Here is a 72089-nt window from a genome sequence, read left to right on the forward strand (position 1 = left end):
TATGAAGTACACATATCTTCAATTAGGAATGTAAACAGTTTAATAAGTCCCTTATGATTTCTCTTTCTTGTTTAAATTTTAATTCTTCTCTTGAGTCTTGTCTTTGAAAATCAAATTTTCTGTTCAGCTCTAGTCTTTTCTCAAAAATGCTTGAAATCCCTCAATCTCATTTATTATCCATTTTCTGCCTCATGGATTATACTCAGTTTTGCTAGGTAGGTGATTCTCTATTATAATCCTAACTCCTTTGCCCTCCAGAATATCATATTGCAAGCCCTATGATCTCTTAATGTAGAAACTGCTAAATCTTGTGTTATCCTGCTTGTGGTTCTACAATACTTGAATTGTTTCTTTCCGGCTGCTTGCAATATTTTCTCTTCTACTTCTATTCCTTATTTTTCAAAATCCTTTTTGAGCTCTTCCATGGTCTGAGACCATTTCATATTTTTCTTGGATGCTTTGGATGTAGGAGCTTTGACTTTGTTATCTTCTTCTGAATGTGTGTTTTGATTTCCTTGTCACCATAGTATCTTTATATAGTAAAAGTATTTTCATTTTTTGCTAATTTCTCAACTTATTACTTAATTTTTTAACTTCTTGTTAAGATAGGGCTTTGCTTCCAGGGTGGAGGGCAAAATGTCCCAAGCTTCAGGGGTTTTGTGCAGCTATTTTGTGCAGGTGTTTACAGATACTTCTAGGGACCTGTAAATTTTCGATTCTTCAAATTGGTATTATCTAAGGAGAGATGTTTACCATTCTCCTGGACTGTGCTCTGGTGTTTTAGTGACCATACACACTCTTTTCTGCCCTGGAACTGTGAAGAATGTACCGCTTCCACTGTGGCCACAAGTTCTGCTGTGCTAGTGCTCCTTCTCACCCTCAGACTGCCACATGACCTGGTTCCAAGTATGGGCAAAGGACCAGAATTCTGCCCTAGTGCTAGCCAAAAAAACCCTATAAACTCATTCTGACCAGTTGTTTCACCCCACTTACCATCTGTGGGCTAAGACCTCTGGAAGCAGCCACTGCTGCTGCAGCTGCTGATTCAGCCTCTCTCAAGGCCTGCTCCTGGTTAGCTGGAGCCAAGGCTGTGGAGGCATGGCCTGCACTGGAATGTGCTCCACTCTTACCCAAGTGAGATAGAACTTTCCTTCTCACCTTCAAAGTTGTCTTTGGCATCTGTGGGTTGAGAGGTCTGGAAACCACCACTGCTGCCAGTGATTCAGTTGCCCCAAGACCAGCTCCTGGTTTGTTGGGGCTAGGTCTGCACTGGCACAGCCTGTGCTGAACTGTGCTCCTCAATCACCCAGGTAAAACAGACTTTTCCTGCCAACTGTCCAAGTTGTCTTGGGGTGAAAATTTATTTCACTCTGTCTTTTTATGGGTTATGCTGCTCTAGAATTTGTTTAGAGTCGTTTTTAAAGGTATTTGTAGAGGTTTGGGGGAGAGCTCAGGGCAATCCCTGCTTTCACTCATCCATCTTGCTCTGCCCCTTTAATACGTTTCTTAATCTATGTGAGCCATTATGGCATATCATTGTGTTGATTAGAGTTGATAAGTCTTTCACAGTCGATTATCTTTACAATATTTCTGTTACTTTGAAATTTTTTCCTTGGTTCTGCTCAATTCACTTTGTATTAGTTTTTTATAAGTCTTCTGAGGTCTTATTGAAACCATTCTCTTCATCATTTCTTAAAACACAATAGTATCCTATCATATTTATGTAATATCATATGTTTAGCCATTCCTTGATTGGTGTGCATTTACTCACTTTTCAATTCTTTGCAACCACAAAAGTTGTTATACATTATTTTTTGGCATATGAATTCTTTCCTTTTTTCTTTTATCTCTAGGTTATAGAGTTAATAGATGTTACTTGTCTTTTATTTTCACAGAGAACCAGTGACTAGTGCATGAATTGGATTTAAGTGAGACAGTTCCACAAAGTTGTCAGAGTGTGTGATACAATGGACTTGGTAGGACTCATACTTCACTACTTTTTTCTAAAAGTCTACATAGTACTGGAATTAATTGCTCTTTGAATATTTTATAGAAATTACTTGTAAATTCATCTGTTCTAATTTTTTTTTTATTAAGGAGCTCATTTATAGTTTTTTCAATTTATTTTTCTAACATAAAGTTATGTATTCTATTTCCTCTTTAGATAATCTGTGTAATTTTTATTTTTGTATATATCCATTTCATTTAGATTGTCAGTTTTATTGACATGTAGTTGAGTAAAATAAATCCTAATCATTGCTTTGATTTAATTTTTATTGGTTATGAATTCATTGTTTTTGATACTGGTAATTTAGTTTCTTTCTTTTTAAAATCAAAGCAACCAATGGTTTATTTTTAAAATAAAATTAGCTCCTAGTTTTATTTATTACTTTATTTTTTTCTTTTAATTTTATTAATCTCTCTTTTGATTATCAGGATTTCTATTCAGGAGTTTTAATGAGGTTTTAAATTTTACATTAGTTTTTCTTAATTGCATGGCTAATTCATTGCTTTATCCTTCCCTTCAAATACTGTGTTGCCTGGATCCCACAAATTGTGGTATGAGGTTTCATTGTCATTATCTTTAGTGAAATCATTAGTTGTTTCTATATTTTTTTCTTTGACCTACTCATTCTCTAGGATTAGATTATTTAATTTCCGATTAATTTTAGTTTGTGCTTTAAAAGCCTTTTTTAAAACATAATTTTATTGCATTATGGTCAGAAAAAAAAACCATGCATTTAATATTTCTGCTTTTCTGAATTTGTTTGTGAGGTTTTTATTTTCTAATACATGGTCAATTTTTGTGAAGATGACCTGTATAGCTGAGAAAAAAAACATAGTCCTTTTTAATGCTGCTCAATATCCCCTGGAGGCCAATCATATCTAAACTTTCTAAAATTCTACTCATTGCCTAAACTTCTTTCTAATTTATTTTATGGTTGGATTTCTCTAGGTTCAAGAGGGGGAAAACTGATGCCCCCTCTATTATAGTTTTATGATTTCCTCCTATACCTCATTTGACTTTCCCTTCAAAAATTTGGATGCTATTGTAGTTGATGCATATTTTAATATTGATATTAATTAATTGTCTATGACTTTTTAGTAAACTATAGTTTCCCCGATGAATTCTTTTAACTAAACCTAACTGGCTTTGTCTGACATCATTATTGTCATACTTGCTTTGTTGCTTCAGCTGAATTATAGTAGATTGTGCTTCTGCCTTTTATTTTAATTCTCTGTGTAGTTTTCTGTTTCAAGTATGTTTCTTGTAAGCAATATTATTGGATTCTGGTTTGTACTCCATTGTGCTATTATGTATTGTTTTATACTTTTCTCTCCTCAAGAGTCTGTTTGCTTCTTACCACTGCCTCACTTCTCCTCACTTTCTTTTAGAAGACTTTTCTGTTCTACCTTCCTGTTGAGCAAGATAAATTTCTGTAACCAACTGTGTGTATGTATATTCTTACCTCCTTGGACCACGTCAGATGAGATTCAAGTGTTGCCTGCTTCCGTTCCCCGTTGTATCTCTTTCATTGTATGAATTCTTCTTTGTGCTCCTCATTTATGTGAGTTATTTTCCCACTTCTTCCTCTAGCTTTCTCCATCACCTAGTGCATCCCTGTTTCTCAACCTTCCTTTTGAAATCATCAAAATATAATAGACTCAACCCCATGTCCTTCCTCTAATTAAATTCCCTCTAACAACCTTAGTGATGTTAAAATTCTTCGTGGTTAAAATATCATCTTCCCATGTAAAAAAAGTTAAAAAAATCCACTTTTTTTTAGTCCCTTATGATCTCTCAATCATGTTTATATTTTTATGATTCTCTTTCATCTTTTCTTTGAGCGCCAATTTCTCTACTCAGCTCTGGTCTTTCACCTGGCATTCTTTAAAGTCCTCTCAATTTTTCATCTACCACTCTTATCTTTTTATTTAACTCTTCTAGGAATCCTTTTTGGATTTGGGCCGAATCAGCATTTTTCTTTGAGGTTTATTTTTTAGCTGTTTTCACATTGTCCTCTTTTTCTGACATTATATCTTGGTTTTCTCTGGCCACACTTTTTATGGTCAAATTCTTTTTCATGGTTTGCTCAATTTTTCAGCCTATTTCTTGACTTTGAATTTTATGTAAAGTTGGGCTCTGCTCATCTTGGGATGGGGAGCCACTATCTCAAACTTCAGGCTTTTTTGTACTCAGAGTTAATTCTGAGGTCTGCAAGTATTCAATATCTCCAGGATGCTGTGACCCAGAGAGAGGTGTGGTCCCTGTCTTTACCCAAAAAGATCCCCTGCAAGCCACAAGTGCTAGCACTTCTCTCCATCCTGGAATTCCAACCCAAAACTGCTTATGGCAATGGAATTACCAGTCAGTGACAGCTATACCCAGTGGCAGCAAAAGTTGCCCTGTAATCTCCTTCTGACCAGTTGTCTGACTCCCTCACCATTTCTAAGCTAAGAGGTTCTGAAGTTACTGCTACTACTTCTGTATCAACTATTACCATAGTCTTATGTGTGGGTTCTACCCCTGTATCATAAAGTTCTCCTATCAACCTCTTAAGTTTTCTTAGACTGGAAAAATGTCTCACCTCTACCTTTTGTTGGCTCTGTCACTGCAAAATTTGATTTTGGGTGTTATTTTAAAGTTGTTTGGAGTGGATTATTGGGAAAATTCTGCTTGGTGCCAGCCCCTAAATCTGCCATCTTGGCTGTGCCTTTTAGTCTAATGATTCTTAAATGATCTCTCTTTGATCTATTTTTCAGGTCAGTTGTTTTCCTATAGACATTTCAAATTTTCTTCTATATTTTTCAATCATACTTCATGAAATCCATCAATAAAAAGAAAGTATCCATATAGATCAAACTATTTATACCAACAAATTAAGAGTAAAAAAATTGTAAAAACAGTAGGTGCCTATAGATGGGGTAATAGCTAAACAAATTATAGTACATAAAAGCAATGTAATATTACTGTACTATAATAAATAACAAAAGCTATGAATTAAGGAAATATGAAATATCTATATGAGCTAATAGAGAGTGAAGTAATCAGAGCTGAGGAAACAATTTATACAATGTCTAGAATAATAGTTCATCTGTCTTAGCAGTCAACATGTCAACTTTTCATCTCATGCCGAAAGTTCTTTATTGATGTCACATATTACTGGAAGCAGGACCCTCTAACTCTCATTGGTATTCCAAAACCAGGAATGATGACCCTGCACATGCTTTACTTCACGAGGAATACACCACATTCAGTTAAGCTTCTCAAGATGTGAGCCTCATAATAGGTACCTTCTTTCTTTACTACTTGATTTGGACCATAATTTTTTTGTCGTTTGTGGTTATTGTTGTCGTAATTTATATATAAAATTTGAAGAGTGATTTGCATATTACACAATGATAATAATAACTTTGATTCAGGTATGGCAGGTTATGCCTTTAATCCCTACAACAAGGGCAGCTGAGGCTGGTGGATTCTTGGACTTGAGGAGTTCTAAGCTGCAATAGGACTAAATTGATCAGGTGCCTACACTGTATGGCAACAAAGTCTTAGGAATGGACAATTAGTATTAGTATCAAGTTTTCTAAAAAGGGGTGAACCAGCTCAAGTCAGAATGGAATGATTGAAGCCATTGATAGTGGAATCTTTCTCTTTAATCTTTCTCTTTGCCAGCTTGGCCAAGATAGGGACACTTAGTCTCAAACAAACAAATGGATCAATGAATAAATAACCCCCAAATAAGATCAAATTTGCAAAAATCCAAAAAGTAAAAGATTTTTTAAGTCATACAAAAGTTAGATCAAATTTGTCTTTGAGTATCTTTGAGGAGGATAATGGGAACAGATGTCTCACTGTCTAATTCTCAGACATATGCAATTTCTTTAGCTACTCTTCTCCAGAAGGCAATGAGATTGGGGAGGTGTTGATGTCACTGAGAGGTAGGTGTCAGAAAAAGTTTCACATGATGTCATAATGGAGACATTGTGTGTATCTAAGAGAAATTTCATTGTGATGTCATAAATTGTAGAAAGAGACGTATAACAAAGAGCAGAAATTAGTGACAACCCAAGTTTTCTCATGTATATCAGAAGATGTGAAGGATTAAATAGTTAAAGTAGTGTTGTAGGAATTTATTATATCCCACTGACAGGCAAGATGTTGCTACTGGAAAATTCCACTAAAGTTGGTAGAGGAAAATGTCCTCCAAGATGGGGAAAGGGTGGGATGTATTTTACATTTAAAATTGTTGAGCATTAAAATGTGGAAACTTGAAATATAGATACTCTCCTATGGTCTCTGCTGCTAAAAAAATACATAAAGCTATTTTAAGCAAGTTAGAAGTTAATATTCCCCCCATAAGAAGTATACCAGCACTAAAAAGGAAATTTGGACTTAATCCTGGCTATAATTATTTCTTTTGCACTTTAAGCATTGACAAAGAATGCTTTAGTTTAATCGTATATGAAATGCAAATTGTAATGTTGACTGCTCTTAAAATATATAGGGCTATGTAAGAATCTCAGACAAAAGGAGTATAGGAAATAGGTTTCAATCTCATGGAAATCTATTGCAAATTGAGGAAAAGTTCTGAAAATGCTGAATTAAAATATGAGAAATATGAAAAGTATTAAATGTCCTTATAAGTGGTACACTGCATATTTTCACTGTAATAAAAACCATAAGCTTAAAATTATCACAAATTATAATGTCCTGGAGACATTTTTTATAAATTTCACAATGGAGAACAATTTTACATTGCATTTATTGAATAATGTGTTCAATTAGGTCTCCAAACTTACCTACAATATTTTAATAGCCATATTCTAAAAGCAAGTTTGATGACATTAAATATATGTCACTTATCAGAAAGGTGCTTTTTGAAGTTCATGGGACTAATATACATGGATGTTCCTAAAGAAATAATTTTAGGTGTTTCTTCTGGAGAAACAAGTTTCTTCCCGTTTATCCATTAGCAAAATTCTCTTATGGCCTCATCTCATTGTTGGCTAGTTTATTCAGTAGGGAAATATGGCACTGAAAATAATTGATGAATTTCATTTTATACCTAACAGTCTTGTATTCAAGACCAATTGTATAGAGACAATGTGTTCTGAGCATCATTTTTAGAAGCCTGAAGCTTATCTACAAAAATGTATGGGATATCAGTATGTAATAACTTGAGTTTTTATTGATGCTTTCTATTTTTACATGACAAATATTTTCAAATATATCCAGTTGCCTCTCCTTTCCCTCATGAATGAGACAACCAATCAAAATAAATTTGTTAAGTATCTACTGTGTGCCTAAGATTATGCTAGGATCTGGGAATACAAACACAATACATTATTGTCATCAGACATCCCAAATATCTAAAATACCTTAAAAAACCCCCAAACAAACACCATCTTTCTAATGGGAAAGAAAAAGAGAAGTAAGTTTTCTCATATTTCCCAGGACCAAGATGAGTCATTATAATTAGTTTTGTTTTATTTTATTTTACATTGTTATAGTTGTCTATATCCTTTTTGTATTCTGTTTTGCATAGTTATACCAGTTCATATGATTCTTCTCAGCTTTCCCTGAATTCTTTTATTTGGCATTTCTTATGGTAAAATTAAATAGCACTGTCTTTGTCTTACTTTATTTTATTTATCTGTTAAATATAAAAGCATTACATTTATCTTTCATAATTCATTTAAATGTTACCTAATCTATAGATGCCCAGTTTATTGTTATTTTTTTTAACCTATACAAAAAGGCTTTAAATATTTTAGTGCTTGTCAGATCTTTCTCCCATTGACTTCCTTGGAGTATGGACTCTCTGTATCAAAGAGTATTAACTGTTCAATCTTTTATTAGTCACCCAATTTATAGTTCTGCTGATAGTAGCAGTGTGTCTGTCTAGTCATCACACCTCACAAATTTCAATATTTCTCTCTTTTATCTTTACAATTTTCAGGGTATGAGATAAAATATCATTATTGTTTTTATTGGAAAATATTTTGTTAGTAGTGATTTGTGGCATATTCTAATATGGTTATTTATAGATGACTACACTTATTTAAAGTGTTCATGTTTTTCTAAACATCTATTCAGGCAAAATACTTTAGTTGAATGTAGACAAAATTGTCTGTTATTTTTTACCCTCTATCCTTTACTTGATTAAGAATTATCCTCTAGCATGTAGTTGTTATGATTCTTCCACTTTTGTAATGTTGTGACACTTGACATTTAGTCAGTATATCCATTTGGAACTCATCATGCTGTATGCTATAAAGATTCTTATCTAAGTCTATTTTAGCCCAGCTCCTCTTGTCATTTCTCATCAGTTATAAGCCTTATGGAAGTTGTTAATATTTTTGAATTTGTAGAACCCTGGGATAATCAATTAATTTGCTTTTTTTTCATTTTTGTTTATCTAGACTAATTCACTGTTCTATTTTGCTATTTTTTTTTAAAAATACAGAACCAAATCACTTCAATGTTTTGGGGTTTGTAATATTATTTAACATTTGGAAATGTTATCCTCCCTTAATTCCTGTGACTAGAAATACTTGCCTTATAATTCTAAAACATTTTTTCCTTAAAATTGAATTTCGATATTATTTCTCTTAGTTCTAAAAAATAATCCTTTGATAGTTTGATAGGTCTAGTACTTAATCCATTAACAAATGTAGATGACATCAACATTTTTATTGTAGTTGCATGACATAACTTTGAGGAATCCATATCTTGAATTATATAAATCCCATTTTTGAAAATTTTGTAATGAGTGTTTTTAGTGTGTATTGACTCCCAAATAGTTTATACCTTTATCAATTATTTCAGATGGGATTTCTGTCTTTTACTTCTTCCTATTTTTTTTGTTGCTTGCTGATAATTTTGTATATTTTGTCTATTTTTACTGAAACAATTATCTTAATTAGCATATTTTTGATTTTATTGGATTGTCTATTATACCATCATATTATATGAAAACAGGATTAATTAATATTTATCCTTTGATTTAAGAAAATTGAAATATTATTATTAGAATTTCTTAAACCATATGTCTCCATCAAATAATTGGGGAGGAAAAGATAAATCATTGCTTTAGTACCTGTTTTAATTGGGAAAATTCCTACTATTTCTGTACTGCAAATATTACTACCTTTTGCTCTAAATTTATACTTTCATTATATTAAAATTATTCTTTTCCACATTAAAATGTTAAAATTTGGGTGTTTCTAGCATAAATGAATGACATATTTTGTCAAAGTCTTTTTCTGCATTGACATAATCACAATGGGTTGTTTTTTGCTTTTTAAATGTTTAATTAAATTATTAATTGATTTAATGTTTAATTAATGATTAATTATGTTAATTATTATTTTAATGGTAAATGATCCTTGAATCAAATCAAATCTCTCTCTCTCCCCCACTCTCTCTTTCTCTCAAAGTTTTATACAGACAGATTTTTATTTCTATTCTCTCTTTTTATGAAGATATTGATATATTTCCATTTAGTTCGATACACACACTAAATATGTATTAATATATTTATGTATGAAAATACTTCATCATAGTACATATATGTGCATTATAATACAATATGGCATGGCATAACATGACATAACACAACACAACACAACATAAGGTAATGTAATATAATATAATATATAATATAATATAATATAATATAATATAATATAATATAATATAATATAATATAATATAATATAATATAATATAATATAATATAATATAATATAATATAATATAATATAATATAATATAATATAATATAATATAATGGAATGCAATATAAGATATGACATAATATGATATATACATCTTTAGGTATATGCATTTTTGGTTCATTTTGCGAGTTTTATTATAAATTTGTATATCAGTATTCTTTATTGAAGTGGATATGTGGTTCTCTTTCTCTTCCCTTTCCCACCTTGATTTTGGTGATAGAAAAATAGTTGTCAAACAAAAATGGAGCATTTTCTTTTTGAATTACTGAAAAAAATCAGGGGTATTTATAAATATTTAACTGTTTACTAGGATTCAGTTATAATTCAGTTATACCATATTTTCCCCACATCAGTAGTTCCTACATGGGTTGGATATTTTTTCTTTTGGAGACTGAGTTGCTCAAGATTTCCATTGTCTCATTTTGTTCATTTGGGTATCTTATGAATAATTATTCAGTTTCTTTAAATTCAATTTTTTTCTTAGTGTTGATAGTAGATAATTATATATTTTAGGTTTGGTAATTTAAAAAATTTTTCTTTTCTTATTGTAAATTCATCATGGAACTGTGAATCTATGTCTAGTCTGTCATTGGCTCCACTAAATACAATACCATCAGCTGATCCAGCAATGTTGTAGGACATTGATGGGAAGATGGGAAGTCCAATATCCTTTTTATTTGAAGCTGGCAAGGTCCTTCAGTTGAAGAGAGGAGGTAGTTGAAACTGAGGTCTCTCCTTTATACTTTCTCTCTACTGGAGGTTTATCCTCATTGTTTTTACTGGAATGCCAGGCTTGCTCTAATATTTTAAATGATTCCATTCTCATTTCCCTTGATGATGAACCTTATATCATGACTAAATTTCCTCTTTTAAACCATCTTCCGTGAAATGGTGCTATTGATCTAAATGCTTTTTCTGTCAGTCAAAAGCCTTTTGTTCATTTTGTTAAGGAATATTTTTTTAAAATAATATCAATATTGGTTCTCAGGATGATAGGTAAGTAAAAAATTGACAATGTGGTATTATGTTTAAACTCTAAATTGGCTTGCATATCTCATTAATTGGATTTTGGTTCACCTTAAATGCATCAATTTATCATTTTATAGTTTGCACTAAATCAAATTTTGCATTTAATCTTGCATTAATCATAACCTAGCTATATATCACAATGCTTCTAAAAGTAGGAGTCACCTATCAATTAAATTAACAAATATTATTTAAGCAATAGCTGTACACAGAATACTGTTATTAATATTTACTTGAAGATAACATTTCTTTATAATTTCTTTGTCAACATAAATTTTGCCAGTAATCTTCATAACAGTGTTATCTAGAGGCTACTAAGGCTGAATGTAGATGGAATTCACAGTACAGATACTTTGCCATTGTGTTTATTATGTTTGTGGGGGTATCACAAATAGAATATATAATATTAATTGAAAAAGTACAAATTACAAATTTGATCAATACTGTCAATGTGTTTGTGTATGTCTCTTGAGCTTGGCTCCATAAGTATAATTTCTAAAACTAAAACTAAAAAAAAAAAATGAAATAGAGCAAATATATAGCAAGCTATGCAGTTGCTAACTCTGTTACTGCTCTCTTTTCCTCTTTGGAGGATTCTTGGTCTGTTTGTCTGTCTGAGGTCAGGCTTTAAAATTTGTTTATGTGACTCCTTCATAATCGGCATTGTCCCCTGGGGAAGAAACAGTATCTGAAGCATAGTTAAACCTGATCTTTTCTACAAGATGCTTTCATACGAACAACACTATCACCATTCATTTTAGATTGTATTAGCAAAGGGATCCACTGACTACTGTCAGCATGTAAAATAGTTGCTCCTCCTGCAGAAGTGCATTTCCTATGCTGTGTCACAGAACTGAGCCTTGAAATGTGGCCAAGGTTCATTATGCTGCTTGTGCCTCATTTAGGTTTAGACATGGTGAAACATAAACCTGAAAACTTAACTTGAGGCACTGACAGGATGGATTTGAGATTTGTAAAGAATTAGAAATTCCTTGAGGATGGATAGGCTCTAACAGATAAGAAATAAGTGTTCTTAAAGAAAAAAATAGTCAGCAGAGAGAATGAGGATAAAGTACTTATAGATTCCAGGGAGGAGGGACATAGTACATGGAGAGAATGAAAATGACAAAGAGGTATATATAAGAAGCATTAAAAAGGAATATTATGGAATGGTGCATAATAAAATAAAGAGCAAATGCAGCACTTTCAGTTGCAAGAAAACTAATTCTTAAATTTCTGGGCAGGCATGTGGAAGGAAATAAACTTCAAGAAGGAAGTTATTATGGTACATATATCCAAAACAAAGAAAAGCAATAAAAATATATGAGATCCAGAGTCATATGCACTTTGGGACAAGCATGTTATTATGAGAGTAACTGGAATTTGACAGAGAAATAAATAACTGAGAGTATCAATATGGGAGAACATAAAATATTTGGAAGAAACCTGGTGGGATGATAAGACTAACCCAAGTTTATGCATCCTCTGATTCATGTTTGTTAACCTGTAGGTTTGTGACTAGTAGATTTCTAATAGATTGATTGACCTAATGACCCAAAACTACAAATTAGGTTGTTCTTGACCCAGGTCAGCAAATAGAATAGACTAGAATCCTAAGTTTACTCTCAAGGGTAAAGGGAGTTTTTTAAAAATGTTCTAGTCAAGTTAATTCATATTATTTTCTTCATTTTTACCTAAAAGAGATATGAGCCTCAGAAAAGAGATGAGACATGGCAGGTTTCCCCACATTTTCTGCTAATTTTTCCATGCTCTGATTTTGCCAAAAGGTAGAATCTGTTATACAAACTGCATATTTTCAAGTTCTTTGATATCTTGAAGAGAGAGAGATGTTTTGTAAAAGGAAGGGAACAACACTTTATTCTATTTTTTTAATATAAATTTGTTTATTTTTAGTTTTCAACATTCACTTCCACAAGTTTTTGAGTTCCAAATTTTCACCTCATCTCCCTCCTCCCCCACCCCAAGATGTCATGCATTCTGAATATCCCTTCCCCTAGTCTCTCCACTCTTCTATCTCTCTCCCTTTCTCTTATCCCCTTCCCTGTCTATTTTCCTGTAGAGCAGGACAGACTTCTGTACCCTATTTCCTATATTTCTTATTTCCCAGTAACATGTAAAAACATTTTTTAAGCATATGTTTTTAAAACTTTAGGTTTCAAATTTTCTCTTCCTCCTCCCCCCCACCCTCATTGAAAAGGCAAGTAACTCCATATAGGTTGCTCATGTGCACTTATGCAAAACACATCCATAGTAGACATGTTGTGAAAAACTAACTCTATTTCCCTTAATCCTATCCTGCACTCCTATTTATTCTACTCTTTCTTTTGACTCTATCCCTCCTCAGAAGTATTTACTTCTGATTACCCCTTTCCCAATCTGCCCTCCTCTCTATCATCCCCCTGTCTCTTGTCCCCTTCTCCCCTATTTTCCTGTAGGGTAAGACAGATTTCCATACCCAATTGAATGTGTATGTTATTCTCCTTAAGCCAAATCCTATGAGAATAAGATTCACTCATTCCCTCTCACCTTCCCCGTTTCCCCTCCACTGTAAGAGACTTTTCTTTTCTGTTTTTTTTTGTAGATAATTTACCCCATTCTACCTCTCCCTTTCTTCTTCTCCGAGTATAATCCTCTTCATCCCTTAATTTTATTCTCCAGATATGACCCCTTAATCTTCAACTCACCCTGTGCCCTCTATCTATCTATCTACATATACATACATATAATTTTTTTCCTCCAACTACCCTAATACTGACAAAGTCTCATGAGTTACAAATATCATCTTTCCATGCAGGAATGTAAACAGTTCAATCTTAATAAGTCTCTTATGATTTCTCTTTCCTGTTTACCTCTTCATGTTCCACTGAGTCCTGTATTTGAAAGTCAGATTTTCTATTTAGCTCTGGTCTTTTCATCAAGAATGCTTGAAAGTCCTCTATTTCACTGAATGACCATTTTTTCCCCTGAAGGATTATACTCAGTTTTGCTGGGTAGGTGATTCTTGGTTGTAATCCTATCTCCTTTGCCCTCCAGAATATTATATTCCATGCCCTGTGGTCCTTTAATGTAGAAGCTGCTAAATCTTGTGTTATCCTGATTGTGTTTCCACAGTACTTGAATTGTTTCCTTCTGGCAGCTTGTAATATTTTCTCCTTGACCTGGGAACTCTGGAATTTGGCTACAATATTCCTAGGAGTTTTCCTTTGGGGATCTCTTTCAGGAGGAGATCTGTGGATTCTTTCAATTTCCATTTTGCCCTCTGGTTCTAAAATATCAGGGCAGTTTTCCTTGATAATTTCTTGAAAGATGATGTCTAGGCTCTTTTTTTGATCATGGCTTTCAGATAGTCCAATAATTTTTAAATTCTCTCTCCTGGATCTATTTTCCAGGTCAGTTGTTTTTCCAATGAGATATTTCACATTGTTTTCTAATTTTTCATCTTTTGGATTCTTTCTACTGTGTTGTGATTTCTCATAAAGTCACTAGTTCCCAATTGCTTTATTCTAATTTTTAAGGAAGTATTTTCTTCAGTAATCTTTTGGACTTCCTTTTCCATTTGGCCAATTTTCCTTTTTAGAGCATTTTTCTCCTCATTGGCTTCTTGGACCTCTTTTGCCATTTGGGTTAGGCTATTTTTTAAGGTGTTATTTTCTTCAGTATTTTTTTTTGGGTGTCCTTTAGCAAGCTGTTGACTTGCTTTTCATGATTTTCTTGCATCACTCTCATTTCTCTTCCCAGTTTTTCCTCTACTTCCTTACTTGCTTCTCCAAATCCCTTTTGAGCTCTTCCAAGGCCTGGGACTGATTCATATTTTTCTTGGAGGCTTTGGATGTAGGAGCTTTGACTTTGTTGTCTTCTGGTTATATATTTTGATTTTCTTTTTCACCAAAGTAAAATAATATAGTCTGACTCTTTTTGCTCTGCTTGCTCATGATCCCAGCCAATTGCTTGAGTTTTAAACTCTTTGTTAAGGTATGAATCTGCTTCCAGTGTGGAAAATGTATTGTCCCAAGCTTTGGTGGGGTTTGTACAGCTATTTTCGAGATGCTTGTAGGGCCTGTGAATTTTCAGTTCTTCCAAGGTGGTATGATAAGGGGCGAGGTGTTTACTCCTTTCCTGGCCTGTGACAACAAGTACTCCTTTCTGTCCTGTAACTGTGAGGAGGGGCTCCCCTCCACAATCACTACAAGCTGCATCAAGCCAATGCTCCTCCTCACCCCAGCACTGCAGCCCAGAACTATGACCCAGATCCAAACATGGGCAAAGCAAGAGATTCCTGTCTCAGCACTGGCAAAATGATCCCTGCAATCCCTCTCTGATCAGCCACTGGATTCCCCCTCAGTCTGTGGGCCGGAAGCTTAGGAAGCAGCTGCCCCACTAGTGTCACACTCTTGGGGAATGGAGTTGAAACCCCACCTTCCTTTCTCAGCACTGACAGAAACAGACTTTTCCCAATGACCTTCTAAGTTGTCTTCGGCATTGGTGGATTAAGAAGTCTGGAAACCTCCACAGCTTCCTGGGATTCAGTCCTCTGAGGCCTGCTTCAGGTTCTCAGCGGCCTGCGCACCCACGCGCCATGCTGCACTGAGCTCCAAGCCCAGTGTGATATACCTTTCTGATCAATCATCCAGGTTGTCTTGGGCTGGAAATTTGTTTCACTCTGTCTTTTTGTGGGTTCTGCTGCTTCAGAATTTGTTTAGAGACATTTTTTATGAGTATTTTCAGGGATTTGGAGGAGAGCTCAAACAAGTCACTGCTTTCACTCCGCCATCTTGGCTCCACCTCGGGAACAACACTTTAGGAAGCCCTTTAGGATTCCCTCCCTTTTCTGTGACAAAGTGAGGGTTTTTTTTTTCTTTTTCAGAGGTAACGTTATGTAGCATGATTCAATATATACCATCTCCAAACTGATTTTAAAGATTGTGATGTTTCTCACCTCTTCTCCTGACCTTTATCATCACCATTTGCATTTTTTTGGTGCACATTTTGCTCTAAATGTTGAAAATGATTGAGAAATATTGATTCATATCAGATTTAGAGAAATAAACTTGGAAAATTTTTAGATTTGATTATCTTATATCTTTGCAGAAAAAAACCCAGTAAAAATAAACCACCTTCTCTCCATAAGCCCCTAAAATCAATATACAAGATGTCCCAAAATAATTTTGACAGAGTACTTAAAGCAGTTTTCAGAGATAATATTTACAGGTAAGTAAACATACTACTTTACATTTGATAGATTAATGATGCCACTTAAACTATTTTAAACATTTTATACTTTTTCTCTAAACAAAATCATATTGTGGTATTATTTCACCACATACCATGAAATGCACTGAGAAGAGACAAGTTTCCTACAGAGAATTTGATTTTCTCAGAGCCTGATCCAGGGTCACATTTTACTCAACCTGTTCTTTTTCATAAGGGACAACTAGTAAGATTTGATTTGTTTTCTTCATTCTCAAGTTCACTCAATGAAGATTAATTCTTTTTAGCATATATATGGCCACATTCCAAACATACATGTGCCAAAATATTTATGATTTACATTTATTCATAGTATTTGTTGTGGAGAATTTCTATGTCAAATTACTTTGAAAGCTTGAGAGTTTCCTGGACTGTTACCTGTCTTCTCCTTCTCCTTGACCTCCTTTCCTTTCCCCTATATGAATGTTTCTTGTTATTTTAACTAATTGTGAATTCATACTTTAATGTTGAATTAGATTTTTTAAAAGGATACCATTCAGGATACAGATTGTGATTTGAAAATAGCAAACAGTTTCTTTGTAAGAGTCAATAAATATTTATTAAGCTCCTACTCTATGTCAGTCACTATGCTAAGTTCTAGGTATACAAAAATAATAAAAAGACAATCTCCTCCCTCAAGGAGCTTACAGTCTATTGGGAGAAACACAAAGCAAACAAATAAAGTACAGAGAAGCAATATACAGAATAAATAGGAAGTAGGGGCAGCTAGGTGGTACAGTGGATAGAGCACCAGCCCTGAAGTCAGGAGTGCCTGAGTTCAAATCCAGCCTCAGACTAAACACTTGACACTTACTAGCTGTGCGATCCTGGGCAAGTCGCTTAACCCCAATTGCCTAAAAAAAAAAAAAAAGAAAGAAAAGAAAAGAAAAGAAAAAATAAATAGGAAGTAAATAAGAGAAAACACCAGAATTAAGAAGGGTTGGGAAAATACAAAAAAAGGAAAAATAAACTCAGACAGCAACTTGCCTTATAGTTCTGGTTTAGGAATAAGAGACTATTTCATTTCCATAAACAATTAAAATTTGAGCTGAAAATTTAGGGAAAAATCCAAGGCAATCATGTTAGTCTGCAACAATTTATTTCAATGAGAATATTAATTGAATGGTGTAATTTTGAAGAAAAATGTTTTGTATTATTTATGAGCATCAGTGAGTAACTAATTCATGTATTGTATCATCTGTATTAATGAAGGGGTGAGGGGAGGCAGGGAAAAGGGAGATGATAACCAATAGTCCAGGTATCTCTCAAAGCAAATTAACATACAGCTTTTCCATACCATTTTTTTTTAACGTGGAATTTCATATGAAAGCGTTCACATGCCATAGAATATAAAATGTTAGAGTTGGAAAGGGACTTAAAGATGACTGTGAAGAGGTCTAGGACTTTTGGGGTGCTGCTGGTGACCCCAAGGTCACAGTACCAGGCCATACTGAATGAATTCAACTCAAATCTTCTTCAGCCAGAGGAAAAGTTTATTAGTGATAAATTGCATTGGCCAGGTGACACCCATAAGGATAAGTGGGCATGAGAAAAGCTCAGCCTTTGGGGCATGAGAGATTCACAGCCATTAACTTCGGTGAGGACAGGCAGGCATGAGAAAGTCTCAGCCTTTTGAGCTTGATATTCTCAGCCTCTGAATGGGGGCCAAGGTGGATCTTAAATACTAAAGTAACTTTGGATGGCCAGAGAAGGGGCTGGGGAAAGGGTCTAGGTAAGAATTCTAATTGGGGAGGTCTGAGAGATTGAACAGACAATGGAATAGCCAATGGAGGGGACAGGAAGGCGGAAGTTTGAAAGGCATCTGCACAAGATCAAAGGGTGGGGCTAGGACTTTCAAAGGGAGATAAGGGGAGTCCATAAGGAACCCTTTGAGACCAGACTAAGGCCTTTCTGGGGCCTATAGACAAAAAGGTAAGGCTAAGGCTTTCAAAGGGAGATGAGGAGCTGGGGTCTGTAGATAAGTAGGAGTCAGATTCCCTTTGGTTAAAGGGGTGAAGATCTTGGCTTGGGCCCTGCCCCCATCAACTGGATCTTTACAAATAAGGAAACTGAGGTCCAGAGAAGTTAAGTGATTTGCCTAGGAGCACATAGCTAGTTAGTGATAGAACTGGAACTTGGAATCCAGGTTTCCTAGAACACAGTTTCCCCTGTACTATGAATCCTTTTAATAAATTAGAAGATAAAGACAGTAAAAATTTAGTTTGATAAAATAAGGGAAAAGTGACACATATTTTCAAGTTTTTTTAAGAGCTGTTATTTTGAAAAGGGATTAGTCTGGAACCATTTTGCCCCAGGGTATAGAAAGAAGAACAATGGGTAGAAAAAAAGATTTAAAAAGTTAAATTTAGGCTTAAATTTAGGCCAAAGGAGTAACTTCCTCACAATTAAGACTTTATTCTTTCAGGGTTTAAGTACCTATCTTTATTTCTAGTTTTAGGGTCCTTATTGTTGCTTCATCTGCTTGGGCCCTGGGTTGTTACTGAATTTCTTTCACTTCAAATCTTTGATGTTTCAGTATTATTTTCACCTCTGTTACTTCATTACTCACTTTCTGACTCTTTCCCTTTCATGGCAGTAACATCCTCACAGCTGGACTTCACGGTTACCTCGGCTTTCCTTCTGGTTTGAAGATTTATGATTCACATTTATGAGCCCTAAGCTGTTTATCTGTCCCTCTTTAAGACTGGCACAGCCTGATTTGGATAACGTGCTTCTTAAAGGAAGTTTGATGGAAAGACTGTCCTTATTTTAGAGAACTTTCTCTTTTTAGTATTACAGGTGTAAGTTGCTCTTTGAGGGCTTGTTAGAACCTGCACATATATATTTATCTAATGTAAGACTTTTAATTTAAATTTTCTCTTCTAATTTTTAATATTTCTTCTTTTCATTATTTTTCAATGTTATTACTTTGTAAATTTTCTAATCTTTTCTAGTTTGTACAGTTTATTGACCCTATATTTTTTCAATTCGTTAATATTGATTTAATCTACTTACCACAAGTATGGGTATTCTATCTCATTGATGTCTGTTCCTTAAATCCAATCATTTATAATTTCTATAATTTGACCCACTTGTTACTTGGAGTGTAATTATTTCATTTAATTTTAGTATTGTAATAGAGAATAAGGAAAGAAGCATTTATTAAGTGCTAATTAAGTGCTAGACACTATGCTAAGTGCTTTGCAAATACCTCATTTGATCCTCACAACAGCCCTGCATAGTATGTTATTATTATCCCCCCATTTTATAATTGAATAAACTTAGGCAGACAGAGCTTAAGTGACTTGTCCAAGGTCTTAGCTAGCAAATGTCTGAGGCTGGATTTAAATTCTGGTGTTCCCAACTTCAGGGCCAGATCTCTATTCAGTGTGCTACCTAGTTGCTTCTAATAGAACTAAAATGAATAAAATACCAATGTACTATTAATTAAAAACAAAAACTATCACCTGGGCTGTATGCCCATTGTTCCACCTAAAACCTGGATTCCTAAACTAAGTCTGTACGTATATATCAGTCTCAGAAGTTCCAAGAACAGTCTTAGTGCTTAGAATTAGACATTTCCATCATTTGCTCAATTGGAAGCTGTCAAGCATCTCCCAAGACTATTTACCTCACAGTGTTGCAGATAGAAAGTGTCCAACTGACTCTCTGGAATACTATTAATTAGTACTTATACTATCTCCTTCTGACTCAGCCCCTAGAATCCTCCGAAGCTCAGTTCCAATGCCTGGCACTTATTATATGAGGCTTTTCCTGATTTCCCTTTTGCTTTTTCCAGTTGTCCTGATCCATATCTAGCCATTGGACCCAGATGGCTCTGGAGGAGAAAATGAAGCTGGTGACTTTGCACAGCCCTCCCTCACTTAAATCCAATTCATCTGCATGTCATGGCATCAAACTCCTAATTTCATGTCCTCTTCAAGAACAAAGGACAGGGGACAGTTAGGTGGCACAGTGGATAGAGCACTGGCCCTGAAGTCAAGAGAACCTGAGTTCAAATCTGGCCTCAGACCAAACACTTGACACTTACTAGCTCTGTGACCCTGGGCAAGTCACTTAACCCCAATTGCCTAAAAAAAAAAAAGAACAAAGGACAAATACTAAGCAACCTCTGGTTGCTAGAGTTCTCTATCCACAATTACTATGTGTTTGTTTTAAATTTAATTCATATATACTTATGTAACCTGGGTTTCCAGCTAAGTGTAGAGTATTTTGAAAGGGCACACATATCTGATACAGACATATGTGTGTGTGTCTGAGAGAGAGAGAGAGAGAGAGATCATTTATTTCCTCCTCTTGATTGTAAGCCCCTTAAGGGTTCAAAAAGCCTTTTTTGCTTGTTTTTGGTCTTTGTATTCCCAGAACCTAAAACAGTGACTGGGATAAAGTAGGAATGGTTGTGGTTGTTTGTTTTGAGTGTAGTTGGCTAATCAGCTAAGCCTACTGGGGAATCCATCTGCTTCTTCTAAGCTGCTTGCTCATTGTTAGTGGAGTAGTAGAATAGTACATATTGTAAATGCCAAACACGAGGAAAAATGTGTTCTATGACAGCCATTCTTTTGTCTTCTTTAACAACCCAAGTCCTGACTGTGTTGTGTTATTTATAATTTCTCCCTGATTGCTTACTCCCTGCTCCTCCTGCCTTCTGGCTCCACAAATGCAATTACCCCTTTCATTATTGAGAGAGGGAGTGGGACAGAAAGAGAAAGGATTCATATGTTTGACAAGTAAATGAAATGTATGATTTGGATTATTTGAAATTTCTCTTTTTCAATCTTTGATTCATCAATCCCTGTCTCACTTAAAACTAATGGTAGGTATAACTGTTATATGTCTGAGGCCAGATTTGAACTCAGGACTCCAGGTCAGATGCTCTATACACTGTGGCACCTAGCTGCCCTTTGAGGTTTTTTTTTTTAGTTCTAAATTATCTGCGTTCCTGTACCCTTTTCACCCATTGAGAAGTCAAGAAATACAATATCCATTATGCATGTGAAGTCATACGAAACATATTTTCACATTAACCATGTTCTGAAAAAAAGCAACAAAAATAGAGGAAAAAAAACATATGCTTTAGTCTATACTCTGAGTCTATACTCTAGAGGATAGATACAGGATTGTATTTTACAGCATGAGTTCTCTGAAATTGTGATAGATCTATGTATTGATCAAAGTAACTTTCATAGTGGATTATCTTTAAAATGTTGTTACTTTGTTAATTATTCTCTTGGTTCTGGTTACTTCTCTTTGCATCAGTTGATATAAATCTTCCCAGGTCTTTCTGAAACCATCCTCTTTATTTCTTACAGCACAATAGTGTTCTATCACATTCGTATATGATAACTTGTTCAGCCATTCTCCAATTTATGGTAATTCTCTAAGTTTCAAATTCCTTCTGACTACAAAAAGAACTGCTATAAATATTTTTGTACATATGGGTCCTTTTCCTTTTTTTTTTTTTAATACTCTTAGGTTATGGACTTAGCAGTGGTATTGCTGGGGCAAAGGTTATACAAAGATTTATAGGCCTTTGTACATAGTTCATATTGTTCTCTAAACTATTTGGATTAGTTCACAATTCCACCAACAGTACATTAGTGTGCTTATTTTCCCATATCTCCTCAAGCATTTGTCCCTCTCCTTATCTGTCATAATATCCATCTGATGTGAATGAGATAGTACTTCAGAGTAATTTGTGTTTCTCTAGTTATTAATAATTTCGAGCATTTTTACATGCATCTATTGACAGCTTTGATTTCTTCCTTTAAAAAATGCCTGTTCATATCCCTCAACTATTGATAAATTGGTGAATGGCTTTTATTCTTATAAATTTTGTTCAAATATATTTGAGAAACGAAAACTTTGTTAGAGAAGGTTGCTGCAAAAATTTACCCAATATCCAGATGTTGACTTCATTTTTATGTGCAAAAATTTTTAAATAATCATAATTATTTTACATTATTTTAAATACTCTAAATTTAAATAATTTTAAATAATCATAATTATCCATTTTACTTCCTATGAATTTCTCTATCACTTCTTTGGTCACTAACTCTTTCTCTTCCCATAGATCTTGTAGGTAATTTATTTTCTGTTTCCCTAATTTGCTGATGCCACCCTTTATGTCTAAATAATGTATCCATTTTGAGCTTATCTTTGTATATACAATCTGAAATGCTGTTCTATATACAGTTTCTGCCAGACTATTTTTAGTTTTCCCAAGAGCATTTGTCAAATAGTGAGTTCTTGCCCTAACAGCTGGAATCTTTGAGTTTATCAAATACTAGATTATTGTATGCATTTGCTCCCATATATTGTGTACTTGATCACTTTTATTTCTTATCCAATACCAAATGATTTTGATGATTACCACTTTAAAATATAGTTTGCGATCTACTACTGCTAGGTCCTCTTCCTTCATATTTAAAAAAAATAATTAAAAACATTGATTCCTTTGTTAATCTTGGTCTTTTGCTCATCCTGATGATTTTTTTTCACCTAGCTATATAAAATAATTCTTTGGTTGTCTGACTGGTATAGTTATGAATAAGAAAATTAATTTAGGTAGTATTGCCATTTTTATTGCATTGGCTTGGCATGGCCATAGTCAATTAATATTTATCTAATTATTTAGATCTGTCTTCATTTATGTGAAGTGTTTTGTAATTGTGTTCATATGGTTCCTGTGCATATGCTGGCAGGTAGACTCCCAAGTATTTTGTGCTGTCTACAGCAATTTTAAATGAAAATTTTCTTCTTATCTCTTTTTAGTGGGTTTTGTTGGTGATGACTTGCATGAGTTTATTTTGCATCCTTCAGTCACCAGGGTTTTGAAGGCTGGTTTTGCTACATAATACCTTTTTTACTTTCGGCAATTCCCATAGCATCTATGGGTCTCAAGCTGTTCATCTATAAAATGAGGACCATTCTAGCTTAAAATCTCAAGATCTTACTAATAATGACCCTGGAAGACAAGAACTTAGATTTCATCAGGTAGAAAATAGGTTGTCATTGAAAATTTTTATGCAAAGTAATCACATGATGAAAATAGTACTTTAGCATGAATAATATGCCAAAATCATGAAAGAAAAGAGTCAGGAAGGAGGAAGGTCAATTAAACAGGTGTTCCACTTATTTACACATTGTGTCAGCTTAGAATGTCAATGGATCAAGGATTCAATAAGGATATTTTAAAATGGACAAAATGAGATATATTTTGTAGAATCAGAACTGAGGAAGCAGTGAGGAACAGTCTAAAACATAATGCAATTGAATAAAAGAAATTGTATTAGAATCTTTTGTCCTTCCACTTTTGACCTGAGCAATATTGGACAAATTACTTCAGCTTTTGGGGCTTCATTTTCCTCATTTGTAAAATACAGAGGCTGGAGTTACTGCTTTTAAGGTGTATTCTATCTCAAAATTTATGATCCAACCATACATATTATACATTGTATCTCTCTGTGTTGGCAACTCCTTTAGGATAGGGATTGTGTCTTGCCTAAATCTTACACTTTTTTCTTAGTACAAGTTATTCAAGACATTTTAATTTGTTTTTGTGTTTCTTTTATTTATTGAAATCATAGGATTTGGATTTGGAATGAAATGGAAACAGCCCCAGAAACAATCCAGTTCAAAACATTCCTGTTCATAAATCCCTTCTGTGAAATTTTTCCAAAGTACTCATTCAGGTTTCACTTGTAGCTTTGTAGTGATAATGAAATTACATACTCCTAGAGCAATCTTTCCACTTTTTAATAAAACTATTTTTTGAACTTTTTTTTTCATTTCTATTTTCTTTATATGATGCTAAAATAGCGTTACATGTGACTTCCACCAATTGTATCTACTAAGGTCTCTGGAGCCACACATTACAAGACCACTCTATCTTCCAAATTTTTATCTTGAGGAAGAATTGGCTCATTTTCTTCACTTGTGACCTTGATGCTTTTCCTCCCTGTATACTTCAGAAGCTTGTACTTTTAAATTCCTTTACATTTCTCTTTCTTATGCTAAATCTTTTAGATTTCTCCTCCATTTCAAATTCAAACTCCCAGAAAAGGCCATCCATATTTATTGACATCTCCCAACCATTTCTCAAAACACAAAAATAGCAACAACAAAAAACCCAACAAAACCTCACAATCAGCTTTCTGTTTCCAACACCTGACTGCAACTGTTTTGCCAAGTTTACCAAGCATCTCTAAAATTAAATCAGTTCTCATTATACTCATTCTATGAGCACTCTTTGACTTTGTCAACCATTTCATTTCCTGGAGATTTCCTCTCTTCTCCTCCCCTCCCTTTACTCTCCTCCCTTCCCTTTTCCTCCTCTTCCCTTCCTTCCTACCTAGATACAGAGCATATATAAATATATAAAAATATTTATATCTATCTATCTATCATCATCATCATCATCATCTACCTCTGTCTATCTAGAGACAGAAGCAGAGAGACAGAAACAAATAACGCTAACCTTTTTCTTGAATTCTAATTATTTTTAAGTAAATTAAGCATTTATTAATCAGGACTACATTAACAACTGTCTGCTGGCTATGTCCATCAGTTAAGTTCAATATACATAAAAGATATTTTGTTATCACCCCCTATATACACACCTTTTCTTATATCTGGTGAAAGTAAAATTATGTTTCCAAATATTTAGTTTTAGAAACAGTCATTCTTCAGTCCTTTCTATGAAGCTTCTTGTTCAATTAAGTGTCAAATCTTTTCACATTTTCTCTTATAACACCTCTTTTAGTAGCCTCTTTCTCTCCATTAACATGGTCACCAGATGAAATCACTTTTTAAAATAAGAGGCTGTATATTGAAATACATTCCATTAGTTGCCCAGATAAAATCTATATCCTTTGAAAAATGAGGTCTAAAGATCTCTTTAGATTTTAGAACTTTTTTCCTCTCTAAATGAAGTTTGTTATTATTTTGGTTAGCTCTATAAATTTCTTATTTGGTAGTTTTATGGATATCACTAAGTCAATTTATGTATCATCATTTGTGTTGATGTAACCAAAATATGAACAATGAATACCTCTACAATTTTTGAAAATCATTATTAAACTTAGGCATGTCTTGGCATATTAACTCCAAGTTATTTTTATTCATCTATAGTTATATCAATTGGAATTTCCCTTTCTATTATTTCTTTCTGAATCTTTTTGTTGCTGAATAGAAATTCTGTTGATTCTGATGAATTAATTTATGGAACACTTTACTGAAGTAATTCATTACCACAATTAATTCATTACCTCAACTAATATTTTTGCTGACTCTTTAGGATTTTTGAAGTAAATGATCATTCTACTGGTAAATAAAGTTAATTTTGTGCCTATTTTAAACCTTAATTTATTCACTTTTTTTGTTAACTCTTGTTAGTAAATCTGTCAAATAATATGGAAGAGATATCCCAGTTTTATTCAATGTATGTATAGATCAATATATGTAAAACACACAAATGCACACACACACACACACACACACACACACACATATATATGATATACACATGTGATACAAATGGCAGAAACATTTTAACCCATTTGCAATGCATACATATATGTGTTTATTCATATTGATAGAGGCACACATATTCAGATTGGTCAAAACACAGGGAGGTGGGGGTATATTGAAATCAATTCTTTAAATACCTGACCAAAGAGACACTAATTTCCATATCACCTGTCTTTTAACCCTATCACAAGAGGGAGGAATTAACATTTTCTCAGACCTGTCTGAGCAACACAATGAGCAGGAATCTAACCATTTAGATTAGATCTTAAGTTCCTTCTTAAGGAAAACTTGAACTTGGGGATGGGGAAGCTCTGAGTCTCCAAGATAAGTGGTTACTAAGAAAAATCATTTTTCACAACATATGCACATATTCAATATATGCATATGTGTATATGCATATCTGTATATGTGTGTATGTATACACACGTATAAATATGCATATGTTTAAATACATTTACACAATATATATTAAATATATATATATATATATATATATATATTTAATATTTTAAATGGACAATTTTGTGCTTTTTCTTTTTAAGGTTTAACCTAAAATACAGTATGGTTTGAAAAATATATTTTCCTGCATCTATTATTATAATCATCTTGTTTGGAGTAAGGTTTTTTTGTTATTGTTGTTGTTGATTGATTTTATTTGTTTATTTGTTCATTATTGGTTCATTTATTTGTTCATTCAATGATTTTTTTTTGCTTTTTGTGAACTTGAAGTTGAAACATAATTACAACCCTATTATAAATCAAAGATGGTTACAGTAATTTTATTTTATTTTATTTACCTATTTAGCTGTAGTTTTCTTGATATGATTTTATCAAACATACTTGCATCTATAGTTCTCTTTTGATATTTTGTCTCTCACTGGTTTGGTTAACTGGAGTATACTTGTCTTGTAAATGACTTTAGTAGAATGATTTTCTATCAGTTTTAGAGTATATTACATTTAGCAATATGTTCACTTGTCTTTAAATATTTAATGAATTTATCTATAAATACATTTAAACCAGCCTTGCCCTTCTCTTTCAGTTGTCATTCCTTCATGTCTAGTTAAATCTCATTTTCTATGAATAGATTTTTAAGATAGCTTTCTTTCTTTTTTTTAGGCAATTGGGGTTAAGTGACTTGCCCAAGGTCGTACAGCTAGCAAGTGTTTGGTCTGAGGCTGGATTTGGACTCAGGTCCTCCTGACTTCAGGACTGGTGCTCTATCCACTCTGCCACCTAGCTGCCCCTTAAGACATCTTTCTTAAGGTAAAAATTATTATAACAAAAATGGATGCTTAAAATTCTTTTGCAAAGTATAACTTTTATATTAAACCATGGCATAAGTTGTTCATTAAAGTAAAAAGTATGTATATATGTGTATGTATAGGCATGTATGAATTTGTATATTATAAAATTTTCCTTGTGGGGGTAGGGATCTACTGATGTGAAATAGTATATAATGTAAGATTTGGCTGATGTGTTTGTGAGGTTTGAGGAAACATACTCCTCACATATTTTCATTTATTTATTTTGCTATAAAGTATGGTTCTTAGTGAGGGAATACAGATAGAATAATACAAAATATAAAATGTCTGACTGAGAACTTGAAATAAAGGGTTTTTTTATGCTTTATCAATGTGTTTTATTTATACATTACAAACATTTAGAAATTATTCCCATTCCAAGAGGTCTCTTGTGACAAAATAAAACAATAAAGTAAAAAAAAAATAATTAAACAAAACCACAAATAACTCATTTGAAAGTAGGGGCAGCTAGGTGGCATAGATGATAGGGTACTGGGCTTAGAGTAAGGAAGACTCATCTTCCTGAGTTCAAATCTGTCCTCAGAATCTTACTAGCTATGTGACCCAGTAAGTCACTTAAAACTGTTTGCCTCAGTTTCCTCATCTGTGAAATGAATTGGAGAAGAAAATGACAAACTACTCCAGCGTCTTTGCAAGAAAACTACAAATAAGATCATGAAAAAGCAGATGTGACGGAAATGACTCAACAACATCTGAAAGTACATGGTGAGTTCCACATGTGTAATGGTCCTTCATTTTTCTATTAAAAAAAATAGGAATCTGTATTTTTTTTCTCCCTCTAATTTCCTACACTATTGCATAAATGTACTTTTGGTTCTGCAAATTTCATCCATTATTATTTTTTATAGTATTGATGTCACAATGTAAATTGTTCTGATTTTGTTCACTTCATTCTGATTCAGTTCATATAAGTTTTTCAAAGTCTTTTTGAAATCATCTGTTTCCTCATTCCTTAGAGTGCAATACTATCTCAACATTTTCCTATACCACAACTTATTCAGATTTTTTTCAATTGATGGACATTACTATATTATTTTTATCAGTTTCTTTCTAGTAATCAATATTCTTTTTGGAAACCAAAAAGAAAATGTTTTAGATTTCTTATTTATTGATTTTCTAGTTTTAAAATTTAACTAATCAACCCTCTCTTTTAATTTTATCAATGTATATTTTATATTATTTAAGTTTTCATAAGTTATAACTTGGCTACATCAGAGATATTTTGGAGTAGATTCTCATCATTGTTCTCTTTGACATAGTTGTTAATTGTCTCTATTTGTTCTTTGACTCACTTATTTAAAATGTTTTGGTTTGTGTATGTTTTGTTACTCTTTTCTGTATTACTTGTTATTTGAAGAAAAGACAAATATCTAAAAGACTTCAATATTTTTATTAGCTAATATCTTGTTTTGACATAATATCTCAATTCATCTCATTCTTCCTCCCTCCCTGAGAGCCAATCTTTCTAACAAAATAAATAAATAAAAATAAGGGAATATATTCCAGCAAATCTGATCAACATACCAAGCTAACTCTGGCATTTAATGTTGTTTCATAAAAATCATTTCTCTATCAGAAAAGAAAGATGGAAGATTCATTCTTTTACATATTGTTTATGATCACATTTAGTCATTATAACTTTTTCAGCATTCAGTTTTTATTTTGCTATTCTTTCCATTTACATCATTGTAGTCATTAAATATGTTATAGGTATAAATATAGATATAGATACAGATATAGCTATAGATATGATTTTCATGGTTTGATTTCATTCACTTTGCATCAGTACATATTTACATCTTCTCTTGCTTCTGTTACAAATAAAAAATTATAGCTATCATTCTTTTAATAATATCCATTACATTCATATACTAAACTTTGTTCAATCGATTCCTTAACCCATGTGACTCTATTTCTAATTTTTTTTATGTCACAATTTTTGTTTTGCTGTGGATATATGACAATAATAGAAGCCCTTCATTTCTCTCTATTTTTTTGTCATTTACTTCTTTATATAATTATGAAATGCTTTCCAGAAAGGAGTGGCCAATTCATAGCTCCATAACCGTGTTAAAGTACTATTTTTATTTTGCTGTGGTTAGTAAAGGATGTGTTTAATACTTTTCCTTTTTTATAGTTATTTTATATATTTTTTCTATTCCTACTTCAAGACACAATTTTGTAAAGATATTCTATTATGTTATATCCATGTATGTGCATAAATTCTACATATGTATGTATATTCTTTTACATTCCTTTTAATTTTTTTATATTTTATTTTCCCCAATTACATGTAAAAACAATTTTTAACATTCATTTTTTAAAATTTTGAGTTCCGAATTCTTTTCTTTTCTTTCTCTTTCCCCCTTCTTTGAAAAGGAAGCAATTTTATATAGCTTATACATGTGCAGTAATGCAACACATTTACACAGTAATAATGTTGTGAAAAAAAACACAAGCCAAAACAACAACAATAAAAGAGGTTAAAGAATGTGTTTTTATATGTGTTTAGATTCCATCAATTCTTTCTCTGGAAATGGATAGCATTTTGCATTATAAATCCATTATAATTATCTTAGATCATAGTATTGCTCAGAATAGCTAAATCATTCACAGTTGATCATCACACAATATTGCTGTTAATATGGACAATGTTCTCCTGGTTCTGCTCATTTCACTTTGCATCAGTTCATGTAAGTCTTCCCAGATTTTTTTTTCCTTGAGAGTGTCCTGTTTAATGGTATTCCATCATAATTATATGCCTACTTGTTCAGCCGTTCCACAGTTGATGGGTATCCATTCAATTTCTAATTCTTTGCCACCACTAAAAGAGCTGCTATAAATATTTCCATATGCATACGTCCTTTTTCCATTTTACCTCTCCCTTTCCCCTTCTCCCAGTGCATTCTTTTCTTTCGATCCTTAATTTCACTTTTTTTAAAGATAATCATCCCATCATATTCAATTTACACCCACGTCCTCTGTCTGTATATACTCCTTCAAATTGCCTAAAAACAGGAATATTATTAGGAGTTACAATTATATAGAAATGGAAACAGTTTAACTTTATTGAATCCCTTATGATTTCTCTTTCCTGTTTACCTTTTCATACTTCTCTTCAGTTATGTATTTGGAAGTCAAGTTTTCTATTCAGCTCTGGTCTTTTCATCAGGAATGCTTGGAAGTCTTCTATTTCATTCAAACTTCATTATCCCCCTGAAGGATAACACTCAGTTTTGCTGGGCAGGTAAACCTTGGTTTTAATGCTAACTCCTTTGGTCTTTGTAATATATTTATTCCAAACCCTCTGATCCTTTAATGTAGTACAAGCTAAATATTGTGTTTTCCTGATTGTGCCTTCATGATATTTGAATGGTTTCTTTCTATCTGCTCACAATATCTTTTCCTTAAACTGGAAGCTCTGGATCTTCATTATAATAGTTCTGTGAGTTTTCATTCGCTGATCTCCTTCAGAAGATGACTGGTACATTCTTCCCATTTCTTTTTTACCTATTGATTCTAGAAAGTCAGGGGAGTTTTCCTTCATAATTTCTTGTCTAAGCTCTTCTCTTTTTGAACCTGACTTTCAGATTCAACAATTCTTAAATTATCTCTCCTGAATCTATTTTCCAGGTCAGTTGTTTTTTCCAATGAGATAATTCAATTTTCTTTCACCCCCCCCACTGTTTTGATTTGTTTTATTGTTTCCTAATGTCTCATGGAGCCTTTGGCTTCCACTTGCCCAATTCTAATTTTTAATAAAATATTTACTTCAATGAGCTTTTGTACCTACTTTTCCATTTGGCCAATAGTGCTTTTTAAGGCATTTTTTTTCTTCATTTTATTTCTGTGACTCTTTTAGCATTGTGCTATTCTATTTTTTAAGATATTTTCTTCAGTGTTTTTTGTGCCTCCTTTACCACATGTAGACTCTATTTTTTTCCATGATTTTCTTGTATCACTCATTTCTTTTTTGTAAGATTGTGAATGACTTTATTTTTTTCAAATATAAGTTTATTTATTTTTAGTTTTCAATATTTACTTCCATAAGATTTTGAGTTTCAAATTTTCACCCCATCTTACCCCCACCACAAGATGGTATGCATTCTGAATATCCCTTACCCTAGTCTGTCCTCTTTCTATCTCTCCCCCTTTCTCCTATCCCTTCCCCTTCTATTTACCAGTAGGGCAGGATAGAATTCTGTACCCCATTTCCTGTATGTCTTATTTCCCAGTGGCATGTGAAAACATTTTTTTAAATATGTGTTTTTAAAACTTTAGGTTTCAAATTTTCTCCCTTCCTCCCTCCCCACCCACTCTCATTGAAAAGGCAAGCAGCTCAATATAGGTTATACATGTGAATAGACATGTTGTGAAAAACTAGCTTTTCCCCCTTAATCCTATCCTGCCCTCCCATTTATTCTATTCTTCTTTTGACCCTGTCCCTTCTCAGAAGTATTTACTTCTGATTACACCCTTTCCCAGTCTGCCCTCCTCTCTATCATCCCCCTGCTCTCTTGTCCCTTCTCCCCCTATTTTCCTGTAGGGTAAGACAGATTTATATACCCAATTGAATGTGCATGTTATTCCCTCCTTAAGCCAAATCCATGAGAATAATATTCAGTCATTCCCTCTCACCTTCCCCCATTTCCCCTCCACTGTAAGAGACTTTTCTTTTTTTTTGTGAGATAATTTACCCCATTCTACCTCTCCCTTTCTTCTTCTCTGAGTATAATTCTCTCTCATCCCTTAATTTTATTATCCATAAATGACCCCTTAATCTTCAACTCACCTTGTGCCCTCTATCTATCTATCTATCTATCTATCTATCTATCTATCTATCTATCTATCTATCTATCTCACTATCTATCTATCTACCCATCTATCTATCTATCCATCCATACATACATATAATATTTTTCCTCCGACTACCCTAATACTGACAATGGTTTCATGAGTTATATCCATGCAGGAATGTAAACAGTTCAACCTTAATAAGCCTCTTATGATTTGTCTTTCCTGTTTACCTCTTCATGTTCCACTGGAGTCCTGTATTTGAAAGTCAAATTTTATATTCAGCTCTGGTCTTTTCATCAAGAATGCTTGAAAGTCCTCTATTTCACTGAATGATCATTTTTTCCCCTGAAAGATTATATTCACTTTTGCTGGGTAGGTGATTCTTGGTTGTACTCCTATCTCCTTTGCCCTCTGGAATATTATATTCCATGCCCTGCAGTCCTTTAATGTAGAAGCTGCTAATTCTTGTGTTATCCTGATTGTGTTTCCACAGTACTTGAATTGTTTCTTTCTGGCAGCTTGTAATATTTTCTCCTTGACCTGGGAACTCTGGAATTTGGCTATAATATTCCTAGGAGTTTTCGTTGGGGATCTCTTTCAGAAGGAGATGGGTGGATTCTTTCAATTTCTATTTTGCCCTCTGCTTCTAATATATCAGATCAGTTTTCCTTGATAATTTCTTGAAAGATGATATCTAGGCTTTTTTTTTTGGTCATGACTTTCAGATAGTCCAATAATTTTTAAATTCTGTCTCCTGGATCTATTTTCCAGGTCAGTTGTTTTTCCAATGAGATATTTCACACTGTTTTCTAATTTTTCATTCTTTTGATTTGTTTTATAGTGTTTTGATTTCTTATAAAGTCACTAGCTTCCAATTGCTCTATTCTAATTTTTAAGGAAGATTTTCTTCAGTAATCTTTTGGACTTGCTTTTCCATTTGGCCAGTTTTTCTTTCTAGGGCCTTTTTCTCCTCATTGGCTTTTTGGACCTCTTTTTCCAATTGGGTTAGGCTATTTTTTAAGGTGTTATTTCATTCAGTATTTTTTTTTTGGTCTCCTTTAGCAAGCTGTTGACTTTCTTTTCATGATTTTCTTGCATTACTCTCATTTCTCTTCCCAGTTTTTCCTCTACTTACCTTACTTGCTTCTCTAAATCCCTTTTGAGCTCTTCCAAGGCCTGGGACTGATTCATATTTTTCTTGGAGGATTTGGATGTAGGAGCTTTGACTTTGCTGTCTTCTGGTTATATATTTTGATCTTGCTTTTCACCAAAGTAAGATAATATAGTCTGACTCTTTTTGCGAGGTTTTCTCATGATCCCGGCCAATTACTTGAGTTTTAAACATTGTTGTTAAGGTAATACTCTGCTTCCAATGTGGAGAATGTACTGTCCCCAACTTCAGGGGTTTATGTAGCTGTTTTCAGAGATATTTGTAGGGACCTGTAAATTTTCAGTTCTTCCAAGGTGATATGATAAGGGGCGAAGTGTTTACTGCATTCCTGGCCTGTGACCACAAGTATTCCTTTCTGTTCTGTAACTGTGAGGAGGGTTTTCTCTTCACAGCCACTACAAGCTCCACTAAGCCAGTGCTCCTCACCTCAGGACCACCACCCAGAACTATGACCCAGATCCAAACACGGGCAAAGCAAGAGAATCCTGCCTTGACACTGTCAAAGAGATTCCTGCAATCCTTCTCTGATAAGCCACTGGGTTCCCCCTCAGTCTATGGCTGGAAGCTCAGGAGGCAGATGCCCACCCCAGAGCCATGCTTTTGGGGAATGGAGCTTGGACCCCTCCTTCTTCTCTCAGTACCGCAGAAACAGACTTTTCCCACTGACCTTCTTAGTTGTCTTTAGCATTTCTGGATTGAGAAGTCTGAAAACTGCCTCAGCTGCTTGCAATTCAGTCCTCTGAGTCCTGCTCCAGGTTTCCTGTGGCCTATGCATCCATGCCATACAGTGCTCCACTCCCAGCCTGATGTGATATACTTGATCAATCATCCAGGATGTCTTGGGCTGGAAATTTGTTTTGCTCTTTTTGTGGATTCTGCTGCTTTAGAATGGGTTTAGAGCCATTTTTATGAGTATTTGGAGGGGTTTGGGGAGAGCTCAAGCAAGTCACTGCTTTCACTCAGCCATCTTGGCTCCGTCCCCACTCATTTCTTTTCACATTTTTTTCCTGTATGTGTCTCATTTGATTTTTTTTTAATCGTTTTTTAGCTCTTCTCAAAATTCTTTTTCTGGGCCTGAGATCAATTCACATTATTCTTTGAGGCTTTGGGTTTAGCAGTTATGACTTTTTTGTTTTCTTCTGAGATTGTGTTTTGATATTTTATGTCACCATAGTGACTTAATGGCCATGATCATTTTTTGTTGTTTGTTCACTTTTTCAGCCTATCTCTTGACTTTTAACTTTATGTTAAATTGTACTCTGCTCCCAGGATTGAGGGGGGCACTTTTCCAAGATTCATGGTTTTATGCAGCAGTTCTGGGGTTCTGGAGACTTTCAGTTCTTTCAAGGTGGTATTATCTGAGAAGAGGTGGCCTGTGCTCTGGTCTATGAGTGACCACAAGCATTACTTTCTTCTCCTGGAGTGGTGACCAAGGTCCCTGCTCCTTTGTGGTGGTAATCTCAGATGTGCTAGTGCTCTTCCTCCTCACTGCGACCCAGATTTGTGTATAGGCAATGCAACAGAGTGCTGTAACTGGTGCTAGCAAAGGGACCCTTGTAATCTCTTTCTGACCAGTTGTTCAACCTCTTTGCCATCTGTCAGCTGACAGGTCAAGAAGCAGCAGCTTCTGCTATTGATTCAATCACTTCCGAGGTCTATTGCTGGTTTGCTGGGGCTTTAGCTACACTGGGAGAGCCTACAATCCAATCTCACTCCAGAGTGATAGACCTTTCTTGCCAACCTTCTAAATTGTCTTGGGCCAGAAAAGTGTTTCATGCTGTCCTTTTGTGGATTCTGCCCCTCCATAGGATCAATTGTTGTAATAAGTTCATTGTATTTTGAATGAGAGTGCCATAATCTGACTCCTATCTCCAGGCAGTGCTATTAGATTTGGCTTCATCTTTCCTGCTAACATGTCTCTACCCTAGATTTCTCACAAAAGGATTGTGCTAATCCTGCTATCCACTTTTTATCTTCCATCGAAGGTCTAGTAATTAGTTGGAATGATTGAAAGTATCAGTGCTTCAGATAATTTGTAAGGCACAACTTCTAGCCCATAACCTTACCTACTTAACTATCCCTTTCTTTCTCTTCTCAGTTTGTTTGTTAATCAAGTCTCTTCATAAAGAATCATTACATCACTTGCCAATTTAATTGGAGTAGGTAGAAAATGGAATAAAATTAAGCAGCAGTCCAACTAATTTTTTAAGTAATTGGCATCTCAATTGTCCTTTCTTTATATCAAAGCAGAACCTCATGACACACCAGTTGGCTCTTCATACTCTTTGTTCATTGGCTCAACTAAACAGAAATTCACACTGTGCCAACTTCCATTTCCCAGAAGTCTTCTATGAAATTTGGGTGTCCACACTAAGTCTGGCATTATTATGGCCTGCTTTTGGAAGCAGGAAGCTTACAAGTTGCCTATGGAGGGATAACATACTCCCATTTGGAGAAAGAGCAGGTCCAATCTCCCACACTGATCAATACTGAAAAGCCCTGCCCTTTTAGCCTGGGTAAGAATGGGGAAACACGTACTAAGATTTATTAAGCACCAAAATTTAAAAACTGATAATGGTCCAAGTGCTTAGAATGCATTTGAGCAAGTTATTTATGAGCTTGATAACGCTATCACTTTGGTATTGTTATTGTGCTTTCTTGTTGATGTTAGAGGTTAGGAGTGTGTGTGTGTGTGTGTGTATGTGTGTGTGTGTGTGCATAAATCTTTGCTTTTTTCCTGAGTAAGTAAACAAATGATAGCCAGTGGCATAAGACTTTTTAGACACCATGTAATTAGAGTTGAGTGAGCTTTAGGATATCTATTAATGAATTAGGTGAGAAAACTCAATAAATCTTGCAAGTTCTCCTGTGTTTTTTGAGGCATTTATCTCTGATGCTATTGGCAATAAAATAAATCTCATTTAAAGTAAAAAGAAAAAGGAGGAGGGACATGCAGATATTACTCCATATTGATCTGTCTGTGGTTGTGTAGAGAAGCCTGAGATATCATTTATACTTAAAAAATATAGATTGTCCCTTTCCAATTTCTAGAAAGACCACTGAGCAGAGAAAGAGACCAAGATATGGTAGTTAATTTCTATGCCCTTATGTTTAAAGGAGACTAAAAATTGATTGAATACTGCATGTGCTAAGTAAGAGACTCTACTTGTTCAGTATCTTTCTGTAATTTAGTGAAATCACTATCACAAGCAAGGATAAAAATAAAATCATCTTTCAAAAAGTTGTCATATCATTTGGTTTTCCCAAAGGAGTCTCATGCATAAAAAAATCAGTTTTTTCTTCCATCTTCCATTTGCTACATTTGTCTAACTTTTTTTAGTTACTGATCTTTTGGCTTTTCCCTATTATTTGATCTTAATTAATTTGCATAGTTATTTTCTGAGCTTTCTCCTTCATTGATCATTTTATTTGGTGTTTAAGCTACATTATGAGTACGATTTTTTTAGTCTGAGGAATTATAATTTTTTCCCTAGTGGCTTCATCTCCCAGCTGTTAAGTCAAGAGGTGAATAAGTTCTGGGATGGAGCCTAGATGGCGGAGTAACAGCAGTGACTTGCTTGACCTCTCCCCCAAACTGCTTCAAATACCTGTAAAAATGGCTCTAAACAAATTCTAAAGCATCAGAACCCACAAAAAGATAGAGTGAAACAAATTTCTAGCCCAAGACCACCTTGATGGTTAATTAAAAAGGGCTATCGTGCCAGGCTGGGAGAGAAATGCAGTTCAGCGTTGGGGCACGTGCAGTCAAAGATCATACCTCTGAGAGCCTGGAGCAGGCCTCATAGGATTAAATCCTGGGAAGCTATGGCAGTTTCCATACTTCTCAACCCAAAAACTCCAAAGATAACTTAGATGGTCAGTAGGAAAAGTCTATGACTCCAGCGAGAGAGAAGCTCATTTCCAGCCTCAGTACTTCTATAACCCTGGGGTGAAGGCTGCTTCCAGAGCTTCTGGCCATGGGACTGAGGGGGAATTGTGTGGCTGATCAGAGGAGGATTGCACTGATTTCTTTGCTGGTGGTGAGGTGGGATTCTCTTGCTTTGCCTGTACTAGGATCTGTGTCACAGTTCTGGGTGGCAATCCTGGGGAAAGTAGTGTTGGCATGGTAGAGCTTGTAGAGGCAGTGGAGACAGAATCCTCCTCTCAGTTCCAAGGCAGAAAAGATTATGTGGTCACTCATAGACAGAGCACAGGCCAGGAAAGGAGTAAACAACTCGGCCTTGATCATACCACCTTGGAAGAACTGAAAACTTACAGGTCCCTAGATGTATCTCTGAAAACAGCTGCACAAAATCCCCAAAGCATGGGACACTACATTCTCCACACTGGAAGCAGACCCCTATGTTAATAAAGAGTTTAAAACTCAAATAATTGACTAGGATCATGAACAAACTGCACAAAAAAAAAGTCAGATCGTAGAATCTTTCTTTGGTGACAATGAAGATCAAAACATACAATCAGAAGACAACAAAGTTGAAGCTCTTACATTCAAAACCACCAAGAAAAGTATGAATCAGTCTCAGGCCATGGAAAAGCTCAAAAAGGATTATGAGAATCAAGTAAGAGAAGTTGAAGAAAAACTGGGAAGAGAAATGAGAGTGATGCAAGAAATCATGAAAAACTAAGCAACAGCTTGCTAAAGGAGATAACTCCTCCCTCCCAAAAAAATACAGAAGAAAATAACACCTGAAAAAATAGCCTAACCCAAAGGTCAAAAGAGGTTCAAAAAGCCAATGAGAAGAATGCCTTCAAAATCAGAATTGGCCAGATGGAGAGGGAAGTCCAAAAGCTCACTGAAGAAAATATTTATTTAAAAATTAGAATGGAGCAAATGACTTTATGAGAAATCAAAACATTGTAAAACAAAACCAAAAGAATGAAAAAAATAGAAAACAATGTGAAATATCTCATTGGAAAAACAACTGACCTAGAAAATAGATCAGGAGAGATCATTTAAAAATTATTGGACTATCTGAAAACCGTGATCAAAAAAAGAGCCTAGACATCATCTTTCAAGAAATTATCAGGGAAAAGTGCCCTGATATTTTAGAATCAGGGGGCAAAATAGAAATGGAAAGAATCTACCAATCTCCTTCTAAAGAGATCTGCAAAGGAAAACTCCTAGAAATATTGTAGCCAAATTCCAGAGTACCCAGGTCAAGGAGAAAATATTGCAAGCAGCCAGAAAGAAACAATTCAAATATTTTGGAAACACAATCAGGATAATACAAGATTTAGCAGCTTCTACATTAAGGGATCAGAGGTCTTGGAATATAATATTCCAGAGGGCAAAGGAGATAGAATTACAGCCAAGAATCACCTACCTAGCAAAACTGAGTATAACCCTTCAGGGGAAAAAATGGTCATTCAGTGAAATAGAGGACTTTCGAGCATTCTTGATGAAAACATCAGAGCTGAATAAAAAATTTGACTTTCAAAAACGAGACTCAAGAGAAGCATGAAGAGGTAAACAAGAAGGAGAAATCATAAGGGACTTTTTAAGGTTGAACTGTTTACATTCCTACATGGAAAGATGATATTTGTAACTCATGAGACCTTTGTTAGTATTAGGGTAGTTGGAGGAAATAAATATACGTATAAATAGATTGATAGATTAAGGGTGAGTTGAAGATGACAGGGTGATATCTGGTGAATAAAATTAAGGGCTGAGAGACGATTAAGCTGGGAGAAGGAGAAAGGGAGAGATAAAATGCGGTAAATTATCTCAAATAAAACAGACAAGAAAAGGCTTTTACAGTGGAAGGGAAGTGGCAGAAAGAGAGAGGGAATGAGTGAATCTTATTTTCATCAGATTTGGCTTAAGGAGGGAATAACATACATACTCCATTGGGTATGGAAAGCTATCTTACCCTACAGGAAAATGGGGGGGGAATGGGACAAGAGACCAGGGGGATGATACAGAGGAGATTGGGGATGGAAGTAATCAGAAGCAAACTCTTCTGAAGATGGACAGCGTCAAAAGTGAGCTTAGAATAAAAGGGAGTCAGGATAGGATGAAGGGAAATATAATTCGTTTTCCACAACATGACTGCTGTGGAAGTGTTTTGCATGATTACACAAGTATAGCCTGTATCGAGTTGCATGCCTTCTCAATGAGGGTGGATGGGGAGGGAGGAAGGGAGAAAATTTGGAACACAAAGTTTTAAAAACAAATGTTAAAAAATTGTTTTCACATATGACTGGGAAATAAGATGTGCAAGCAATGGGATATAGAAATCTATCGTGCCCTACAGGAAAATAGAAGAGGTAGGGGATAAGAGAAGGTGGGGGAGATAGAAGGAAGGGCATATTAGAGGAAAGGGTATTCAGAATGCACACTGTCTTGAGGTTGGGAGAGGAATGAGATGGGGAGAAAATTTGGAAGTCAAAATCTTGTGGAAGTGAATTTGAAAATTAAAAATAAATAAATGAATCTTAAAAAAAAAGAAGTAAAGAAGTTCTGAGACTGATATTCCAGTTTCATATGACATAACACAAAAACGTTATGAAGACTGGACCCATTATAGACAGACAGACAGAAGGGGTGAAGGTCACCAATATGGACAGGTTTGTTTTTCCAGATTGGGCAAAGGTAATAAATAACTCCTGTGGTAGCAAGTGATGGTAAATATGAGCCCCATCATCCTCAGCATCCTGTCTAGCTGAGATTTCACATGGGCATCATCAGAAGCACACTGTGGATTTCAGTGAATTTTGATATTTTTATCATCAGTTTACTTTTGACATTCATTCACGCATGCATGCTTTCAACAAATGCAACACTAATGAAATACTTTTACTATGTGTAATTCACTGTAATAAGTACTGAGAGATAAGTGAAGTTTAGAAGATACAGTACCTCTCTACATGAAATTGACATTCTAATAGGGGTGATAAACCAAAAAGTGCATAAGAGATACAGAGAGAGTTAAGACGTAGTTCATGGGAGAGATGGATCACTTGCTGAGTATATTGGTGAAGGCTTCATAGAAGAATGTGTGATCTCGGATTTGAAAAACAGATAAGATTTCAAGAAAGGGAGATAGGAGCATATGAAAGATAGAACAAAAAGTGATGATCATCACTGAATTTAAAAGTTGAAGGACAGTGTTCCAATGAAGCATTTTAGTATAATGTATTCCAAGATCCTTATTTTAGCTCTTCCCTTCTAACTGAAGCTGAGAATGCTAGTGCAAATGTTACCCTAAACATGTTATCTCCTCAAACTATCATCATGTGTCTCCTTGACTGTTGAACTTTTAGAAATAGTTATCTATGTTCACCATTTAACTCCTCAGCTCTTTGCAACTTGTCTGCTGTTTTTTTTTAATGAATTTATTTTGATGTATCAACGATCACTTCCATATGCTTTTGAGTTTATAATTTTTCTCCCCCTTCCTCTCCACCACTTTCCCAAAGATGGCAAACAATCTGATATAGGAAATACACATACATTCCTATCAAACATATTTTCACATTAGTGATGTTGTAAGTAAGAATTAGAACCAATAGGAGGAACCACCCAAAAGAAGAAATGAAACTCAACAGAAGAGAAAAAAATAGCAAATAGTGTGCCTTGATCTGCATTCAAATTCCATAATTCTTTCTTTGAATGTGGATAGCATTTTTCATTACAAGGCCTTTGGAGATGTCTTGTCTTACTGGGAAGGGTTAAGTTTATCAATATTAGTCATCGCACAATGTGGCTGTTATTCTGTACAACATTCTCTTGGTTCTGCTCACTTCACTCATCATGAGACCATACAAGTCTTTCCAGATTTTTCTGAAATCAGCCTGTTCATCATTTCTTATAGCACAATAGCATTCCATTACATTCATGTACTATAACTTGTTCAGCCATTCCCAATTGATGGGCATCCTCTCAATTTCCAATTCTTTGCCACCACAAAAAGAGCTGCTATGAATATTTTTGTACATGTGGGTCCTTTTCCCATTTGTTTGATCTCTTTGGGATATAGTCCTAGAAGTGCTATTGCTGGATCAAAGGGTATGCACATTTTTAGCCCTTTGGGCATAGTTCCAAATTGTTCTCCAAAATGGTTGGATCATTTCACAACTCCACCAACAATGTATTAGTGTTCCAATTTTCCCACATCTTCTCCAACATTTATCATTTTCTTGTTTTGTCATGTTGGCCAATCTGATAGGTGTGATGTGGTACCTCAGAGTTGTTTTGATTTGCATTTCTCTAATCAATATGATTTAGAGCATTTTTTCATATGACTATAGATGGCTTTAATTTCTTCATCTGAGAACTGTCTGTTCATATCCTTTGACCATTTATCAATTGGGGAATGGCTTGTGTTCTTATAAATTTGTCTTAATTCTCTATATATTTTAGAAATGAGGCCTTTATCAGAGAGACTGGTTGTAAAAATTCTTTCCCAATTTTCTACCTTCCTTCTAATCTTAGTTGCATTGGCTTTGTTTGTGCAAAAACTTTTCAATTTAATGTAATCAAAATTATCCATTTTGCTTTTCATAATGTTCTCTATCTCCTGTTTGGTCATGAATTCTTCTGTTCTCCATAGATCTGATAGGTAAACTATTCCTTGTTCTCCCAGTTTACTTATATCAGCCTTTATATCTAAGTCATGAACCCATTTTGACTTTATTTTGGTATATGGTGTGAGATTTGGGTCTATGCCTAGTTTCTGCCATACTCTTTTCCAGTTTTCCCAGCAGTTTTTTTCAAAGAGTGGGTTCTTATCCCAGAAGCTGGGGTCTTTGGGTTTATCAAATAATAGATTACTATAGTCATTGACTACTGTGTCTTGCATATTTAACCTATTCCACTGATCCACTGCTCTATTTCTTAGCCAGTACCAAGCAGTTTTGATGATTGCTGCTTTATAATACAATTTAAGATCTGGAATTGCTAGGCCACCTTCCCCTGCATTTCTTTTCATTAGTTCCTTTGATATTCTGGACCTTTTGTTTTTCCAAATGAATCTTGTTATTATTTTTTCTAACTCTATAAAATAATTTTTTGGTAGTTTGATTGGTATGGCACTGAATAAGTAAATTAGCTTAGGTAGGATTGTCATTTTTATTATATTAGCTCGGCCTACCCATGAGCAACTGATGTTTTTCCAATTATTTAGATCTGATTTTATTTGTGTGAAAAGTGTTTTGTAATTGTGTTCATAGAGTTCCTGGGTTTGTTTCGGAGGTAGACTCCTAAATATTTTATAATGTCTACAGTAAGTTTAAATGGGATTTCTCTTTCTATCTCTTGCTGTTGGGCTTTGTTGGTAATATATAGAAATGCTGATGATTTATGTGGGTTTATTTTATAGCCTGCAACTTTGCTAAAGTTGTTTATTATTTCAAGTAGTTTTTTACTTGATTCTCTAGGATCCTTTAAGTATATCACCATGTCATCTGCAAAGAGTGATATCTTTGTTTCTCCTTTGCCTATTTTAATACCTTCAATTTCTTTTTCTTCTCATATTGCTAAAGCTAAGTTTCCAGTACAATATTGAATAACAGTGGTGATAATGGACATCCTTGTTTCACCCCATCTTATTGGAAATGCTTCTAGCCTGTCCCCATTACATATAATGCTTGCTGAAGGTTTTAGATAGATGCTATTTATTATTTTAAGGAAGACTCCATTTATACCTATGCTTTCTAGTGTTTTTAATAGGAATGGGTGTTGTATTTTTCAAAAGCTTTTTCTGCATCTATTGAGATGATCATGTGGTTTCTGTTGGTTTTGTGTTGATATGCTCAATGATGCTGATAGTTTTCCTAATATTGAACCAACCCTGCATTCCTGGTACAAATCCTGCCTGGTGATAGTGTATTATTCTTGTTATAAATTGCTGTAATCTATTTCCTAATACCTCATTTAAAATTTTTGCAGCTATATTCATTAGAGAAATTGGTCTATAACTTTCTTTCTGTGTTTTGACTCTTCCTAGTTTAGTTATCAGCACCATATTTGTATCATAAAAAGAATTTGGTAAGACTCCTTCTTCACCTACTTTCCCAAATAGTCTATATAGTATTGGAATTAATGTTCTTTAAATATTTGATAAAATTCATGTAAATTTCTGGCCCTGGAGATTTTTTTCCTAGGAGTTCATCAATGGCTTGTTCAATTTCTTTTTTTGAGATGGGATTATTTAAGTATTTTACTTGGGCAATTTTTATTCTTGCAAATATGTATTTATTTCACTAAGATTGTCAAATTTGCTGGCATCCGGTTGGACAAAATAGTTCTTAAGTATTGTTTTAATTTCCTCTTCCTTGGTGGTAGCTTCACCCTTTTCATTCTTGATACTAGTAATTTGGTTTTCTTCTTTCTCTTTTTTAATTAAATTAAGCAAAGGTTTATCCATTTTTTTTTCATAAAACCAGCTCTTAGTTTTATTTATTAGTTCAATAGTTTTCTTAATTTCAATTTTATTAATTTTTCCTTTGGTTTTCAATATTTCTAATTTGGTGTTTAATTGAGGATTTTTAATTTGTTCTTTTTCTAGTTTTTTTTTCATTGTATGCCCAAATCATTCATCTCCTGTTTTTCTATTTTATTTATGTACGCATTTAGAGATATAAAACTTCCCCTAAGAACTGCTTTCCTGCATCCCATAGTTTTGGTATGTTGTCTCATTATTGTCATTCTCTTGAATGAAATTATTGATTGTTTCTATGATTTGTTGTTTGACCCAATCATTTTTTAGGATTAGATTATTTAGTTTCCAATTATTTTTTAGTCTATCTTTCCATGGCCCTTTATTACATATAATTTTTATTGCATCATGATCTGAAAAGGATGCATTTAATATTTCTGCCTTTCTGCATTGGATTGTGAGGTTTTTATGCCCTAGTACATGGTCAATTTTTGTGTATGTGCCATGTACTACTGAGAAAAAAGTATATTCCTTTCTATCCCCATTCAGTTTTCTCCAGAGGTCTATCATACCTAACTTTTCTAATGTTCTATTCACCTCCTTAACTTCTTTCTTGTTATTTTGTGGTTAGATTTATCTAGTGCAGAGAGGGGGAGTTCAGGTCCCCTAGTACAGTTTTGCTGTCTATTTCTTCCTGTAACTCCCTGAACTTCTCCTCTAAGAATTTGGATGCTATACCATTTGGTGCATATATGTTTAGTAATGATATTACTTCATTGTCTATGGTGCCTTTTAGCAGGATGTAGTTTCCTTCCTTATCTCTTTTGATTAGATCTATTTTTGCTTTTGCTTTGTCTGAGATCAGGATTGCTACCCCTGCTTTTTTACTTCAGCTGAAGCATAATATATTCTGCTCCAGCCTTTTACCTTTACCCTGTATGTGTCACTCTTTTTCAAATGTGTTTCCTGTAAACAACATATTGTAGGATTATGGTTTTTAATCCATTCTGCAATCCATTTCCATTTTATGGGAGAGTTCATCCCATTCACATTCACAGTTATGATTACTATCTGTGTCTTTTTCTCCATCCTTTTTTCCCCCTATTTATGCTTTTCTTTCTCCTTTTCCTTTCCCCCTTCACTAGTGTTTTGCTTTTGACCACCTCCTTCAGTCCCTCTCCCTTTTATTATCCCTTTCCCTTTTCTTCCCCTTTATCTTACTGCTTCTTCCCTCCCTTCTTTCCCCTCCCTCTTTTCTTTCCCCTCCTTTTCTTTCCCTCTTCCCTCCTACTTATAGGGCAAGTTAGATTTCTATACCTAACTGATTGTTATGCCCTTCTTGAGCCAAATCTGATGAGAGTAAGGTTCAAACAATGCTCCCCCCCTCCCTTCTTTCTGTCTGCTGTAACAGGATTTTGGGTCTTTTCCTATGGTGTAATTTACTCTTGTCTGCCTCCTCCTTTCTCAGTACATTTTCTAAGATCATATTAATCCACTTATTTGGATCCATTTAACCCACTTGATTAGATTTATTTTTTGTCATTACATCAAAGTCAACTAATATCCACCCTGTTTATGTATACTCCTTTAACAAGGTAATAACAATACAGTTCTCAAGGTTGCAAGTGTCATATTCCCTTGTAGGGTTAAACAGCCCCCCTTATTAACAACATTTGTATCTTTCTGTCCCATTTATCTTTTTGTGTCTTTCTTGACTCCTGTACTTGAAGATCAATTTTTTTGTTCAGCTCTGCTCTTTTTATCAGGAAGGTTTGGAAGTCCCTTATCGTGTTGAATATCCATCTCCTCCTTTGAAAAATGATGCTCATTTTTGCTGGGTAGTTGGTCCTTGGCTGCAATCCAAGCTCCTTTGCTTTACGGAATATCGTGTTCCACACGCTGTGGTCTTTTAATGTAGAAGCTACAACGTCCTGTGTTATCTTTACTGTGGTTTACTTACTCAGTTATTGCAATGACCTGCTGCTGGGTCTGCCTGCCTCAGCTTTCTCCCCTTTTCAATTTTTCTTGTATTCAGCCAGCAAAAGTTTCCTTAAAGCATAGATCTGATCATGTCATCCTCTCCTCACCCCCCCTCAAAAAAAAAAAAACTCGATAAACTCCAGTGTCTCCCTATCATCTCCAGGATCAAATACAAAATTATCTGTTTGGACTTCAAAACTCTACATAATCTTGGTCAGTCAACACTCTTTTCCAATATTGTAATACCCTATTTCAACCATAAACTCTTTTAAACAGTGACACTTTTCTCCTTTCTGGTCTTTGAAGATTATACATCATTTCTCAGATCTAAGCATTTTCTCTGGCTGTCCCCAAGCTTAAAATGTTCTCCCTCCTCATCACTATCTATTGACTTTCATGGCTTCCTTTGAAGTACCAACAAAAACCCCATCTTCTACAGGATTCTCAACCCCTTTTATTTTAGTATGTTCCCTCTTTTATTACTTTCCTATTTTCCCTTATGTAGCTTGTCTGTACACATTTGTTTGTTTATTACCTCCAGTCATTATCATAGGAACTCCTTGAAAGTAGTAATTGTCTTTTGCCTCTTTTTATATACAGAGTGTTTCCACCTCTTTTTTGCATCCTGAGTGCCTGGCTCATAGAAACAGCTTAATAAATGTTTATTTGACTGACCAACTAATTTATGTGAAAATGATATTAGTCTTGGCCTCAAACTAGTTTTCCCTTTCTTAGTCAGAAAGCTCTGAATTTCTTTAGGTATTATTGTTAATTATAATACTAATAGCTAACTTTAACATTGTGTAAGAGTTTGTAATTCTCTTTACATATTTTTCTCATTTGAGTCTCATACCAACCTTTAGGTAGAAGTTATTATTATACTCATTTTACAGATGAGGAAACTAAGACTAATAGGTTAAGAGACTTCCTTACAATCACTTGATTATAATTATTTGAGGATGGGGAACGATTTTATTGCATATAAGGGTCATCATGTCTTTAAAATGAAATATTGCTCTGCTGTTAGAGATGTGAATGGGTTTAATTATTCTAGAAAACAGTTTGAAACTATGCATGAATGTCATTAAACTGTTAATACTGTTTGGGAAACCCATTCTACTCTTGGTACCCATGAAAGTCAATTACAAAAAAAGGAAGGCTTTATATATTATAAATGACAATGTGTTTATGGTAGCAACAAATCAAAACAAGCCAAATTTTTGTTTTGCCTAATGCAGTGTCCATCAAGGGGCAAAATCATTGGACAAATTGTGGTTTGTGAAAGTAATAGGATATCAGAACAGTGAAAGGAAATATGGGATAGAAAACTAGCCTGAGTGCCAGGCAGACCTGGGTTCAAGTACTGGTATATACATATACATACATACATACATACATACATATACATACATACATATATATATGTGTGTGTGTATATATGTATATATATACATATATATGTATGTATATATGTATATATGTATATATGTATGTTGTATGTGTGTGTGTGTACACACACACATACATATATATGATTATATGACTTTGTGCTAATCACTTTATCCCTCAGTACCCTAGACAATTCTCTATAATTAATGTGCAACCTATATTGGCAAAAGTAATTACTTCACTTCAAAATTCTCTGTACTAATACCATACCAGTCCAGTACCTATGATGTAAAAAATAAAACAAAGGGGAAAAAAAAGAAAATATAGAATTCAGAGAAATGTGGGAAGACTTATATGAACTGATACCATAAAAGGAGAAGAATCAAGAAGACAATGTACACAATTATTATAAGAAAAGAAATGAACAAAAAAATGCTACTATACTCAGATTAATTGAAGTGATCAATTTTGGTCACAGAAAGTAGAAAAGGAAGCACACCTCTCTCTTCTCTGTAGAGAAGATGAAGTATATTTTGTGTAACAACCAATGTCAAGGCATTGGCTAACCATAAGTCTCTTGAAATTTGTAATTCTTAACAATTTGGAAAAAGAAAAAAAAACTAATTCAAGATCAACCTTTGGACAGGAGGGCAGATGTTTTCATTAATGCCTATGGCTGGAGTTTTGGAATTTTCATTGAGAAAGGGCCTAGGAGAAGGAAAAAGTGACAGTCATTTTTCTGCCATGACAGCAATGCCACCAGGACAGCAGATGGCATCTACCTTATCTGTAGCCCTATTCTTTTTTTTATTATATTTTTTTAGGCAGTTGGGGTTAAGTGACTTGCCTAGGGTCACACAGCTGGTAAGTGTTAAGTGTTTGGTCTGAGGCTGGATTTGAACTCAGTTCCTCCTGAGTTCAGGGCCAGTGCTCTATCCACTGTGCCACCTGGCTGCCCCCAACCCTATTCTTTAGACAATGAGAAACATCTTCTAAAAAGACAAAGTAGGATCTGAGTGACTGCATGTTTTAATCATAGGTAGTAATAAGTCAGCTAAGAAGAACAATGCAGGTAACCTTTTTGCTGCCCCAGCCTTACTTCCACTTAATTATATTTTTTATAATACTGTTAAAGAATACATTTAAGAGATTTCATATTATTTTTCATAAATATCCAAGGTTGCCCCTCTCTTTATGTCACCAGATGTCCCTTAGTTAAAGCCATCAGGGAGTGAGAGAGAAGAGAGGGTCTGGACAGCAAGGGGCTGGAAGTTCAAACCTTATTCCATCATTAGAGAATTCTGCTCCCTACCTGAAAGCATCAATATCAGCCATTTCATAAATATTCCTGTAAGTGTGTGGTAATTAGTATATGGTAATTTTAATACTTGAGGTTTTTTTTTCCTTTGATATAAGAGAGGTTTTAGTTCATGTAAAAAGGCAGAAATAAAACTTAATTGGGGAATGATTTTAAAAGATAAGAAATATACAATATGCTTATTTCTCTTGGAAAATCCCTCTGCAACCAATCAATAAAGAAACATTTAAGTGTCTACTTTATGCCAAACACTGTGCTCAGCTCTGGAGGACACCATGCTTGCATATATATAAACCACACATAAGTCTATTATTACTCTGACACACCTCAGGTGCCATTTATTTCACCTCAGTCTCATTTTCCCAATTTTTCTTCTTTCTCAATTAAAGTTTTTTTCTAATTAATGCTTATGAATGTTTGAGGTCTTATTAAGATAATTACTTACTCATTCTTTAGTTATTTTGTCAGTGTGAAGGTCAATATCGAACAAATAAATCCTTTGTTCCACTAATAGGTAAGTATCATCTGCATTAATAATCTGATATTCCCAATTATGCTTCTAATGACTTCTTTATCAGTCATTGAATTAAAGAATCCTCAGCTCATTTAATCTACCATGGCACTTAGAATGTATTCCACAGGATTTAGCATTTATATTAATCCCTATTTATTTTACGTGTGTCATTCTCTTACACACGTGTGTGCGCACACACACACACACACACACACACACACAGACTCCAGCTTTATGGTAAACTCTTCAAGGGCAGAGAGTATCAAAATGCTTAGGAGGATATTCAGAAGTAAGTAATCACTACAACAAAATGTGCTGATTAACACATTTCAGAGTTAAAAAGGTCTTTTAGTCTAATTTCATTACCCATCTATGACATACCTATGCAGGAGAGAGGATTCCCTTAGAGAGATGCCAGTAATTTGTTCTTAATCTATAGCAACTAATTCACAATTCCACCAACAGTGTACTAGTAGGATACTTCATTTCTAACATCTCATTTTTACACTCTTTTTCGGAGAAAGGAAGGGGAATCAAACCAGTGATTTGCCTCAGATCTATTCCTTGTGTCATGGGTTTTATCTGACTGCTTCAAAAAAAATAGCTTCACTATGACCATAGTTTAGGAGACAGAAGGGAAGACAATTTTCTTTGGCATTGATTAGTAAATTAACTCTTAAATTCTAAAGGTTATTAAGGAATTTGGAAGCTTAATTCACTACACATGACTGAACAGTTTGCTCCCAGAAAACAGTTCACTGATCCCCATTATTATAACTGTTACTGTAATAATTTCCTACTGTGATATGAATTTAATATGGCAGAAATTATTATGAGGTATATTTCAGGCAATGAACAATGGTGAATTTTTGTATTTTACTGAAACTGGTCACTCATCACAAAGATAAAGGTGAATTGATGTTGTATTTGGAAAATGATAACACATGTTAAAGGACTGTGATGAGTTTTTGTTTTGCACATAGGTGAGGAACAATGAAGACCTCTAAGTGAAATTGAGAACTGAGGTTTTTTGTTTGTTTATATGTGGCTAGGCAATGGAGTTAAGTGACTTGCCCAGGGTCACACAGCTAGTGGGTGTTATGTGTCTGAGACTGGATTTGAACTCTAGTCCTCCTGACTCCAGGCCAGTGCTCTATCCACTGCACCAAGAATTAAGTTTTGAGGAAATCAGCATGCAGTTTTAAAAATTGTGTTGATTAGTATGTAAATAATTATATGTTTATACCATTATAATACATTTTTTCACTTCTTTCTAAACAGAACGCATTGCCTTTTGCTAACCTTCAGTCATTGTGCCAAAAATTGTTTTCTATACATTTTATTCAGGGAAAAATAATTATTTCTAAAAGATAGCTTGTGGGCTTTTAAATTAATTTCTTCATTCATTAATTGGCCTAGATCATTCATTATTATTGTTCATTTTCCTTCCACATGTAAAATATGTTTCATTGTTCTTTCAAAGAGTTCAGAGCTTGTTTGGAATCAGTCTTACATCTTTCTCATGTTAAACTGGCTTCAGCTAGCATTACTTCAGTAATTGAAAAGAAAAAAAAATATATATACACATATTTCACACAAAAAATCCAGTTCTGAAAAGAGTTAACATTAGCCCTCAAAACAAAGAGGCTAATATTGATTACAGCCTCATATATCCTTCTTGTTAGATAAAAACAGGAATGTTCTTCTAACATGTAGGCACTGATTTTGCTGGATGCTACACTTCACTCATTCGTTTGTTCATTCATTCTTAAAGTGCAGTGGGGCAGGGGCAGGTTATTAGGCTAGTGAAGTGGTGAACAGATAGAAATAATGAATTAATGGAGACACTTTCATAAAGCAGATTGACAGAAGGTAAAGTTCTACAGTACATATTTTGTAGACAGATTGCATATTTATTATTGCCTTTACATTATAGACATCAAATGAAACCATAGACCGAAGAGGCCAAGGTGATAAGAACCAAAGGAGCTAGGTTGCAACATGGCTAAGTGGGTAGGAGTTGGAGTAAGATCTGAGTTCAGATCTTGCCTCAGATACTTATTAGATCTGTCACCCTAGGAAAATCACTTAATTTTTCAGTCTAAATTTCTTTATCTGTAAGATGGAGATAATAATAACTACCTCCCAAGGTTTTTGTGGGGATAAAATGAGATAAAAATTATAAAATGCTTTATAAGCTTTAAAAAGTTCTCTGTGTGGTTGTTGTTGCAGTTGTTGTTGTTGTTGTAATTACACAAAGCAGCAGGCTGTAAAGGAAAGGAGAATATGGCTTTTACATCTTTTAACAATGAAATAATTTCTAATTATTTGATTTGGTTTTGTATACATTTCCTCTCTACTGGAAAATATTTATTACTGAAGCATATGCTTCTCACCCAAAGGCAGAATAATATCATTCTAAAAATATCAAATGGGGATTTAGTATTTGGAAAGCTGTCAAATTGTTTACTTTTAGATTATTTTAATTTAGTCATTTAAAATTTTCATGACAGGCTTTTAAGATACAGAACCACTTTTCCCTTTTGCTTCTCTTTAGGTACTATGACAACTATGTAACAAAAAGGGAAACATGTTCAGCTATGTCCTATTCACCTGGAAAGCAAATACATAACTCAAGTGGTGCCAAACTTGCAGTAGTGCTAAATGTGCTCAGCAATGTACCCGACTTCCAAACAATCTCCTATGTTTGTTAGTGCACGGACTTATGTATGCTCTTCCAGCTGCCTTTGAGATTAAATAAACATGTAGCGACCCATTATTTAGTAGGTAGAAAAAGAAAATCATTGTAACTTTGTCTGTTGCCTGTGCTAAAAAATCAAAGCAAATTCAGTATATAAGTACAAATTGAGAATAACCACATGTATTTAAATTCAATGCATTACCAAACTACAAACATAGTCACTAAAGAATTTCTAAAATGCTTGGTAGGTGCCAGATGCTATGGTAAGAACTGGGTATATAAAACAAGGCATAAATACAATTTTTGCCCTCAATGAACTCATTGTCTAAGTGGGGAGACAACAAGCAAATAATTCTAAATCCAAAGTATATGTAATAAAATGAAAGATAATATCAGAGAGAAGGCACAAAGTGGACTATGAAAGAATAGAAGGGACTAGGAGAGGCCTCCTATATAATGTGGGACTTTAGCTGAGTCTTAAAAAAAGCCAGTGAAGGTAGAAGGGTAATGTGCAATGCTCTCTTGGTTCTGCCCACTTCACTCAGCATCAGTTCATTCAAGTCTTTCCAGGTTTTTCTGAAGTCTGCTTGCTCATCATTTCTTGTAGCAAAGTAGTATTCTGTTATATTCATATACCACAACTTGTTCATGCCATTCTCCAACTGATGGACATCACCTCAATTTCTAATTCTTGGCCACCACAAAAACAGCCATTATAAATATTTTTGTACATATGGGTATTTTCCCATTTGTATGATCTATAGATCATAAACCTAGAAGTGGTGTTGCTGGATCAAAAGGTATGCGCAATTTTATGGCCTTTGGGCATAGTTCCAAATTGCTCTCCAGAATGGTTGGATCAGTTCACAACTCTACCACCAATGCATTAGTGTTCCAATTTTCCCACATCTTCTCCAACATTTATTATTTTCCTGTTTTATCATGTTAGCCAATTTGATAGGTATGCTGTGGCACCTCACAGTTATTTTGGTTTGCATTTCTCTAATCAATAGTGATTTGGAGCATTTTTTCATATGACTATAGATAGCTTTAATTTCTTCATCTGAAAACTGCCTTTTCATATCCTTTGACCATTTATCACTTGGGGGATGTCACTTTTTTCTTTATGGTTTTCCCCTTTTTTTGTTTGTTCTTTCAGAACGTGACTAATGTGAAGATATATTTAACATGACTATACATGGATAACCTATATCATATTGTGTACTATCTTGGAGAGGTGGAAGGGGAGCAAAGGAGGAAGAAAAAATTTAGAACTCAAAATCTTATTAAAAATGTTGAAAACTATCTTTATATGTAATTGGAAAAAATAAAATTATTTTAAGAAAAGTGAAAGGAACAAATATATATTAAAGTAAACATTGCATGAGATGGCTGCCTGTGAACCTTCCAGACTAAGTGGCATAATTTTTTTAATGTATTTTTTATCCATAAAAATCCACCTTTTCTTTCTGCCACCTTCCTTCCAATCCTCAAATAAAAAATTTTAAAAAAAGCAAAAAAGCAAAAGCCTGATTACAAACATGTATAGTTAAGTTAAACAAATTCCTTCATTGGCTATGTAAAACCAAACCAAACTAAAGAAACACCTCTATCTGAAAACTGAGGAGAATCTTTTTTTTCTTTTTCTGGTCCATATCAGTGATTTCTTTAGGGTAGGGAAATCTTGGTGAGAAAATTTCCATATATATGCAACTGTTTTGCTATTTATCATTTTAGAGAGTTGTGGGGGGGGGTAAAGAGAGGTGCTGTGGTGTCAAAGAAAGAGTAAGTGTATGAAAAAAAAGACCTGAACCAAGGTCTTCCTTTTTCCAGTGCTAGTCTTTCATACCATATACAAGCTTATGTCTCTGGAACACGATTGTCATGAGGAAATAAAGATTATACTTGCTTTCCTTGGTACCAAAGGAAAGAATTACTGTAATTGGGGGAAGTAGCAAAGAAGAATATTGAAGCTTAAGAGGTAAAGGGGGAAAATCCTAATGGTCAGTGCTATCCAAAGGAGAAACTGATTGCCTTGGGGGAAAGCGAGTTCCAATGGTCTTTGAGGAAAGAGAATAAATACTTGTTTGGTATGTGGTAGAAGGGATTCTCCTGTAGATGGACCTTCTAATTCTGTGATTCTGTGACATAATTTATTAGGAAAAATAAAGCAGGAACATAAATAACTAACAAAAATTAAAATTTGGCAAGTACATTGGAGAAGGACAAGTGTTTTCAGGCATTTAAGGTGTATACCATTATTTCTGTCTGGCTTGATCTGGGAAGATTTCCTCATATCTAAGCTTTGGGTTACAGAAAGGAAAACATTTCAATAGGAAAATATAGAGCACTTTCCAGGTGGAGGGGACCTTGAAATTGCATAATTCACTTGAAGAGAGAGAAATGATTAAGCCAAGCTTTCATAATCATAAAGTAACTTTTTTACTCATTTCTATAAGCATGGGCTCCTAAAGTTACATATTAAATATGAGCAATTCTAAAACTTTTTTTAATATTTTGCATTATTTGCCTGTCTAAAGACATCTAGAGCCACATGAATATGAGACAACAGAAAAACCTAATAGCAGATATTTCTTTATTATGAAATATTTTTAGTTGCTTCTTGGTTTTGCCAATGGAGCATTGGTTTCTACAAAATAATTTTACTGTATTAAATCTATAAGTACTTTATTTTCTAGGAACAGTCTGTCAGAGAACAATGTTTGATGTATGTGTTTCATATTCCATTCATTTATATATTGTCTTATCTCTTGCTGTCAGCTTAGAGATTTATCTCTTCCATGCATCATGCTATTTTGATTACTAAAAAAGCACCATTTTCAATGTTACCTTAAAATGTTAAACATGACAGCTTTCCTCTGTAATGTAAAAGTAGAAGATGAATTTTTCGTTGTTATGCTTCAAAAACTAAAGATTAATATTTTAAAGCTTCCTTTTAAGAAAGAAAGTTGCAGTTATTTTAGCCTTTTTAATAGATATATAGTAGATGTCTATGAGGGATGCTTGTATAAACTGTAAAGTGTCATGTGCTAGACTAATACAGGAGGGGAGTGCCTCTTACTCTTGTTCCTCTGCCTCACCCTTGGAATGTGAGCATCACCTAGCTTGTCCACCAACTCTTCTCCTCTTCCCACCAGCTATGGTTAGCTCAAGTCATAGCCCCTGAAGTTAGATGTCTCTTAGTGTTCCTAGGGGAAAACAATAGGAAATGGGTTCATGTGAATCAATGTGACAGCCTAGTCCTCACCAGAGAGCAAATCTACTTTGTCTAAAAGAAAACTCCACATTCATGCTTTCCTTATGCAGCCATGGGAAGTTCATAAAGTATAAGAATCAATAAAATCTTCTCTCATTTAACTAATGAGCCCCAAGTTGGAATGTGCTTTACTCTAAACAATTAATCTAGAACTTCTGTTCTCTGTATCTATCTTTCTCACATCCTACATAGCATGCCTCACTCTATTTTTTTTTTGCGACTTCCTAAGCACAAATAATGAAATGCTCACTAGAAGCAATTTTAATTGATCAGACTTTATCTAGCTGTCATCAATGCTAATTAAACAAATGTAAACAAAGTTTGAAGAAAAGATCAACTTTTTTGTGTTCTCTCTTGAGTGAAGGAAGAGACAGAGGAAGGAAAGGCAAGAAATAAACCAATCTGTATCAGTCATCGGAAGTTCAGTATTGATCAATCATTCCTTTTGCTTCTGCTTCAGGCTATCCCTACTTGTCTCTGGTGAGGAAAATCAGCAGGAGTTATTAGCAGTGGTGAAGCACCTATTTAAACTCTGTCCGTATGGAAGCACACACCCCTATAACATTCTTTCTCTCTTTCACTCTGTTCAAAACAGGCTAAGCCTTTTCACTCACACCAATATGCTTCACAAATGGTTTTAGCTTTGTCTCTCCAGGGAGAGAGAAGTCAATAACATCTCCTTTAGACTTAAATGGTCCCTACATTTTCCAGAGATTCTTATAGTGATGTGGGCTGACTTCTGCCCAGAGAAAAATGATCTTTAGTATTAAATAAATTCCTGAAATTCTTCTTCTATTAATTTCTATTATGAAATACAAGATGCATATTGAAGGAATCTTTAGTTCAAAGGTATAATGAAATACAATTAAGAACACAACACATAAACTAAAATGCCATCTAAAAACAATAGAGCTTTTAGTGCAGGAGGAATATTTTTCAAAACAAAGCTCAAAATAAAAATACTGTGGAGAATTCTACATAAAGTGGTGCCAGGAACAACACTGGGGGTCAGATGGCAAATTGTTTGCTGGTTTTTTGTTTTGCTGAATTTATCATCTTGATGCTGTTTCAGGCCTCCACTATTATTACCCACAGAGAAAAAGGATGGGAATGAGGGATGCTTGGTTTGTCTACAAGAATTTCATTAATTTTGTTTTTTTTTCTTTTTTAATTCCCTTAGTTTACTTCCACAGTAGAGTTTTGTGACTCCTGTTTCTGCATCTATTTTGTAATGTGGGCACACTTCAAAGAAGTTTAAAAGCTATTTACAATATTGTAAAAGATACACTACTTTCTTTGCCAAAACTCTGAGAAAACAACAAGAGTAGGCTCCTGTGAAATGCCTCCTAGATTTTTAGAATTGGAGACTACTCATCCTATCTACTTCTTTATTATTTGGCCCAGGTGTTAGTATTTCCAATGGTCCTATCATTAATAAGAAAAGGAATGGCTTTCAAGTAGAACAGATTTACGAGCCAGAAAGGACTGTTGCTTGGGAGAATGGGGGAAATTTTACAACACAAATTATTTTGCATTTGTTGTATATAAAACAGTAAATGTATAAGTGTAACAATAATGTGTATAAGTATAAATCTGGCCAAATTATAAGCTCCTAGTGTGCAGATACTGTTTCACTTTTATCTTTGTATACCAAGAATGCTTGGCAAATAGTACAATGTACAATGTGGACAATCACTAGAACAATATAATATTTTCTCTATTAATATTATGTTTTCCTTTCATCATATCTACAGAAGACAATATCTAAAGTACATTACTTTGGCTGGGGAGTAGAAATATATTTTAATTATTAAAATTATACTTCAAGAAAAGTAATTTGCTTTTGCATTACCTGCCACACATCATTTCACACACACACAAACATATACATAGTGACTTGCATAGAAGAATGGACTGGGTGAACAAGCTTTAAAAACTAAATTTCTTTAAGTATTGCTTCAAATAGCACCAAAACTTCAGATACAAAGTAATTTTTATCTGTTGCACATATTTTATGCCAATTATGTATCTTTTATAGATTGATGAAGTCTAAAAACAGACTATTTCTCTAATGGCTACCCAATAGTGAGATGGGCTACTAAAGCCACTGGCTTCTATATTGAGGGGGCAGAGTACCAGAAACCTCCAGGGATGGATAGTATCATTAAGTCAGGCATTAGAGAAAATGGCATCTTAGGATAGGCTGACACTTTAAAGTAAAAGAGAGACAGAGACAGAGAGACAGAGACAGAGATGGAGAGAAAGAGAGAAAAAGAGAGAGACAGAGAAAGAAAGAGAGACAGAGAGAGACAGAGACACTGAGAGAGCATGAGCATAAGAGCCTTCTAATGTTACATGAAAATAGTATATTTAAAAGTATACTTACCTGGGTATTTCTGGTGTTAGTTCCCTTCCCAAATTGTCTTATTATGCCAAAGACTAATGCTTGTACTACAAATCTTAGAACCTTTCCTCCTCTGTTAGTTTAATAGGTCCCCATCTATATGGCTCCTGAAAAACCATTTTACTTTGTTGACCATTTGTTCCATGTACTTTGAATGAGTGATATACAACTGAAATTCAGTATCTCTAATCTCACAATGGAAGAATGGGTGTCCTCACAAGTACTTCCACTGAATTGAACTACAGGTTGTATGACTTACATGTAAGAGAACTTTGAGAGATGGAGGAGAGATTTTCTTCTAGAATATTTCCTAGGCAATAGTCATGGATCTGACTATGTAGCCTGGAGTTTGTAGAACACCAGACAAGACCATCTGTCAGCACTTGATTGGGAAAATTTGGGGAAATTTTGCTGATATCTTCCACTGTTACAGTTGTTTGTGAGGCCTTTCAGCATCCATCACAGACACATACTAAATGATCAGAATGGAGCCATCACAAGAACAGCAGACATTAGGCAGTGAGTTCGGGGCTGATGTGGACATTGGGGTGCTTATAGCAGCATGTACTGCCAACAGTTAATTCCCACTAACCAAAGAAAAGGCCAATAGCTATTCCTATGCAATTTGACTTCTTATACCATTTGCGGCATGTAAAGAGGGTGGAGGGAAGTACACAAGAGGGCAAGAACAATTTTTTTAAAAAATTGAAGTAAAGTTGGTGAAGTAGAACTGAAGCATCCCAATAGAATAGTAGAACAACCACTTAATAACTGAATCAAGGTATTTTTGAGGGAGTGTTCTTCTGTGCATAATCTTGTATATGAGAAGGGAAATTGAATCCCTCAGGGTAGCTGGCACCTAGAAGGGTGGGAGAGAGATAGACCCATAGATGATATGATATGGTCAATGGGAAGAAAAATGATGATGGGGAAGGCAAGGATAAAAGTTGGAATTTAGAATGGAGGGCAATACAAACAATATGAAACAGCTTCTGTCAACATGGTTAGTATTATGAATTAATGCTTCTAAGAGTAATGCACAAAAACAAAAGCAAAAGAGATAATGGGGTAAATTATACAATGTCAGGAATATATAAATTGTTTATAAGATAATTCCAGCAAAGGACTCTAGTTTTTTTTTTTTTCGGGGTGGGCTAGGTAATGGGGTTAAGTGACTTGCCCAGGATCACACAACTCGTAAGTGTTATGTGTCTGAGGTCGGATTTGAACTCAGGTTCTCCTGAATCCAGGGCCAGTGCTTTATCCATTGTACCACCTAGCTGCCCCCAGCCAAGTACTCTGGAAGCTGCAACAGCAGAAGGAAAACAAAAATATCAAAGAACTATATAAAAATATAGACAATAAATCAAACAAGAATTTTAAAAATAAACAGGAAAGGAAGAGGTTTAATTATTAGAACCAAGCAAAAAAATTCTTTTTAGTAAAAGGTACAAAACAGAAAAAGGCATAACAATAATGTTGGAGGGGCAATGAGAGAAGGGGAGGTTTTTAATTAAAAACTAAACTGAGAAGAAAAAAGAGAAAAATGGGAAAATAAAAAAATAAGCAATAGTAAGTAAATTTCTTGAATTAGGGAAAGATTTAATGAATGGCTATTGAGGGAGAGGAAGAAGTAAGAGCCTATGGTAATATTATAGCGTGAAAATAGTTCAAGCAAAAATGACAGGGGAAAATAACTTTAAATATAAAGGAAATTATTATACAAACATATAGACATGCATGCACACACATACACAAAAAACAAACCATTAACTTAACTCTCATAACATTCAATGTTAATGGACTAAATACTTCAATAAAATAATAGTGACAAATGGATAAAAATGTCTCACAATCTATTGCTTATGTGAAATACACACATTAAGAAAGCGAAGACATTGAATTAAAATGAGAGAATATTATCTGAAAAAAGCAGTGGATACAATAATGCCATGGGAAAAAATAAAATAAAACAAAATTCATCCTATCAGTAAGATATAAAAGCAAATTACATCGTGATGAACCAAGCTATAGATGAAGAACTGATATCAATATTAAACAAATACATAAGAAATAACATATCTAAATCTATGAGGGTTTTACTCAATTGCAAAAAGACATATATAGTAATACAATAATAGTAGGAATATTTAATGAACTAGATCAAACCAAAAGAAAGCTAAACATAACAGAAAATACAGAAATGAATAACTCTTCAAGAATTTACATCTAAAATTAAAAGGAACATTTTAGTGCTTTATGAATGAGATCAGTAAAGAACAAATTTATTTCTCAGTACCACTAAGATTTTGAAAAATAAATTACGTGTAAAGACACAGGAAAATTTCAAATACTGTTAAAATTATTAAGCACATTCTTCATAGACCAAAATTTAATTAAAAATTTGTAAATAATATAGGGAGGAAATGCAGAGGATATAACCTTAAATCAAGACTTGACCACCAAATCCTAAATCATTGGGTCAAAGAACAAATCACAGAAAAAATAAGATACTATAAAAGATGCAATGATAAGGATAAAACATCAAAATTTCTGGAATATAACAGACGCAACTATCTCACAGAGCTGAACCTGGGAAAACTTCAAACAGCAAATAGAAGATAGGAATTGTTAAAATCAAAACAAAAACAGACATCTGATTCACATAGAAATTAGGACCATTAAAAGTACCACAAATTTTTTCCAAAGTCACTCCAGACTGTTCTCTATCTTTTAATCAATTTAGATTAGATGTTCATTGTCCATTTACAGTTTCTCCAAGATATGTGTGCTGTCATACTATGTCTATCCAAAAGAATATAGTTTAATCAACATACATTATTCATCCACTTGATTCTGACACATGGTTTGGCTTAACAGCCAAGCTCCTTTAAGTGATGACACCTTTAAGAGGCTCTGTAGCATTGCAGGACTTGATGCAATCATCATATTATTTCCAAAGAGAAGTTTCTGGAGGAGGTATCAGCAATATCTTCCATTGGACACTTCAGTGGTTGTTCATTAGGAAATTGTTTGATAAGTATAAATACTCTCTTTTTATTCCTTGTTTGATATATGCCACACCATGATTAAATAAAATGACATCTCTTATTACTTGTTTCAGGATATCTTGTATAATTTTAATAGAAGCAGTGAGAGACCTTATTAGAGTATAGGATGATTTAAGATTTTTTTTTTTGCTGACCTGAAGGAAATTTGTTTTGCTTTGTTTTGTTTTTGTGGACAACAAACAGGAAAGGTAATGAAATCTTATCAGAAAGAAAAATTTATGGTTTTAGCATTAAAGAAAGAAGATAGAGATAGTGAAAAAAGAATCACAAGGGAAACCAACCTCAACTATAGTGGAATGATTACAAAAGAATGATAAAAGGTGAGAAATACAGGAAAAGAAGCAGTAATCTGAGTCTGGACTTTGTGAAGATGAGTTGAAGAGAGGACTCAGGACAGTTCAGCTACTAGTATGGATTTAATGTCTTTCTTCCATATCTTTTTTTTCCTGGCTTTTACTTACAAAGAGCAGTGTGTAGGTGCAAAGACAAGAAATCTTATAAATGTGTTACGGTGCAGAAAAAAAAACTTACTATAATAACAGGGAATGTTTTGGACTTGGGAAAATTAAAAAAAAATAAAACAAGTCTCCCAAACCACATTTAAGACATCGAAATATAGGCAGAAATATATTATACCAACAAAATAAAATTAATTGGTTGAATATTATATATAGGCATATATATATATACATATATATGTATAAATATAATGTATTTCATATTATTTAGTTGTGCACAAGTCTTTGTGATGCCATTTGGTTGTTTCTTTCTTTCTCCTTTAATTAATCTATTTATTTTTATTTTTCAACATTCACTTCCATAAACTTTTGAATTTTGAATTTTCTCCCCTTTCTTCCCCTTCCCCTCCCCAAGACAGCATAAAATCTGATAAAAACTCTACATATATGTTCACATGAAAGATATTTTCAAATTAGTCATGTTTAAAGAAGTGTGAGAACCAATGAGAAGAACCATGAGAAAGAAGAAACAAAACAAAAGAACAAAAGAAAAACAAAACAGTAAATAGCATGCTTCGATTTGCATTCAGACTCTACAGTTCTTTCTCTGGATGTAGAATAGCATTTTCCCTCATGAGTCTTTTGGAGTTGTCTTAGATCCTTGCATTGCTGAGAAGAGCCAAGTCCATGAAAGTCAGTCATTGTACAATGTGGTTGTTACTGTGTACAATGTTTTTCTAGTTCTGCTCATTTCATTCAGCATCAGTTCATACAAGTCTTTCCAGGTTTTTTGGAAGTCTACTTGCTTATCATTTCTTTTAGCACAACAGTATTCCATTATATTTATATACCACAACTTATTCAGCCATTCCCCAATTGATGGGCATGCCATCAATTTCCAATTCTTGGACACCACAAAAAGAGCTGCAATAAATCATTTTTTTTATGTGAGTCCTTTTTCCATTTTTATGATTTCTTTGAAATACAGACCTAGAAGTGGTATTGCTGTGTCAAATGGTATGTACAGTTTTATAATCCTTTGACTATAGTTCCAAATTGCTCTCCAGAATGGTTGGATCAATTCACAACTCTACCAACAATGCATTAGTTTCCCAATATTCCCACATCTTCTCCAATGTTTATCATTTTCCTGTTTTGTCATGTTAGCCAATCTGACAAGCACCTCACAGTTGTTTTGGTTTGCATTTCTCTAATTAATAGTGATTTAGAGCATTTTTCATATGACTATAGAGAGCTTTAATTTTTTCATCTGAAAACTGCCTGTTCATATCCTTAGAACACATATCAATTCGGGAATGACTTGTGTTCTTATACATTTGATGTGGTTCTCCATATATTTTAGAACTGAGGTCTTTCTTGGAGACACTAGATATAAAAAACAAAACAAAACAAAACAAAACAAAACAAAAAACAACCTTTTCCCAGCTTTCTGCTTCCCTTCTAATCTTGGTTGCATATGCTTTGTGCAAAAATGTTTCACTTTAACATAATCAAAATCATCCATTTTGTATTTCATAATGTTCTCAATCTCTTCTTCAGTCATAAATTCTTCCCTTCTCCATAGACCTGAAAGGTAAACTATTCCTTACTCTCCTAGTCTGCTTAAAGCATCAGCCTTTATATCTAAGTCAGGTACCCATTTTGATCTTATCTTGGTGTAGGGTGAAAGATGTTGATCTATGCCTATTTTCTACCATACTATTTTCCAGTTTTCCCAGCACTTTTTGTTAAAAAGTGATTTTCTATCTCAGAACCTGGAGTCTTTGGATTTTCCAAACAGTAGATGACTATAGTCATTGACTATTGTGTTTTGCATACCTAACATATTCCACTGATCTTCCATTCTATTTCTTACCAGTACCAAGTAGTTTTGATTATTGCTGTTTTATAATACAATGTAAGATCTGGTATGGCTAGGCCACCTTCCCTAGCATTTCTTTCATTAATTCCCTTGATATTCTGGACCTTTTATTCTTCCAGATGAATTTTGTTATTATTTCTTTTTAGCTCTGTAAGATAATTTTGGTTGTTTGATTGGTATGGCACTGAATAAGTAGAACTGTCATTTTATGATATTAGCTCAGCCTACTCATAAGCAACTATTATTTTTCCAATTATTTAGATCTGATTTTATTTGTGTAAAAAGTGTTTTTAAATTGTGTCTATATAGTTCCTGGGTTTGTTTTGGCAGATATACTCCAAAATATTTTATCATGTCTAAAATAACTTTAAATGGAATTTTTCTTCCTATCTCTTGCTGTTGGGCTTTGTTAGTAATATATAGAAATGCTGATGATTTATGTGGGTTTATTTTATATTCTGCAAATTTGCTAAATTTGCTTGATTCTCTAGGATTCTCTAAGTATACCATTAAATCATCTGCAAAGAATGATAGTTTTGTTTCTTCTAATTCTTTCAATTCCTTTTTCTTCTCTTATTGCTAAAGCTGACATTACTAGTACAATATTGAATAACAGTTGTTACAATGGACATCCTTGTTTTACCTCTGATCTTACTGGAAATGCTTCTTGCTTATCCCCATTACACGTAATGCTTGCTGATGCTTTTAGACAGATGTTACCTATCATTTTAAGGAAGACTCCATTTATTCCTATGCTGTTTAGTATTTTTTTTTTTGGTGGGGTGAGTCAATTGGGATTAGGTGACTTGCCTAGGGTCACACAGCTATTGAGTGTTATGTTTCTGAGGCCACATTTGAACTCAGGTCCTACTGACTCCAGGGCTGGTGCACTATCCACTGCGCCACCTAGCTGCCCCTTCTAGTATTTTTTAAAATAGGAATGGGTGTTATATTTTGTCAAAAGCTTTTTCTGCATCTATTGATAAAATCATTTGATTTCTATTAGTTTTGTTGTTGATATGGGCAATTATGCTGATAGTTTTGCTAATGCTGTACCAGCCCTGCATGCCTGGTATAAATCTACCTGGTCATAGTGTATTATTCTTGTGATAAGTTGCTGTAATCTATTTGCTAATATTTTGTTTAAAATTTTTGCATCTATATTCATTAGGGAAATTGGTTTATAATTTTCTTTCTCCTTTTTGACTCTTCCCAGTTTAGGTATAAGCACCATATCTGCATCACAAAAATTTTGGTAGGACTCCTTCTTTGCCTATTTTCCCAAATAGTCTATATAGTATTAGAAGTAATTGTTATTTAAAAGTTTGATAGAATTCACTCATAAATCTATCTGGGCTTGGAGATTTTTTCCTGTGGAGTTCATTGATGGCTTGTTCAAATTATTTTTCTACAGTGGAGCTATTCAAGTATTTTATTTACCCTTCTATTAACCTGGGTAATTTATACTTTTGTAAACATTCCTCCATTTCACTAAGATTGTCAAATTTATTGGCATACAATTGGTCAAAATAGCTCCTAATTATTGTTTTGATTTCCTCTTCATTGGTGCTGACCTCACCCTTTTCATTTTTGATACTGGTAACTTGGTGTCCTCCTTTCTTCTTTTTAAATCAAATTAACCAAAAGTTTATCTATCTTATTGTTTTTTTTCATAGAAAAACTCTTAGAAAACTATTGAGCTAATAAATAAAACTAAGACTTGTTTTATAAGAAAAACTCTATGACAATAAATGTCATCTTGGCAGGAGGGAGGGGAGAGATGGGGAGAAAATTTGGAACTCAAAATCTTATGGAAGTGAATGTTGAAAACTAAAAGAAATAATAATTAAAAGCTAAATTTAAAAAGTGTTACAATAATATCTTGTATAAACAATATTAGTCGATATAATTTTTCCTTTTCAATTGTTTTATTTTTCTAATTACATGTGAAAACAATTTTAACATTCTTTTTAAAAAATTTTGAGTTCCAATTCCTCATTCTCCCTCCCTACCCTTCCCCTACAATGAAATAGCAAGGAATTTGATGTAGCTTATACATCTGCAATCATGCAAACATTTCCATATTGATCATGTTGTAAAAGGAAACACAGACCAAAATCAAAACAAAACAAAATAAAAAAAAAATACTATGCTTTGATCTGCATTCACACTCCATCTGTTCTTTTTCTGGAGATGGATAGCACTTTTCATCATGAAGTTTTTGGAATTATCTTAGATCATCATATTGTTGAAAATAGCTAAGTCATTCAGAGTTGATCATCATACAATATTGTGGTTACTGTGTACAGTGTTCTACTTCTACTTACTTCACTCTATCAGTTCATGCATGTCTTTCCAGATTTTCTGAAAGTATCCTGCTTGTTTTTCTTGTAGTACAATAGTATTCCATCACAATCACATACCACAACCTGTTCAATCTTTCTCATCAATTGATGACCACTCCCCAAATTTCCAATTTTTTGTTATAACAAAAAGAACTGCTATAAATATTTATGTACATATAAGTCTTTTTTCATTCTCTCTGTTCTTTTAGGGATACAGAGCTAGTAGTGGCATTTCTGGGTCAAAGGGTATACATAGATTAATAACTCTTTGGCCATAGCTCCAAATTGCTTTCCAGAATGGTTGGATCAGTTCACAATTCCAATAGTGCAAAATTGTTCCAATTTTCTCAAATTTCCTCTGACATTAGTAATTTTTCTTTTCTGTCATATTAGTGAATCTGATAGGTGTGAGATATGCCCCAAATTTATTTTAAATTGAATTTCTCTAATCAAAAGTGATTTAAGACTTTTTTTATATGACTAGAGATAGTTTTGATTTCTTCATCTGAAAACAGCCTTTTCAAATCTTTGAACACTAATCAATTGGGGAATAATTTGTATTCTTATACATTTGACCTAGTTTTCTATGTTTTGAGAAACAAAGTTTTTTCAGAAACACTTGCTATAAAAATTCCCCCCAGTTTTCTGATTTCCTTTTAATCTTGGTTGCATTGGTTTTCTTTGTGCAATAACTTTATACTTTAATATAATCAAAATTATCCATTTAATATCTATTAATACTCTCTATTTCTTTTTGGTTATTAATTGCTCTCTTCTCCATAGGTCTGACAAGTAAAAGATTCCATGTTCTCCTAATTTTTTTTTTTTGGTATCACCCTTTATGTTTAAAGCATGTGCACATTTTGATATTATCTTGGTATATAGCATAAGATATTAGTCTGCACCTATTTTCTGCCAAACTGCTTTCCAGTTTTCTCAGCAGTTTTGGAGAAATAGTGGGTTCTTGTTCCAAAGGCTTGGATTTTGGGGTTTGTCAAATACTAGATTGCTTTGATAAGTTGCTAGAGTATTGTGCACCTAATCTATTCAAATGATTCGTTACTCTATTTCCTAGCCAGAACCAAATACTTTTATGATTACCTCTTTATAATATAGTTCAATATCTGGTATGTCTAGGCCTCCTTCCTTCATATTTTTTTTTATTAATTCCTTTACTATTTTGACCTTGTCTTCTTCCAGATTAATTTTATTATTTTTTCTAGCTCTTTAAAATAATTTTTGGGTTGTTTTGTATGACACTGAATCAGTAAATTTATTTGTGTAGAATTCTCATTTTTATTATATTGCTCAGATTACCCATGAACAATTAATATTTTTGCAATTGTTCTAATTTGACTTTATGAGAAACGTTGTTTTATTTTGGTAGTTGTGTTCATATAGTTCTGGATTTGTCTTAGTGAGTAAAATCCCAAGTATTTTGTGTTTTCTATACCTTTGTAAATGGAATTTCTCTTTCTGTCTTTTGCTGCTGGACTTTGTTATTATAGAGAAAGGCTGATGATTTACATGGATTTATTGTATATCTTGTAACTATGCTAAAATTGTTAATTATTTCACCTATTTTTTTTTTTGGTTGATTCTGTAGGATTCAGTGAGGTGCCTTCATATCATTTGTGAAGAGTGACAGTTTTGTTTCTTTATTGCCTATTTTAATTCTTTCAACTTATAATTTTTCTTTTCCTATTGCCTTATTTCACATCTTATCTTAGTAGGAAGTTTTTTAGCTTATCCACATTACAGATCATGTTTGCTCATGGTTTTAGATAGTTATTACTTATCATTTCAGGGAAAGCCCCATTTATTCCTATGCTCTATAATATTTTTAATAGAAATAGATATGTTATTTAGTCAAAAGTTTTTTTTTTCTGATTTATTGAAGTGATTTTATGACGTCTGAAGGTTTTCTTATTAATATGGTCAACTATGCCAATAATTTTAGTAATATTGAACCAGCCCTGGTATAAATTCCACCTGGTCATAGTGTATGATCTTTGTAATATATTTCTGTAATTTCCTTGTGAGTATTTTATTTAAAAAAACCTTAATATTCATTAGGTAAATAGTTATATAGTCTATAGTTTTCTTTCTCTGTTTTTACTCTTCCTAGTTTAGGTAGCAGCACCATATTTGTGTCATAAAATAAATTTAGAAAGATTATCTGTTTGTCATTTTTCTGAACAGTTCATGTAATATTGGAACTATCTTTTTAAACATTTGGTACAATTAGCTTGTGAGTTCATCCTGGGGATTTTTTTTTTTAAGTAGGGACCTCATTAATGGCTTACTCTATTTCCTTTTCTAAGATTTTGTATTTAAGTATTCCATTTCCTCTTCTGATAATCTGTGTAATATTAATTCAATTGGATTGATTCAAGTGGATTCTTTCAGTTTCTATTTGACCCTCTGCTTCTGGGATATTAGGGCAGTTTTCCTTGATAATTTCTTGAAATGTAATTTCTAAGCTTTTTTTTTTATCGTGGCTTTTAAGTAGTCAAATCACTCTTAAATTATCTCTCCTCAATCTGTTGTCCAGATCAATTGTTTTTCCTAATTAAATTTCCTTCTATTTTTTTCCTTCTTTTGATTTTGTTTTATTTTTCTTGATGTCTCATTGAGTCATTACATTGTTTCTACTTGCCCAGTTCTAGTTTTTAAAGAATTCTTTTCTTCACTGAATTTTTGTACCTCTTCTATATTTGACCAGTTCTCCTTTTTAAGGAATTTTCTTCTTTGACTTTTTGGGCCACTTTTACCATTTGGCCTATTCTATTTTTAAGTTGTTATTTTCTTCAGTATTTTTTTGTATCTCCTTTACCAAGCTGTTTAGTTTTTCTCATGTTGCTTTTATTTCTCTCCCCCATTTTCCCTCTGCTTCTCTTATTTGATTTTTACACATCCCCCTTTTCTTTTTACCTCTTCCAGGTTTTGAAACCAATCCATAATTTCCTTTGAGCTTTTGCATGTAGCTTCTTTTATCTTGTTGTCTTCTTTCTGAGTTTGTGTTTTGATCTTCCCAGTCAGCACAGTAATTTTGCATGGTCAGATTTTTAAAAAAAATTTTGTTCATCTTTCAGCCTTTTCCTTGACTTTTACCTGTATTTTAAAGTTCGGTTCTGTCACAAGCTTCTGCTTTTTCAAACTGCTGTGTTCAGTCTCAGTTCTTACAAGGTGGTATGATCTAAGAGGAGGTATGGTCAATGCTCTATTCGCTTGTGCTCTGTTCTATAAGTGGCCACTTTTCTACTCTGGACCTCTGACCAGGGTCACTGTTCCTGCTAGTCTTCCTTCTCACTCTGAAACTGTGATCTAGAACCATGTAAGGTCAATGTGACAGAATGCTGCACCCAGTGCCATCAAAGTACCTCCTGTAATTTCCTTCTTACCAATTGTCTTACCATTTACCATATGTGGACCTACAGCTCCAGAAGTCACTGCTGCAGGTTGAGGCACCCCCAAGGCCTGCTGCTAGTTTGTGCTAGGTGTGACCCTGGTGCACAAGCCAGGGACCTCCCTGTTGGCTTTGGCCAGTCTTGCTGCTGTCTTGCTCTAGATCTTGGAGCTTCACTGCTAGCTTGCCAGTGTGGCCTGCACTGGACTGTACTCCCTACTGCACTTCTATGTTGTATTTGATGGAAAATTGTTTCACTCCATCTTTTTCTTATTTTCCTGCTCTAGAATTCATTTAAATACATTATTTTGATATTTTCTGGAGGGTAATTTGGGAGTTTTGGAAATTCCCTGCCCTTACTTAGCCATGTTGGCTTCATCCCTCATGCAGTACCATTTTTGACAAGCCAGGAGAACTGAAACAAGATCAAATACATCAATGAAATAAGCATTAGCAAAGAGTAAAAATTATCTCTATTTGTAGATGATATGATAGTTTACATAGTGAATTCAAGAGATTAAATAAAAAATTAATAATTTCATTAAAGTAGCAAGATATAAAATACTGACTTTGAAAAATCATATTTATTCTGTTAACAAAACTCAGTGAACATTCAAGATTTATATAAAGTACTCCTTACACAGATAGGAAGAAAAATAAATGGAGAAACATTAATTGTCCACATTTGGACCACAACAAATTAATAAAAATTATAAAACTGCCTAAATCCATTCACATATTTAATATACTGTTAACAAGGACTGAGTTTATTGAACGAGACAAAATAAAGCAAAATGTATCTGTAAGAACAAAAGAGTCAAGGTCCTTAAGGGAAATAATGTAAAAAAAGAAATTAAAAAGTAAGAATGAAGGTGACCTAGCTTTACCAAAACTTAAACTGTACCACAAAAGAGTCAGTGATTATCAAATTGATTAACACTGATAAACAAAATTTGAAAGTTAGGTAAGCAAGACTCAGAAGGAATTAGACATAGTAATCTGTTGTTTAATAAATCTACTGGAGTAAAGACACTTTTAATTGGAAAAAAGCAACTTGGAAATCATATTAGAAAATATGTGTGTATGTAATATGTATAAATATGTAGCTATGTATCTATGTCTTTCTATTTTTGTGTTTATGTAGATATGGATACAAACACACATGCAAACATATATGTGTATAAAAGGATATCAGCACTGTTTTAAATAAATAAATAGAAGATATCAATAATGTAAAACAATGCTCCAAATCATTACAAATCATTAGTAATAAGAGCATTCCACATTCAAAGAACTCTGCACTTTCATTTCATATTCATCTGATTAGCAAAATTGACAAAAGAAGGAAATAGTAATATTAGGAAAGGTAGTGGGAAGACACTGTTGCCACTATTATGGGAGTTCTGAATTGTCAACATTTCTGGAACATATTTTCAAATTACACCAAAAAAATACACATTCTCTTTGACTCAATTAGATGATTTTTATTAGTTACATATCCCATGGAAGTAAAATAAGGAAAGAAAAACCCCATTTATACTCACCCCACCAAAAAAAAAATAATAAAACAAGTACTGCAGAACTCTATGTAGCAGCAAAGAATGTGAAAGAAATTAGATAGCAGTAAATTATTAAACAGCTGAATAAGTCATCATAGATAAATATAATGGGGTATTGTGCTTTAAGAAATAACAAACATGGATTCAGTGAAATTCAGATTTATACCAAATGAAATAGAGTGAAATGAGCAGATCCATGAAAACAAATTGCACCACAACCACATTAAAGTAAAGGAAAACAATTTCAAATAACTTCAGAACTTTGGTCAGCATATTACTCAATCATAACTTCTGAGGACTGATGATGAGACACTTACACTCTCCCTTCTTAGCAAAGAGATAATACATATGAAATGAGGCATTCATTTTTGGACATGACTAAATGTTTATTTGTTTTGATTAATTTATTAATTCAAAACTTATGTGTCATGAGAAAGGAGAAGGTATTGGGAAATGACAGTGAAAGTTTTTTTTTAAAGTATCAATAAAATAACATTTTTTTTAAACAGAAGAACTTGTGATATATAATTTGAGGTCTCTATACTTCTATAGACATGCTTTTAGTCTTTCTTTTCTTTCTTTTTTTTAACTGCTTAACCATTTTTCCAAATTATATCTTGCCATCTTTTCTTTTTCATTGAAGTCACCATTTTGTACAAATGCTTTGTTTGCCTAATGTAAGAGATCCCTTAAAAGATTTTTTTTCATTTCTCTGCAACTTCCTTTCGTCTTTTGAATTCACTTTTAAGTAGTATGTCAAGATTGATATGATTTACCTCCTCTAATGCTATATTAACTTTTTTGACATGGGATAAAAACTTCATATTTCTAGTACCAAAAGATAAGTTGATATTTACAGATGACATATAACTATGAATCTTACTACCTTCTGACAGGCACAATCCAACACACACTTTCTGTCACTTTTCCACCATCATTAAAGAAACAGAAAAGGGCCAAACATGATTGCTGACTATTGCAAAACTTGTTTGATTCATGGATTCCAGTGGCTAAAATATGCAGTCCATAAGGACCATCCAACTATTGATGATATTCTGTACTGCAGTGGTCATGTTGGAAAGTAGACATTGTATGCTACCAGGACTGTACACAACCTTTCTAGTATGGAAAAAACATGAAAAATTAAACAGCTTGGAAAGAAAATGAACACAGAAATAATTACATAAATAACAGTTTGGTACAGTGTCTAAATATAATCCGAGCAATTACCAGAAGAAATAGACAGATTTTTACTCTACTGATATCACTTTTTAGAAAGCAGAGTCACTTTCATTCCATGATGAGGAATTGGAAATGCTTGTGAAGAATCCTGATTTTCATATGTTTTATTTTTAAATAATGTTTTCTCATTTTTGAATATTATAAAATTCAGAAATTTGTTTAAAATCATTGTTTCAAAAGTTATTTTTAGTCATAGATTAGTCAATTTTGTGGTTTCTGCATTTCCAAAATGTCTCCAATGCACTCCCTTCCTCCTATGCACATAACCACCACTATAATTCACACTTTCATCAACTCTCACTTTTAGAAAATTTTCCTGCCTCATCTCCCCATTCCATCTATCTTCCACTCATCTGCAATTTTCTTAAGACCTAGGTCTGACCATGTCACTCTAACAATCAGTAAATGCCAGGGGTTCCCACTAACCTCCAAAATTTAATACATTGTACAGTCTTTTGTCACTGAAAGCTCTTTATAACTTACCACAGATTTATTGGTCTTTTTCTAGCTTTCTTAGAAAGCTAGATTGGCTTTCTGGTCTTATACGTTGTTCCTTCCATGTAATACATGTTCCAGCCACAATAGTCTTCTTGCTATTCTTTAGACATGACACTGCATCTCCCTATACTTTTACACTGAATCTCCCTCATGTCTGGAATGTTCTCCCTTTTAACCTTTGCATCGGTTTCCTTGAAGTTGTTTAAAATTCAGCTCAAAGCTATCTTTCTGCAGGAAAGTCACCCTAGCTCCCTGGATACTAATGACTGCTAATGACTTCTACTATGAGATTACATTCCATTTACTTGTATGTATGAAACTCTTCTTCTCAGGGAGGGGTGGAGGAAAGAGAGAGACAGATAGACACAGAGACATAGAGACAGAGATAGAAAGAATCAAAGAAACAGAGATAAAGAGACAGAAAGAGAGGGGCAGAGACAAAGAAGAGAGATATAAAGCAAAAGAGAGACAGACACAGACAGATTCAGAGAGAAACAGGGATTCCATATAAACTCACAGTTAAGGTTGGGGCTTTTTGTCTGGGTATCTTTTTTGTCCTTCCACACAATGTGTTCTTATTGGATTTACTTAATTTAAGCTTTTGTTCTTAGGCATAGTCACTTTCCATAGAGAAATTTCAAAAATATTTAATGACTTATGTGTATACATACATATATACACATATGTGTGTGTGTGTGTATTAGTAGTATATGCTATAGGTATGTACACATATATGCATATCCATATAATATATACATGCAC

The sequence above is a fragment of the Phascolarctos cinereus genome, unplaced genomic scaffold (genome assembly GCF_003287225.1).
Source record: "Phascolarctos cinereus isolate Bilbo 61053 unplaced genomic scaffold, phaCin_HiC Scaffold_4;HRSCAF=312, whole genome shotgun sequence".
NCBI classification, from domain to species: Eukaryota; Metazoa; Chordata; class Mammalia; order Diprotodontia; family Phascolarctidae; genus Phascolarctos; species Phascolarctos cinereus.